This window comes from Oreochromis niloticus, unplaced genomic scaffold, assembly GCF_001858045.2.
Source record: "Oreochromis niloticus isolate F11D_XX unplaced genomic scaffold, O_niloticus_UMD_NMBU tig00000768_pilon, whole genome shotgun sequence".
Taxonomy (NCBI): Eukaryota; Metazoa; Chordata; class Actinopteri; order Cichliformes; family Cichlidae; genus Oreochromis; species Oreochromis niloticus.
The window spans coordinates 315,043-387,131 of record NW_020327243.1 but is presented as its reverse complement, the minus strand read 5'-3'; the positions used below and the strand labels follow the sequence as shown (position 1 = coordinate 387,131).

The following is a 72,089-nucleotide window of genomic DNA, read 5'->3' as shown; positions in this document are numbered from 1 at the left end:
ACTCATAGTGGTCAAAACATTTATAATTCTTTATTCAATCATCTTCCGGAAGAGAGAGCCCTGCACAGCCCAAACCCAGTTGCAGAATCTCTAACATTAGAAGCTAAAAATGTGTCTCACATAGGTGTTATTTTGGTACTTTACATGTCACACACAACCTTGATACAATCAACTCCTTATATGTTACTAGTTCCTCTTTTTTCTGTCTGGTTTCCTGTATTTATTTATATGCTTGTACAGCTCTACACTAACTTTCTGTTTTTCAGACTGGCTGAGCACTTAGTTTGTGAGTCAAACTGGCTTTGCTTTACAAGCTTTTATTATTAAAATACATAAAAAAATATAATCAGAAAATAAGCACTCAGAATATATATTTATTTTAACACTGAGCTACACTGTATGTTACATGGGTGATTAATCCTTTTGTTTTTTTGTCTTTAAGTTTATCAATAAAACAGCTGCAGCTTTCACTACAGCACATGTGGTACTTTAACCTTTGTACTGTTTTCATCAGTTCATTTTGCAGTTAACATGTGAACATGTTGGATGATCTGTCTGCTGTCACTGGGTGGTGCTGAGGTCTGAGTCTGAGGGCAGCTCCTGTAATCACAAAGAGAACAGAACCATCAAACTCAGATATAAATTTTATCCCTCAAAATTGAAATAAAGCTGATTCTTCTGTCCTCACACACTCAGGATCTGAAGTTCTTCTCTTACATTTTTTCAGTTCTACAGTTTAATCCATAGTTACAGATTAATGAGGAGTTACTGACGTACAAGCTTAAAAAAAAAAAAAAAATGGTGTTACTGTCTTTACACATGTGGAGACTGAAAACATGCTGTTGTTTGCACATATTTAATAATCAGCTCTGCACAGGAGCTGAAGCAGAGTGCAGCCTGTTGCCTTTACAGTATAACACTTGTAATGAAAGTACAGTAACGATAATTAGTGACTGAGTAGCCCGGGACGTTTCTCTTGATTTCTTTAGTCAGGGTAAATTCATTCACCTGCACGGGTTAGCTAAACGAACTTGACAAAACAAGTTTCCCGACAGCTGAGTGCTCATCTTAGCTAGCTAAGTCTCAGGACCTAGCTAAGATGACCGAAAAAGTGCAGCGGGGCCTCGGGTCCTTCTGTCGGGTAGTCCAGTTTACTGAAGAACACCCCAGGCTGTCAGGTTAAAACAATCAGGCGTGTTTTCGTAACATAAACGCAGGCCCTCCTCTCAGAGCCTACGCTCTATCTGCTATTCCCAAACAGAGATACGCAAGCAGCAGCAGTGAGGTTGGTGTGGAACAGCAGTGTCAAAAGATTTCAGGATTTTGGGATTTTTATTATGTTATGCTTAAAAGTACGTTTCTTTATCTAAATATGTTTGCTCTTTCAGTATTAAGCTTAAATGGGGAAGTTACACTTAAATGGGGAAGTGCAGACTCAACAGGAAACCTGCACAGTTCTATTTTATCTCTTCCTGTAGCTCTTCCTGTATGTGCTCTGTGAATAAAGACTGTTTTTTTTTACTGCAGGGTGCGAGTCTCCCTGAGTCTCACCCGTGTACACGTTAAACCTGTCTGAGCGTTTTTATTCCGACCTGAGTTGCAATACAGGAAAACTCCTGACAAGCAGCCAGAAGTACAGAGGCCTCAGCCTGAATGACATCCTCATCAAAGGTCCTGATGTCCTGAACCCGATAAGAGCTGTCCTGCTGAGGTTCCGAGCTGGTGTCTACACCGCCCTTGGTGACAGCCGCAAGATGTACAACTCCGTCTGGCTGGAAGATTGAGAGGTCCACTTGCACAGATTCTTGTGGCGTGACACAGAAGATGCAGGCATAGAAGACTATGCCATAACAAGAGTCAACATTGGAGACAAACCTGCTGGTTGCGTAGCCCAAGTCGCCATGAGAGAAACTGCAAACCTACCTTCATTCAGTCACTTCAAAGAAGAGAAACGTGTGCTGGAAGAAGATGCTTATGTCAATGACATCCGGACATCACACAATGACCTCGACCATCTAAGACGCTGAGGGGTCTGACAAAATGCTTTTGCCATTATGTAATCTGTAATTTCCACATAGTATGCTGATCACTGTGATTTTCAATGAGTAAACTGTAATAGAGACGAGCAAACATATTGGCAGACCTGAGAAGAAAAACCCTTTGGTGTGAAAATGATTTTAATCTTTTATAGATGATTGCATTTGAGCTTATTAAAGAGCTGTGGCTCCTGGTCAAGTGAGGGTCAGAAACTCTTGGCAGGCGTTAATGATCAGCCAATACACGGTGGGGATGACAGGAGCTCTGAAAGGAATCGCAACACACTTGCTTACATGACATACGCCTAGAGTTATTTTTATCCTTTATCACTTATATCCTTTTGAGTAAGTTTTAAGTTTCATTTATGTTCATTTTAAGTAAGTTTCCTTCATGGTTTGAGTAGCATCATTTGAGTGTGACATTTAGTCTAGAAGTCACACATAGTTCAGCTGTGTACGAACGCAGGCCTTATGTCTGGCGAGGGCGAGAGGTGTGAGGTGAGCCAGGGTGCAGGAGAGGTCATGACACATACACAGCATACACAGCAGACACACACACACCCACGCATACACGTACACACCATAGTAGATTCATTTTAGTAGGTAAGAAGGTAAGATGTGTTTTTGCTGCAATTGCAAATTGTGCCGGCGTATTGTCAGATGGTTACAGGAAGTGCACCAGATGTTCTGGGAGATAAGAATGCGTTCATGGTGCGACACCGGGATGGAGATGAGACGTGATGTTCTTGAAACTATGTTAAAAGTTAACGGAACATTTTGTGGTTTAGGTTGACGTAGGCTGTACTATGTCTGCTTTGCAAAAGAGGGGGCTTTGTTGTCTTACCCCTATAAAACCTTTGTCTGATTATTGTAAGTTCAGTTCGATCACTGACTTTGCCCAGTGTCGGACTCCGCGCGTGTAATCAATAAATCTTCGCTTTGATCATACCTTCTGGACCAGAGTTGTCATTTGCTTGTGAGCCCTCCGTACTCCTTTTCTCCAATTTTTTGAACCTTAACAACGCCTAACAGCCAACATCGAGCACATCCTGAGAGCTGGAGGATTCTACATGAAGCCTTGGGTCTACTCCAGTCAAAGTGGGAGGGAGGAGTCAAAGAAAGAGTTGCCTCGATCAGAGCCAAAGACTATGATCCTGCCAAACCAGCTGACGGAAGACGACAACAAAGCCCTTGGCCTTGGCTACACCATCAATGATGACAAGCTTCATGTCATGGTTGCAGTGAACTTTTCAAAGAAAAGGAGAAAAAAGCGCCTTGGTCAAGACCTGCTCAGAGAAGAAGTCAGAGAGCAAACACCTGATCCACTTACCAGGCGAGAACTGCTAAGCCAAGTCTCCGGCCTATATGACCCACTCGGTCTTGTGACTCCTGTCAAACAGAAGGGTGCCATCCTGGTAAGGAGAGCTTTCCAAGAAGCAAAAGTAAAGCACTGCCTCGAAGACACATGGGACGCAGCCTTGTCTGAAGGTCTCCGAGAAGACGCCATAAGGCTTTTGGAAGACTATGCTGACCTGAAGAAACTGCATTTCACTAGAGCCCTGACTCCACCAGATCCCTGTGCAGACCCCAGTGCCATCACGTTCTCTGATGGCAGTGAACACGCATATGGCGCAGTGATGTACCTTCGCTGGAGCTGCAGCCATAGTGTCATCGTGAGACTAGTAGAGTCCAAAGCCAAACTGATGCCTCTTAACCATAAAGGCGATCCTGTTAAAGCAGAGATGTGTGGCGCCGTCTTTGCTGCCCGTCTGAAGACCTACTTCCAGAGGCACTGCAGAATCCAGGTCAAAAAATGGTACCACCTCGTCGACAGCTGGACCGTCTTGGGTGCAATCCAGCGTGAGAGCTACGGTTTCCAGACCTTCTTCGCAAACCGCGTTGGTGAAATCCAGAGTAGCACTGATGTCCAAGATTGGTGGTGGATTCCCGGGTCAGCAAACATTGCAGACATTCTCACCAGAGGGGCCAGTCCAAATGCCCTAACCGAGGACTCCGAGTGGCAGTCGGGTCCAAAGTTTCTCCAACTTCCTGAAGATGAGTGGCTGAAGAAATCTGCCGGAGAAGTCACTGCCCAAGCTCGAGAAAAGATCACAAAGCTACAGAAAAAGGCTTTTGTTTGTACCAGAATCCACATCAAGGTAGCTCAGGACTCAGCACACGTAGAGTTGAGAAGACCACTGGCAGGAGTAGCAACCCAACAGCTAATCGACGAAAGGCGATTCAGCATCCTGAGGAGGCTGATTGGGACCGTGGCGTGGGTCTGGAGGGTTGCCAAAAAGTTCATGAGATCCGAAGACCAAGAAAAGTGGGAGGTAGTACCATCTTTGGGTGTCCTCACAGTCAGCGAGAGACGAGATGCTTTTCGAGACCTTTGCCTAGCAGCACAAGAGGGCATCAACTTCCCAAGCACCATAACAGACAGACTAGTCGTTTACAGAGACCAAACAAGTGGACTTCTAGTTTGTGGTGGCAGAATCCAGACCTTCAAGGAAGACCGCAAAGCCGTTCCCCTTTTACCATTCCAAGCCTGGTTATCCACCCTCCTTGCCAGAGAAGCACACAGCGAGGGACATGACGGAGTGGCAGGAACCTTACTGCGGATGAGAATAAAGGCTTGGGTTGACTGAGGAAGAATTATTGCCCAAAAGGTCGTTGACCAGTGCATCATCTTCAAGAAGGCAAAGGCAAGAACCTGTAAGCAAGTAATGGGAAACTTACCTGAAGAGAGGTCAAATCCTGCTGCACCATTCGAATTCACATCTGTCGACCTGTTTGGACCCTATCATGTGAGGGATGATGTCAAGAGAAGAGTGACCATGAAAGTTTGGGGAGTTGTGTTTTGCTGTATGGCAAGCCGAGCCATTCATGTCAAACTAGCGAGCTCACTATCAACAGAGAGCTTCCTGCTTGCCTACCAGAGGTTCACTTCTGTCCAAGGCCATCCCCGAAAAATCTGGTCAGATCCTGGCACAAACTTTGTCGGCGCCAAACCTGTATTGGAAGAAATGTATGCTTACCTGAGACTACAAAACAAGGAGTCGCTTGAAGAATACTCTGCCAAAAATGAGACCACCTGGGCATGAAAGATTCTTCCCGCTGACTCACCTCACCGAAATGGGGCAGCCGAAGCTGCTGTCAGAGTTACCAAGAGAGCCCTTCATACTCTTGGCAATGCAGAGGCTCTTACCTTCAGTGAGTTTCTGACAGCACTCCAGCTAGCTGCCAACCTTGCAAATGAGAGACCCACTGATGCCAGAATTCAGAGCCGAGAAGATCGCATTGACTACATCAGGCCGAATAATCTGTTGCTTGGTCGAGCCACACAAAGTGGGGACTTCAAAACTATCGACTTCACAAATTATCCTTTCAAAAGGCTGAAAGAAGTACAAACCATGGTCAACAACTTCTGGAGGTTCTGGAGCCAACTCACTGGACCAAACCTGTTCATCCGCAGTAAGTGGCATACTGCAGAGAGAAACATTGCTGTTGGAGACATAGTTTGGCTCTGCGACCAAAATGCCCTTAGAGGGCAGTTAAGACTCGCAAAAGTCATCAGCGTGAATCCTGATTCCAGAGGGATCGTTTGAGATGTGCATGTGAGGGTCTCTCCAAGTTCCAGCATTGCAGTGAAGAGTTCAAAATCTGCTACCAGAAGTCCTGAGCTGAGCACCATTTTGCATCGGGACATCCGGCGTCTTGTGGTCCTTTTACCGGTGGAAGATCAAGCCAGGGACCAGACCACCTGAGTGCGATCTTTCTAGGCAGTGCTGAGCAAAGATCAAGTGGGAGGTGTCGCGCTGACCTAGTAGGTGTGGCTGTTACTCTTCTCTTCCTCCTCATGCCCACTACCTGCTCTGTGCTCCTGCTGCAATCAACAACTAAGCGCGGCCTGGTGCGCGCCGCTCCGCCAGGTGAGCTGAATTAGAGCAATCAAGGGCTGGCGTGCCTAGTAGACCTTAAAATGCATGCAGTAGTCATTTGACCCGGGTGCGACATACTGAGAGGACAGCAAACAAAGCACAATCCACTTTCCACTGTGAGGAAGACTTTGACCTAGACGGGCTATCGGTTTTTCTACCTACCTACCTAGCAACCTATCCAGCAAAATAGCTATCTAACGTGCTAACTACCTGATTGACTGAATGAACCTGAAACTGGTCAAAAATAAATTGAGTGAAATTCAAAGTCTGGTCTTTTTCAAGTGTGGGCACCTCACAGACAGAGAACACCGTGACTGCAGCTGTCAGTCAAAGCTGCTATGATGATGTTTCACCCCAATTTAACATCGCCGCGGTAGGAATTAGAATCAAACTTATGGGAAAGGAGACCCCTTATACATAAATCAGCGTGATGAGAACTATTGATAACAAAAGAAAGAATCTTTGGAAAAAGTTTATCTTAGGAGAATTAATTTATTTTAGTCTGACCCCAGTCCCATCCGCTAACATGGAGGAGGCGGGGTTTATGACCTATACTGCAGCCAGACACCAGGGGGCGATAGAGACGTTTTGGCTTCATTTTTGGGGAGCTGTTGTGTCATCCGTGAGGAGGGATATTATACCCCTTCTGTCAAAAATATTCATGAGCTTTTTGAGTGTTAGGTTCTAATGAATTATTCATGAGCTCAGGAAGTAATAACGGAACTAATTAAATTATGATAATAATTAAATTATGATATTAATTAAATTATGATATTCATACAATTATGATATTCATCCGAAATATGCTAGTTCATTGCTTTTCTTCCCCCCCCAAAAAAGAACTAATTGATTATTTTAGAAAGTTTTTATATCAAATAGCATTCTTTTATTTTTAATCCACTAAAAACTTTTTCCTTTTTTCCCTAAAGAAACGCCATCTGGTGGTGGGTCAGCGCATGACAGCGCATGAGTGCGCAGTGCGCGCACCCCCGCGCCTGTGTGTCTAGGCGCGCTCGTGCGCGCGCCTGACTCGGGACCGGGACTGTGTCTCTGGGCCCGTGTTTATGTATTTAAAATGTGTTAAACTAGTATAAATGTGTTTAGTTAAACTTGTGCTTTTGTAACGTTCAGTATGGCTAGACATACAGGGTGCATGCCCTGGGGGAAAACTTTATTTCAATTTATATGCATTTGTTTAATCCGAACAAAGAAATTTAAAATCAAACTCAGAGTCGCAAAAAAACACTCGCGATCTCCGCGGCTCCCACCCGATCCTTAGGCAAATAAGCAGGGAGAAACTCCTCAAAAACCCTCCGCGTTTTTTCTCCAAAACCCCTAGAAATAACCTCTAGGGAACCCCCGTATACCCGAAACCTTATATTCGATAACAGGGCAAATCCTGAAAAATTCCTTAGTCTTTTTTCTTCAAAAAACAGCCCTATCACTAGCGCCGTCTCTAAGTTCTTACTCGGGATCCTTAGGCAAATATCATGGAGAAACTCCTCAAAAACCCTCCGCGTTTTTCTCAAAAATACGCAAAACAAAAAAAACCTAGAAATAACCTGTAGGCAACCTCCTATCCCCAAGCCTTATATTCGATAACAGGGGGAAAATCCTGAAACCAAATCCTTAGGCATTTTTTCTCAAATTCCGCTCAGAGTCTAAGTTCTCCTTTCGCTATCACTCGCACTGAACTGCTGCCAGAGAACAGTTTTTTCCTTCTTGTTCGCTCTACCATCTACTGCTTAATGATTCTGGGTCTTCGTTTGAAATTTGCGCCGGAGATCCACTCCGCCTCCTAGGTAAACCTTACTGCCCCGCTGCCACTCAGACCGAATCCACAATATTACCCCAGTCTCCAGACCACTAAAACAATTAGCGGTACTCAGACCGAATCCACAATAACACCCCAGTCTCCACACCACTAAAACAATTGGCCTCACTTTTACCTGTGTGCATATCAATCGTACCAGGTAAACCTTACTGCCCCGATGACAATCACATTACAAAAGGGGCGGCTCCATTTCGCACCCCGCTCACCCAATTGGATACAGATCCGATTTATCTTCTCAGCGATAGGTCTATTCTCTCACCTGTATCAGGATAAATAATCTCACATTTCAAGTTGAATTTAACAGTTTTTCCCTCTCAGAAAAACAAGTTTTCTCCTTTTTTCACAAACAACATGGCCACCAGACCTACCAACCTCACTGTGGTCTCTCAGACCCCTGTAACCAGCTACAGAGCCTCTGCCACGCCAGCGCAACTCAGACGAATGCATCTTTGCCGGGTCCAACCTGCATCTGCTATCCCTTTGGAGGAGAGATTCCCTCTCAACACCGGGGGATTTTGGGGCTATGCTTTCAGCCTCCCGGAGAGCCAAATCTATTTCTACCAGCTAAAAGCAGGTGAAAGTTTTGGTCCGCTTACACCACGGATTGCTTTTAGCTCCTCTGATTGGGCTGTTTTGACCCTCATCGCGACCCCTGAAATCCAGAAGAGCCTGCGGGAAACGAGCTCGCAACAACCGAGAACAAGGGACCAAGAAACGCAGACGCCTCGTGTTTTCAAAGGGGCCCATGCGTTTCCACCATTCACCCAACAACACCGGCCTTTAAACGCGGTGAGAAAAACCGTGACATATGCGCAGTGGGAGACTAAGAGCACGCCGTTTTGCAGGTGGGTCTGTAAGGCGAGTCGTCAGACAGGAGAAAATGCAGGCAAGGATGAATTTGTGCTGGACCTTACGAACACCCACTCCGGTGTTTTCAACACATTGCTTCGGATTCCCACTCAAGACTGGCTGAAGATGGTGGCGGAAAAGAACGGCAGAATTTTAGAGCTTTTTGAGCTAAGTACAAGCACCTCTGAGCTGGTCCTGGTTGGAAATAACCCCCCGCACTCAAAATAACCCTGCCCCCCCTCATCCGGTCCCCCTTACCCCGCCTCCTCCTCCCCAGTGCTTTTAAAAACCGCAACGACCGTCTCCTCCACATCGTCTGTAAACAGCCATGAGTCACCACAGCTCTGGAACTCCCTCTGCTCTAACCCCAGCATCCTTTCGGCCAGCAGCTGCTTCTACTCCAGCCGGGAACCCAGTGATGGATCTTGCTACTCCACCACCGAGTCCCCATCAGGCCTCATCATCTCCGGCCGCTATGCTTGCAGATTCGCCGCTCCTGCCTTCATCACCTCAAGGTTGGAACTCGCCCCGCCACCCTGCTCTCGGATGGCAATCACCCGAACAGACCCCGGTAAACAACCCAGTCTCTGGTGTCTCGCTCTGGGCTTTGGGTGACCCTGTGTGCCGGGCTCTTTTCAGAGAGCCTGAAGACAATGATCCCCACCCCGGGGTGAGTAGTGGACAATCTTCATCCCTGGACATCGATGAGGCCGCTACTCTACTCCCCACCGCCGTTTTTGAACTTATAAAACTAACTCTGAAGTACCTTGTCATGTCGCTACTCCAGAAACACCGACAAGACGTGTGTCAAGGATGCGCAGTCTCCCACCCCTCACAGAGACGCCATTCTTGTCTTTTCCCGTTGGAAAAATATTACTTTTTCAAGTACTATGATGAACTCTGCAAAAGATTATGGAACGGACATTTCACCAACACATTATTACAAATTTTACGGTTAGAAGGCTTTTCACCACCACCCGAGCAAGTCAGAGGTGTGGCCCAGGCGTATCTCTTTGAACTGAGAGACGCCCGCGATATAGAGGGCACTCTGCAAGAAATCGATGCCAGTGTCACTGAAGTTACCCGCACTATAATTGATCAAGTGTTAGATGACAATTACTCACTGTGGCTGTCCTAGTATTTGTTTTTCTTCTCTTTCCTATTATTTTTTCCTATTATTTTTTCTTACTGTTAAGTTTTTGTTTGTTTGTTTTTACTCGTTTCAGATGTAATGTTTTTTTTTGTTTTGTTTTTTTCATTACATCAAATAAATTGTTTTTGGAAAAACGTTGTATCAAATAAAACTTTCTTGGAAAAGCATTGCAAGAATCAAACTCATTATTTGTTTTTACTCGTTCAAATGTATTGTTTTTCATTACATAAAATAAATTGTTTTTGGAAAACCGTTACATGAAATAAAACTTTCTTGGAAAATCATTGCAAGAATCAAACTCGTTATTTTTGTTTTTACTAGAATCAAAGTGCAATGTTTTTAATGACAACAAATAAAATATTTTCATGAACTGGTTACATGAGATAAGTAACTGCTCGATCATGAAATAAAACCATAGTTAAACATAACTTCAAAGAACACACATGGCAGAGCAGATTATATTGAAACGCGCATATTACGACCCATCTCACCCCGGTAGTTTTTGCGGAGTGCAAAAATTGATTAGAAGCGTGCAGGATGAAACTGGTACAAAGATTAACGCGCAAACAGCTGAAAACTTCCTCGCAGAACAGGATGCGTACACCTTACACCGATCCGCACGCCTGCGCTTTCCGAGAAACCGTGTGTTTGTCCCCAGACCTCTTAATCAATTTCAAGCAGACCTTTGTGATATGAGGGCGCTAGCTGAGCATAACAATGGCTATCAATATTTACTTACAGTTATAGATGTTTTCTCTAAAAAAGCCTATGCAAGAGTGTTGAAAAACAAAACAGGAGTTCAGGTCACTAAGGCTTTTGAGGCTGTCTTAAAAGACAGCCAAATTCCTCAAAAACTACAGACAGATAGTGGTAAGGAATTTTTTAATTCCAGTTTTCAATCTTTAATGAAAAAGCATGGTATAAATCATTTTGCTACAGGGAGCGATCTAAAAGCCTCAGTCTGTGAAAGGTTTAATAGAACTCTTAAAAGTAAAATGTATAGATATTTCACTGCTCAAAATACCCGTAGATATATCGATGTGTTACAAGATTTATTACAAAGCTATAACACTAGTTATCATCGTTCCATAAAAATGGCCCCCAATCAAGTAAAATCAGACAATGTAGCATTAGTATTTCAAAACCTATATGGCACTTCGTCTCATTGTAGAAAAAAGCCCATGAAATTTAAAAAGGGAGATCATGTGAGGCTGTCTAAAGTTAGAGGTGTGTTTGATAAGCGTTATGAGCAAACGTTCACAAACGAGGTATTTACTATTGACCAATGCATACCTAGAGACCCTCCTGTTTATAAAATCAAAGATTACGATGGGGAAGAAATTATAGGTAGTTTTTACGAGCATGAGCTGCAGAAAATCGCTCTTTGCAAGGATAAGCTCTATCACATAGACAAAATTCTCTCAAAACGTAAACTGAGGGGACAGATTTATTTCCTGGTGAAATGGAGGAATTGGCCTGAAAAGTTTAATAGCTGGATTAAAGCCAGTGAGCTTAAAAACCTGTCATAACAAACTCCGCACCTCACTCTCATCTTTGGTAACCTTGGTAACGGTTTCAGCATGACTCTCAGGGCGCAGGGTTTTTACGTGACACTACCATCAAACGCTAGTCTGAACGTATTTAAAAATAACACAAGTAGCTCTTTCCGTGTGGATTTGGCTCACCATCTCAACCTCGATGGGGCCTGGGAGGTGGCTCTCACTGAAATTTCATATCCCTATACATGGCTTAATATCCCGAATGATAAGGCTTATTTTGAATTCAGGAAAAAGAGTGACGCTGAGCAGCGGTCTGATGACGTGGTTAAGACAAAAATACGCGCTGGTTTTTACGAGGATGCTAACACGCTGAGAGCCGAGGTTGAAGCATGCCTTAGACGTATCGACTCGGATATATATCTAAAATACCACCCCATTGTTAAAAAGTTTGAATTCACCGCTGGGGGCATATATCAACTCAGGTTTTTTCCTCCTCTGGCATTTATGCTTGGTGTACCGGCAGGTGTCTGGCAACGGTTTGAGCGCAAATTTGCCCCATATCCTGCAGATATAAAAGCTGGATGTTATCATCTATTCTGTTATTCAGATATAGCGGCCTTGCAGCTGGTAGGTGACAGCTATTCACCCCTGCTGCGTACTGTCAGAATAGAGGGTAATTACGGAGATATCGTGAACCTGTGCTTTAACAAACCAGACTATATTCCTGTTGCTCGGAAACACATAGAAAATCTCCATATTGAAATCAAAACTGATCAGAACGAGCCTGTAAACTTTACCTACGGTAAAACGATAGTAAAGCTACATTTCCGGCCTGTCAAGGATCTCCTCTAATAACAAAAATATGGATAATAATAGATTTATAAAGTATTACGAATCGCAAGCTGGTAACGGGTTGCCAGGCTTTTCCGGGGCGCCCGTAATTTACGGACGAGGAATAGCATCTATTTTCTCAAAATTGGTTAGATTTGTAACCCCATTCTTAAAGCGTGGTGTCAGCCTCGTTAAACCTCATTTGAAAACAGCTGTCAAAGGGATTGCTACAGATGTTGTGACCTCCTCTCTGTCTAACTTGACTCGCTCAAACACACCGCAAGAGGGCTCGGGGTTAAGCTTAATCGCGCGTAGACCCCTAAAACGTCCTCCGGGTCGCAGGCTGACCGAGTTTAAAAAGCGGAGGAAAACTGTGCAAAAGAGACAGAGCGCTAAAACCACCAGACGTGCAACACGCAGGTCGAAGCAGGATATTTTCTAAAAACTAAGAAACAAGCAACGATGTCTTTACTTCACGAACGATCAAGCGAATGCACCTTGAGTGAACTGGATCTGTTCACAGCCCCCCTGACCCAATTTTCAATCGAGGACAAATGTTATTCAGAAATATTACCAGTAACAGCGCTCACTGATCGGGGACCTGTGGAATTTTACGTGCCTGGAAACGGGCTGCATTACCTGGATTTAAATGACACATTGCTGAGTTTAAGATTGAAGATAACAAACGCGGATGGGTCTGATATTGATCAAGATGCTAATGTGGCAATCATAAATTACCCTATAAATACCATTTTCTCACAATGTGACGTCACATTGGGCGACAGACTGATTTCACAAGCCAGCTCAACCCACCCCTACAGGGCTATAATAGAAACATATTTAAATTACTCAGAAGAAAGTTTGAAGACTCAATTTAGCGCTGGGTTGTTTTCAGTGTTGGGACTAACGCGTTATTAAGTAACGCGTTACAGTAACTACGTTATTATTGTGGTAACGAGCACGGTAACTAGTTATTATGCCAAAACCAGGAACGCGTTACTCGTTACTGGGATTTAGATAGGCTCGTTACTCGTTACTTCGTGTGGTGGATATCGCGGAGCTTCCACAGATTCAATAACATTAGCAAGTGGTGGAGGCCAGCAGGTGGATGAAGGAAAAGGGAGGCAAGAGGAGAGACCCGAAGCGGCCGCCGGTCCGCGTGTCAGGTGAACTGAACTTCAGGTAAGAAGTTATGACCTGCAGTCTATCTGAGTCAGATATAAACCAAGTTTAGGTGGAGTTTATTTTCGGTATGCTGACATTTTCGTACTGCGTGCTAGCTAGCATGACGGAGTTTCTACTGTATACAGCTGGGTGGGTGCTATGTTACTGATGTTGAACTTTATATTGTTCATAAGGTTAATTATTAGAGTTGCCAACTGTCCCGTAAAAAACAGAATCGTCTCGTATTCAGAGAAAATATTTCGCGTTTCGTACTGGGGTGAAAAGGAACAGTTTGTCCCGTACTTCAGCTACAATGAAAAAGACACAAAGCTGAAGCTGCACAGCTGCCTCTTCTTCTCTCATTCTCTCCTCTCCTGTTTCTACTTCAATCACGAAACTGATCAATGATCAGCTGATTGGCTTTTCTCTCTTGTTTATTTATCGCCCACTTTGCGCCAGAAAGAGGAAACCAGCGGATGTCGCGTTAAACAACAGCAGCACGTTTAAGCTTGATCAGCTGTTGTTAGAATTTATTTAATATTAATTTCTAGTATCAGCTGATGTTTGCTGGAGCCACAGCTGTAAAAGCTGCTGGTCATGATATCGGTTTGGTTATCTGGTGAGAGGGAAACATGCAGATGAAACCAGGAGATGTCCTTACTGAATCATCAGAGCTGAACAGGTGATGGAGAAACAGGTTTACCTTTTAGGTGACATGGATGAGTTGAAGGGAAGTTATGAGCTGTTTCTGAGAGACAAATAACACCAACATCCTTTTCTACGTAGCTGACAGCTGGTAACTGTGCAGGGGCGGGTCTAGCAAAGTTTTGCCAGGGGGCCAGGTAGGGCATTAACAGGGAAAGGGGGGCACAAGGAAATACTTTTCTTTATTATTCTCATTTAAAATGTCTCACTTTTAAAAAAATAATTATCTGAGTCTTACAACAAACAATTGATAGATTGATACATATATACCATCAGAACAGTGTACATCACTGTCACAACAGTGTTTATTTTCATTCAAAGGCTTTATGATTTTTCCTATAATGGTGGGCCGGTCTCTAGTCAAAATGCCCAGGATGATTTTTTTGTCCCAGTCCAGCTCTGTATGCAGCTCATCTGCAGTCTGGTGTTACCTACATCTTCCTATTCAGAAGGCAGAATTTCCAAGTTCTGAGTACAATCAAAAGCACCACGACTGCAGTTTTTGTGTTGGATGTAAAAAGCAGGCTAGAATCATGGCGGCGGTCAACGACGGTCCAGGCGTGGGATTTCTCTCGTGGAAATGTGCACATTATTTTTTCCTTTCTATTGGTAGGTGGCACAGTGCACTTGTGGCAAGTAAGCAAGCTAGAAGACTGGCAATCTTGCTGGGTATCCAGTTACGGAAGCAACACATTAACAAGAGAATTCTGAGTAAAACCAAAGTTACTTTCCCTAGTAACTAGTTACTTTGAAAGTAACGAGTAACTTGAAGTAACTGAGTTACTTTTTTAGAGAAGTAACTAGTAATGTAACTAAGTTACTAATTTAAAGTAACTTACCCAACACTGGTTGTTTTACAAAGATACTGCTGGTGCTTTGGATTCACACGTGGTAACCAACGGCCCGAACCGGGGATTAGTTCGGCGGGCAGCTTACAGTCAACGGTCGCGAGAGTTCCACGCCATGGGACCGTTACATTCTGATATTTTTTTCTGCGAACGATTATTGCTCAATAATGTGGATCTGAGGGTTAAGCTCATGAGAGCCAACGATGCTTTCAGCCTTATGGCGCCTCAGAATGCTAATTACCACCTGAATATTCTAGGAGCTTCATTGTATGTACGGAAAGTTACTGTGTCCCCGGCCGTGCGCGTAGGCCACGCTTCCGCTCTCATGCAAGCCAATGCACTTTATCCCATCTCCCGGATTAACGTAAAAACATTTTCAATACCTGAGAATTCACGGATATCACATCATGAGAATCTGTTTCTGGGTTCACTCCCCCGTTATTTAGTCATCGGAATGGTCGATCATCAAGCATTTACAGGCCGTTATGATTTATGCCCTTTCAACTTTCAACATAACGATCTGGAGTTCCTGGCTTTATGTCATGAGAGTAAGCAGATTCCAGCCAAAGCGTTTCAACCCAATTTTGCTGAGAATCACTCCGTAAGAGAGTTTTACAGCCTGTACACCGCTACCGGAAGAAACCTAAAGGATCTCTCCTTATGCATTGACAGACAGGAGTTTGAACAAGGATATACACTGTTTGTTTTCAATTTGAATCCATCAGATGACAGTCAAGCCTTGTCACCGGTGATAAATGGCAATTTGAGACTAGAAATGCGCTTCAGAGTACCACTGCCTCACACAACCACACTGATCGTTTATGCATGTTATGATTCCATTCTCGAGATCAACTCCAAAAGACAAGTTTTGGTCGATTATTACTGAGAGGCTCCACACATTTTGTATTGAATTATGAACAACCACCAATTGGAGAGTATAATGAGATTGCTAGTTGGGGACCGTTTCTTTGGAGTATATGCAGAAGATGAGTTATTATCATTACTCAAACGTTCATTTAAAAAACCTGCATATCTGATCATAAATACAGATCCACGGGATAAACCTGGAACTCATTGGCTTGCAATATCATTAGAGGAAAACGGAGGGGCCAACTTTTTTGACTCATTTGGTTTCCCCCCAGATTATGCTTTTTATCCTGAAAGCATTGTAACGTTTCTGAAAAAGCATGCTAAACGAGTATCTTTCCATCAAAGACAGCTACAAGCAACACTATCCACAATGTGCGGCCAGCATTGTATATTTTTCTTGGCTCAGAAATCGCGTGGAAAGAGTTATGATGATGTAGTTTCTTTATATAGCTCTAATCAAAACAAAAATGATAGCATGGTGTCATGTTTTGTAAAACGATTTATCAGATGTGTATTAATATGTAAAGCTGGCAATTTTAATCAAACTTCATGTTCTTTGAAAGCTTTTAACGATTGTCATTTGTGCTCGAAATAATTTCAATAAAACTGAGAATGTTTCTGTGAAAAAAGTGGTGTATTGTGCTTATTGTTAAATAACAACATGAGAGAAAATTAACTTTTAAAAAACACAATCTTTTATTTATGGTTTGGATTACATCAGAAACTTAACCATGTGGGTGATAAGGCAATTCTCTTCCTTTTCTTCTTTTTCTTAACAATAACATCTTCCTCAGATGATCTCTGGTATTCTCCTGTTTCTCTCGACTCTTTTAATGCTGCTATTTCCCTTCTAGCCGTTAAGTTTGTAATAGTGGATAGGGGTATTTTTAGATCCGCCAAAGTTCGTGCAAGCAAACTCCAGCCTGTTGGTTTCGCACCTGTCCGAGAGCTTGCTAAGAATTTCATCAGATCGAGCATATGACTTCCAGGTATTGGCTTCTGTCTATGCATGAATTCCCCGTCCTCAGTCCAGCCTCCGGGGCCTTTTGATGCTAATATTCTATGCATTAGATATTCAGTGTTTCTCTTTGAGCAAGGGTTTATGTGACTTAACACGTCATGTAAGACTTTATTCACACTACCCATCTGCTCCCCCTCCTGGCTTGCCTCTTCTTGCTGGTAATCATGTGATCTCTCAGTCTCCACTACTTCACGCTCCGCAGGGAGTCTTAGTGTTATTTCTCTGCTTTCATCTGATTTTTGTCTTTCAAGTACAAGGTACTTTTGTAAAAGCATGTTATACTTTTTTATCTTCTCATCGGAGGGTAGCCCCTGAGTTTCCAATACACGTCTCATTTCACTGTCGAGCTCATCTGCAGCCTTGTCTCTGATGGTTGGTCGATAAGCATTTGCGTGTGTTTCCTGTAAGCGTTTGATCTGGTCAGGTGAGATCAAATACATTTTCTGCATTGTTATTTACGGATCGCGCCTATAGCTAAATCAGCTACCATGGGTAAAACTGTTGTGAGGAGCGGTAAAAGAAAACCTCCTTTTTGATTCAATAATTTTTTCTTCTTCCTAACTCCAGCCTTTCGGCATGCCATTTGTCTGATCTTCTCCTTATATCGTTTCAGCTTATGATGCTGGCATTGTGTGATTGGAATATTTCCTTTTAAGAGATTCATACAAATCTCACAAATAGCCTGAATTAAATCAGGTGGGCATTCTTGTAAAATAACCTTACGAATTTTAGGCGAGCTTCTGGTTAGTGTTTTCAGCAAAGCAAAGTTTCTTCTCAATCTTACAGACATTGTTTCTGTTATTTTTTCTTCGGTAAGAAAACACACAGCTGTTCTGAGGGCAGTATCCCTGTTCTCAGTCTTAGTTGCTCTGGACAGGTGGGGGTTAAATCTATCAATAAATATCCGTGTGGCTCTCTCGTGGCTTCTTCAAAACTCTCCAAAAAGAAATGCACACGTCCTGGGCATATTTGTCTAGCTAGTGTATTAACTTGTAATTTATCACGAGGGTTTTTAAATAACACCATATAAGTACTGTTCAGACTGATCGTCCTGCTGTGTTTGCCTTGTAAAAACACATTTTGTGTCAAAAACATTACGCTCATATCTTTATGATGCCTGTATTGCGTGAAAATCTTAACTACTTCTGGATGATTAGCTGCTTGAAAAATAACATCATCCAGTACAATGAGATGACTTTGGTGTGAGGGAAACAAGCTCTCATCTTCAAAAGATTCAGGCAGACCTTCAATGAATTTAATGCTTTTATTTTTCTCTTGAAGCTCAGAATACAGAGGCTGAAAGGATGTATAAACCCACACAACATTGTCAATAAGCTTGTTCAAAACATGTACATAGTTTTCCAATACAGATTTCACAAAAAATGTTTTTCCCGAACCACTTGGCCCAACAACCATACAGGAAAATGGCACATGAAGTCTGGGATCAAACTCGATTAAAGCAGGTTGAAACATTTAAAAAAAAAAAAAACAAACAAACAAAAAAACAAAAAAAACAAAATACAAAACAAAAAACAAAAGAATAATCAATAACCAAAGGGCAAAGTCAGACCTCCTGGCACGTAAAATTCCACAGGTCCCCGATCAGTGAGCGCTGTTACTGGTAATATTTCTGAATAACATTTGTCCTTGATTGAAAATTGGGTCAGGGGGGCTGTGAACAGATCCAGTTCACTCAAGGTGCATTCGCTTGATCGCTCGTGGAGTAAAGACATTGTTGCTTGTTTCTTAGTTTTTTAGAAAATATCCTGCTTCGACCTGCGTGTTGCCCGTTTGGTGGTTTTAGCGCTCTGTTTCTTTTTGACAGTTTTCCGCCGCTTTTTAAACTCGGTCAGCCTGCGACCCGGAGGCCGTTTTAGGGGTCTGTGCGCCACTAAGCTTAACCCTGAGCCCTCTTGCTCTTCTCGTGTGTTTGAGCGAGTCAAGTTAGACAGCGAGGAGGTCACAACATCTGTAGCAATCCCTTTGACAGCTGTTTTCAAATGAGGTTTAACGAGGCTGACCCCACGCTTTAAGAATGGGGTTACAAATCTAAACAATTTTGAGAAAATAGATGCTATTCCTCGTCCGTAAATTACGGGCGCCCCTGAAAAGCCTGGCAGCCCGTTACCAGCTTGCGATTCGTAATACTTTATAAATCTATTATTATCCATATTTTTGTTATTAGATGAGATCCTTGACAGGGCGGAAATGTAGCTTTACTATCGTTTTACCGTAGGTAAAGTTTACAGGCTCGTTCTGATCAGTTTTGATTTCAATATGGATAGTTCAGCACAAATCTGCCGCTCCATAGTTCACGGTAACGGACTCACAGCTGGACCAACGAGGCCGAGTGTGTCCTCACTCTGAGCTACGTTCGTGTTTGTGTACGTATAGTTTGTAATTTGTGAGTTTAGTTTAGTCACAGATGACACAGCGGACGTGATGACGTCACAGCCCTTTGCCTCCTTTACTGTCACTGTGATTAATATTTACACACGAGACATCTGCAGAGCTCTGACACTAAGCTAAAGCTAAGCTAACGCTAAGGTAGCCAAGAACCCAGAGTGATGTTAAAGCTGAGTAAACACTGACCCCAGACCAGCACCGTGATAAAGTGAGCTGCTGCTGCTGAACTTGAACAGGTAACAAAGTGATGAGCAATCAGGCTGTAGGTTTCTACCTGTTCATGTTTCTACAGTAGAATCACTTTGAAGTGTCTTTGTGCTGTTTCATCTTTGATTTGTGTTCATGAACACTCAGAGAAAGATCACGTGACCTCATCAGGATCTGTGTTGGGCTGTAGCCTCAGCTTTATATTGTTACATGGTCATTTGTTCAATTTACAGAGTAACATGAAAGTAATGTTATGATGAGTAGTGATGTAACATACTCCATTACTTTTAATTAAAGTGTTTTGTGTAATATGTGTAATAAAGACTTTTTTAGTAATGACCCAACACTGATCACAACAAAGAGGAAATTCCTCCAACATGCACAAACATTTGACCCACAACATGCAGTTAATGTGCACAAATGTCTTTAATATGCTGCTCAGTGATGGTGGTGACTGTCACAGCAGAGCTACTAAGAATCAATAAAACTGACCCACTATTGATCATGTGCCTAATCATGCCGCAATAGAGTGATATAGTCAAAATCTCTATCGTTGGCCAAATTTATATCGTTTCTATCGTATATCGTTTATATAGCCCACCCCTAATGTGACTCATCACATGATCAGTGGTGGGTCAGCGACATGCTTTCTTTCCCTCTATGGTTTAAATATCTGGGACTCTCCCAGTTTGGTTTTAGAGTTGAAGAAGCTTCTCAGATGAAACGTCTTCAAGAAACTTGAAGTCTCTATTTTCTTTCCAAGCTCTTTAGATCACATGACCCGGATGACTGAGAACCTACAGACATACTGGCCTGGTTTCTAGGTTACAGGACAGGTCAGAGGTCAGCGACTTTTGGTGGCAGATTTCTTTTCTCATGTATTAATCAACAGGAATACGAACTCCATTACACTCCTTCCCCTTTTCCTCCACACAGTGCACAATAATTGACGGATATTTTCGGCTGAGCCAACGGAAAAACGCCGGAACTCCCATCTCCGGTAAACAGTCGTTTCTATTTCAACGGTTAAAATACGAACACGTTGAAAATGATTAAAACAGCTTAATTAAACAAGATCTTAACTGTAGATGCGTTGGCTACATGCTGCTGGCCTCTCCGGGAATCGCTACCTTATCGTGGTGGAGGGGTTTGTGTGTCCCAGGGATCCCAGGGGCTATGTTGTCTGGGAGCTTTTGCCCCCTGGTAGGGTCTCCCATGGCAAATTGGTCCTGGGTGAGGGACCAGACAAAGAGCGATTCAGAAGACCCTTATGAAGAGAACATCGAGGGAACAGTTTACCCTGCCCGGGATAGGGTTACCGGGGCCCCGCCCTGGAGCCAGGCCCGGGGAGGGTGCCCGAGGGCGAGCGTCTGGTGGCCGGGCCTTAGTCCATGGGGCCTCCCGCAGACCCACCACCCGCAGGAGGCGCCATAGGGGTCGGGCGCATTGTGTGCCGGGTGGCGGCCAGGAGCAGAGGCCCTGGCAGACTGATCCCCGGCTGCCAAGACTGGAAATAGGGACATGGCCTTCTTAGAGTCCCTGGGGGGGGTGCTGGAAGGTGCCCCACCTGGAGACTCTCTTGTCCTGCTGGGAGACTGCAATGCTCACGTGGGTAACGACAGCGAGACCTGGAGGGGCGTGATTGGGAGGAACGGCCTCCCTGATCTGAACCCGAGTGGTGTTTTGTTATTGGACTTCTGTGCAAACCACAGTTTGGCCATAACGAACACCTTGTTCGAACATAAGAGTGTTCATAAGTGCACGTGGCACCAGGACGCTCTAGGCCGCAGGTCGATGATCGATTTTGTAATCGTATCACCAGACCTGCGACCATATGTTCTGGACACTCGGGTAAAGAGAGGGGCTGAGCTGTCAACTGATCACCACCTGGTGGTGAGTTGGATCAGGGGGCGGGGGAGGACGCTGGACAGACCTGGTGCACCTAAACGCGTAGTGAGGGTGTGCTGGGAACGTCTAGCAGAGGCCCCAGTCCGCGAGATCTTCAACGTACACCTCCGGCAGAGCTTCAACAGCATTCCGAGGGAGACTGGGGACATTGAGTCCGAATGGACCATGTTCAGCGTCTCCATCGCCGAAGCTGCTGCACTGAGCTGCGGCCGCAAGGTGGTTGGTGCCTGCCGTGGTGGTAATCCCCGAACCAAATGGTGGACACCAGAGGTGAAGGGAGCCACCCGGCTGAAGAAAGAGTCCTATCGGGCTTGGTTAGCCTGTGGGACTCCGGAGGCAGCTGACAGGTATCGACAGGCCAAGCGCAATGCGGCTCGGGCAGTGGCTGAAGCAAAGACTCGGGTGTGGGAGGAGTTCGGAGAGGCCATGGAAAAAGACTTTCGGACTGCCTCGAAGAGATTCTGGCAAACTGTCAGACGTCTCAGGAGGGGAAAGCAGTGCTCTACCTGCACTGTGTATAGTGCTGGCGGAGCGCTGCTGACGTCGACTGAGAAAATTGTCGGGCGGTGGAAGGAATACTTCGAGGACCTCCTTAATCCCGCTGACACGTCTTCTGAGGAGGAAGCAGAGTCTGGGGATGAGGGGAATGACCCGCCAATTTCCGGGGGCGAGGTCACTGAGGCAGTTAAACAACTCCTTGGTGGCAGAGCCCCTGGTGTTGATGAGGTCCGCCCCGAGTTCCTGAAGGCTCTGGACGTTGTAGGGCTGTCCTGGTTGACACGCCTCTGCAATGTTGCGTGGAGATCAGGGGCAGTACCCCTGGACTGGCAGACCGGGGGGGTGGTCCCCATCTTTAAGAAGGGAGACCGGAGGGTGTGTTCCAATTACAGGGGAATCACACTCCTCAGCCTCCCTGGGAAAGTCTATGCCAGGGTGCTGGAAAGGAGAGTTCGTCCGCTAGTCGAACCTCGCATACAGGAGGAACAATGCGGTTTTCGTCCTGGTCGCGGAACACTGGACCAGCTCTTTAGCCTCTCGAGGATACTTGAGGGTGCATGGGAGTTTGCCCAACCAGTCTACATGTGTTTTGTGGATTTGGAGAAGGCATTCGACCGTGTCCCTCGGGGTGTCCTGTGGGAGGTGTTGCGGGAGTATGGGGTGTCTGGCCCATTGCTACGGGCCATTCGATCCCTGTACAACCGTTGCAAGAGCTTGGTTCGCATTGCCGGTAATAAGTCGGACTCGTTCCTGGTGGGTGATGGGCTCCGCCAGGGCTGCCCTTTGTCACCGGTTCTGTTCATAATTTTTATGGACAGGATTTCTAGGCTCATCTCTGCTTTTTGCGGATGATGTGGTTCTGTTGGCTTCATCGGGTGAGGGCCTCCAGCTCACACTGGAACGGTTCGCAGCCGAGTGTGAAGCAGCAGGAATGAGGATCAGGACCTCCAAATCTGAGGCCATGGTTCTCAGCCGGAAAAGGGTGGAGTGCCCACTCCGGGTCGGGGATGAGTTCCTGCCCCAAGTGGAAGATCTTCAAGTATCTCGGGGTCTTGTTCGCGAGTGACGGGAGAAGGGAGCCGGAGATCGACAGACGGATTGGTGCTGCGGCTGCAGTGATGCGGACGCTGCACCGGTCCATCGTGGTGAAGAGGGAGCTGAGTGTAAAAGCGAAGCTCTCAATTTACCGGTCGATCTATGTCCCTACCTTCACCTATGGCCACGAGCTGTGGGTAGTGACCGAAAGAACGAGATCGCGGATACAAGCGGCAGAAATGAGCTTCCTCCGAAGGGTGGCTGGCCTCTCCCTTAGAGATAGGGTGAGAAGTTCGGCCATCCGGGAGGGGCTCAGAGTAGAGCCGCTGCTCCTCCACATCGAAAGGAGTCAGTTGAGATGGTTCGGGCATCTGACAAGGATGCCTCGGTGTTCCGGGCATGTCCCACCGGGAGGAGGCCCCGGGGCAGACCCAGGACACGCTGGAGAGATTATATCTCTCGGCTGCAATGTGTTTATTAAACCCACTTCAATTCAAGCTCACTGGGTGTGCTGGTTATTGTTAAATTTTCCACAACAGACTGTAACCCAGTTACTCCTGTTAATGTGAACTCACTGAGTGTTTGTGGTTTACCTCTCAGACTGACTGAAGATGATGATGGAGGAAGAGGAGGACAGAGCAGAGTCCACAGGATCCAGCTGTCCGTCTGTGAGGAGTGACCGGTCCAAACCTGAAAATCCAGTCTTCAGTGGTGAACCTGGAGCAACGAGGTCAGAGAGCTGTGATGACTCCTTTACATGTTTGTGTTTCCTGGATAAATCTGACCTGAAACATCCTCAGATTGTTACAAAGATTCATTAAAAAGAAAACAATGAAAGAGAAAAGATCCAAATGTTCGACTTGGTCATTTGCTGTTTGAGGACAGTGATGCTCATATCTGTGGGGAAAGTGTGACCTGAGTAGGTTCATGTTTGTCTTTAAAGAGCTGCTCTGATTCTCTTTGTGTCTGATCTGTTAAACAGTCTGAGAGGTCACACACAGACCCAGCAGCTAAAGCCTGGATCATACTGGCTGCTGTTACTCCATCAGGACAACACTGAACCACAGTGGTGTGGATGTAGTGGATAAATCCCACCATACTGATGCTCAGATTTAATCACAGGGAACAAAACCAGATGTTACCTTCAGATTGTCACCTTTGGAGTGGACAATGCAGATTTCAATAGAGAATAAATGTTGTTGTTTTTCAGCTGTGAAAAAAGAATCTAATTTTCTGAACTTAAGAATTTATGATGCTGGAAAACACACGGAGAGTATAACACAACATTTCCACTGTATTCATAGAATGAATGTAAAACTGTCAGACATTCATTAAATATGCAAAATGTCTACAGAAACATCAGAGGGTAAGATGTGAAGCACTCAGTGATTTTGATAAAATGACTCATCAGTTATTGATCTGTACTACACTGATCTACCACATTAGTAAAGCTGGTGTTCTGGTGGTGGAGGGAGACCTCGGATCATGTTCTGGTTTTGGAGCAGTGATCTGCTGATGGTTCAGTTTAATGAAGTCTCAAAGTTTCTTGTGAGCTTCTTCAAAATCATCCCTGACATCACTGAAAGGACGTCCATAAAAACAGACTGAAAATTACTGATATGTTCAAAATCTGAGAGTTTAAAACTGGATAGACTTGAATCAGTTATTTGAGCAGAAACTACTGGATCTTTATCCTGTGCTTGAACTAATCCTTCATGGTTCCTCCACAGTGTGGACCAGCAGAGCTCAGAGGTTCCCAGTGGTCAGTCTGCCCAGCAGCATCAAACACAGCTGGACTCCATATTTATGGTCTGTACATGTACAACAACTACTGTTACATCTATTCTGTTCACAGTCATCTCCATGCTGCTCTTTGTAGACCAGTGTCAGTGTGTCCAACATGGATCTGATGTTTGGCTCCATGATTTCAGTCTGATTGGCTCATTCATAAAGTATTCTGTTCCAGCTGCTGGAGGACAACATCATCACTTTTGTGAAGAACGAGCTGAAGAAAATCCAGAAGGTTCTGAGTCCAGATTACCCAGAATGCTTAGAGAGTCAGAGTGAGGATGATGAGCAGAAGAGCAGCAGCAGAGAGGCATTTGTGAAGATCACACTGGTCTTCTTGAGGAGAATGAAGCAGGAAGAGCTGGCTGACCGTCTGCAGAGCAGTAAGAGGATTTATCTAAAGATTTAAGATGTTGGTAATAAGTGCAACACTTACTAACTGTGAAGAAATTTATCAACATGTATTCAAAAAAGTTTTTGTATGGCATTTATAAAAAAAAAAGATATTGTTCCTTTATTCAGAACTTCAAGCTGCAGTTTGTCATCGTAACCTTAAATCTGCCCTGAAGAAGAAGTTCCAGTGTGTGTTTGAGGGCATCGCTAAAGCAGGAAACCCAACCCTTCTGAATCAGATCTACACAGAGCTCTACATCACAGAGGGAGGGACTGCAGAGGTCAATGATGAACATGAGGTCAGACAGATTGAAACAGCATCCAGGAAACCACACAGACCAGAAACAACGATCAGACAAGAAGACATCTTTAAAGCCTCACCTGGAAGAGATGAACCAATCAGAACAGTGCTGACAAAGGGAGTGGCTGGCATTGGGAAAACGGTCTTAACACAGAAATACAGCCTGGACTGGGCTGAAGACAAAGCCAACCAGGACATCCAGTTCATATTTCCATTCACTTTCAGAGAGCTGAATGTGCTGAAAGAGGAAAAGTTCAGCTTGGTGGAACTTGTTCATCACTTCTTTGCTGAAACCAAAGAAGCAGGAATCTGCAGCCTTGAAGACTTCCAGGTTGTGTTCATCTTTGATGGTCTGGATGAGTGTCGACTTCCTCTGGACTTCCACAAAACTACAATCCTGACTGACCCTAGAAAGTCCACCTCAGTGGATGTGCTGCTGATAAACCTCATCAGGGGGAAACTGCTTCCCTCTGCTCACCTCTGGATAACCACACGACCTGCAGCAGCCAATCAGATCCCTCCTGACTGTGTTGGCATGGTGACAGAGGTCAGAGGGTTCACTGATCCACAGAAGGAGGAGTACTTCAGGAAGAGATTCAGAGATGAGCAGCAGGCCAGCAGGATCATCTCCCACATCAAGACATCAAGAAGCCTCCACATCATGTGTCACATCCCAGTCTTCTGCTGGATCACTGCTACAGTTCTGGAGGATGTGCTGGAAACCAGAGAGGGAGGACAGCTGCCCAAGACCCTGACTGAGATGTACATCCACTTCCTGGTGGTTCAGGCCAAAGTGAAGAAGGTCAAATATGATGGAGGAGCTGAGACAGATCCACACTGGAGTCCAGAGAGCAGGAAGATGATTGAGTCTCTGGGAAAACTGGCTTTTGATCAGCTGCAGAAAGGAAACCTGATCTTCTATGAATCAGACCTGACAGAGTGTGGCATCGATATCAGAGCAGCCTCAGTGTACTCAGGAGTGTTCACACAGATCTTTAAAGAGGAGAGAGGACTGTACCAGGACAAGGTGTTCTGCTTCATCCATCTGAGTGTTCAGGAGTTTCTGGCTGCTCTTCATGTCCATCTGACCTTCATCAACTCTGGAAAAAATCTGCTGGAAGAACAACAAACAACCTCCAAGCGGTCTAGCTTTTTAAGAAAAAAAGAGTTTGTCCTCCAGAGTGCTGTGAACAAGGCCTTACAGAGTCCAAATGGACACCTGGACTTGTTCCTCCGCTTCCTCCTGGGTCTTTCACTGCAGACCAATCAGAGTCTCCTACGAGGTCTGCTGACACAGACAGGAAGTAGCTCACAGACCAGTCAGGAAACAGTCCAGTACATCAAGAAGAAGCTTAGTAAGAATCTGTCTGCAGAGAAAAGCATCAATCTGTTCCACTGTCTGAATGAACTGAATGATCGTTCTCTAGTGGAGGAGATCCAACAGGCCCTGAGATCAGGAAGTCTCTCCACAGATAAACTGTCTCCTGCTCAGTGGTCAGCTCTGGTCTTCATCTTACTGTCATCAGAAAAAGATCTGGATGTGTTTGACCTGAAGAAATATTCTGCTTCAGAGGAGGCTCTTCTGAGGCTGCTGCCAGTGGTCAAAGCCTCCAACAAAGCTCTGTAAGTACATATGTGATCAAAGCTTTAGTTTTAAAATGTAATCCACGTCCTAAAACCATGAGCCTACGTAGTTGTATAGTGCAAAAAAAAAAGGAGAACTTTTGACCACAATATTTGAACTTGAATGAACTTTTGATACAGCCTTTAAACACTTAAGGAGCTTAAAATGTTTTGATCCATGAACCCACATCAAACACTCTAATTACACTCTAAGAACAGAACATTAAAATCTGTATGTCTGCAAATGTATGTCCATTGATGACCGGGCGATATATTGAGTTTTTTAAAAATATCGATATATTTTCATACAAGATATAAGATGTGACAATATCATTCATATCGATATAGTATATGTTACATTATAAATATACTTGTGGAGTCGCAATTTGCCTTTCTTTCGTCCACTTTTGTCTATATGCAACGTTACTCGGCCTCGCCTCTCCTTCACTGAATACAACTCCCCCTTCCCCATAGCTTCACCTGCAGGGAACGACAAGATGGACACGACAAATCTCCGTTAACGAGTTACCACGGATCACCCCGTGTATGGGGCTGAACAGCGTCAACATGTTAGTGAGCTAACCGCGCTAACGACATGCAGCTGCATGGCCTAAAATCCTTTAATTTTCTCAAAAGTTGACAGTGCGCCTTATGTATGAATTCTGGTTGTGCTTACTGACCGCGAACCAATTTTATGTGGTACATGGCGCTCAGCAATCTGTCAAAAAATGTTTTACTACGACTTTGGTAAGCTATGGAGCTGCACCACTTGATGGATTGTTGGAGCATTACGGCCACCGTAGTCTGGAGCCTCACGGAGTACTCCATAAAAATCCATAAAAATTATGAACAGAATCAATGACAAAGGGCAGCCCTGGTGGAGCCCATTACCCACCGGACTTGTTACTATCCAACTTATTGCCGGCTATGCCAACCAAGCTCTTGCAGTGGTTGTAAAAGGATCGAATGGCCCGTAGCAATGGCCATAAAATGTTTCTCAGCTTTATTATTTTCAGTCACATCTGTTTTTGATTATTAATTGAATGTTTTAAAATTCAGGCTTTTTATGTTATACAAAACATCATATTTTCTTATGATTTCTTGTATTGATTCTAAAATAATAGTTTTCATCAGTATCGCAGATACCAGCATGAATTTTACTTTGTATTGGATCAGAAAAGAAATCAGTGGTATCACACATCACTAACTGCAATTCAGTACCACTTCATTTTCATGGGGGGAGGTGCACCAAGATTCAGTATGAGAAATTGGAAATTGAAAGAACAGGTCATCTTAAAATCACTGCATTGTAGTTTTATTCAGGCCCCTTCAATCTGTGATCGCTGTTGCTTTGCATTGTAAATGCTACTATTACAAAAGTCACAAATATTAGTGTATGTGTGTGTTGTTGGGTAATAAACCAAAAGAACAGAATCTACCAGCACCTCACTGATTTCTGCTTAAAAACAACAAAAAGCAATAAAGCTCTGATTTGTTTTGTTGATCTTGTCTCCCTTCCCCCTTGATTTCAGACTGAGTGGTTGTAACCTCTCAGACAGAAGCTGTGAAGCTCTGTCCTCAGTCCTGAGCTCCCAATCCTCTGGTCTGACAGAGTTGGACCTGGGTAACAACAACCTGCAGGATTCAGGAGTGAAGCTTCTGTCTGCTGGGATGAAGAGTCAATACTGCAAACTGGAAACACTGAGGTTAGATCAAGCAATATCATTTTTTTTTCATCATTTAATCAATTTCATTTGAAAAAAAGTAACATTGAGCTTGTGTGAATGTATTTTTTTTAAATGAATCCATCCAAGTCACAGTAAACTGCCACATTTGTCTTTTGTAACATAAGGCAATAAGAATTCCAGCATGTCCTGAAACAGTGTTGAAATATTGTAAATGTACAGTCGTGGCCAAAAGTTTTGAGAATCACATAAATATTGGAAATTGGAAAAGTTGCTGCATAAGTTTTAATAATAGCAATTTGCATATACTCCAGAATGTTATGAAGTGATCAGATGAATTGCATAGTCCTTCTTTGCCATGAAAATTAACTTAATCCCAAAAAACGTTTCCACTCCATTTCATTGCTTTCATTAAAGGACCTGCTGAATCATTTCAGTAATGGTTGTTAACTCAGGCTGGAGATCATTATGTCAGGCTGATTGGGTTAGAATGGCAGACTTGACATGTTAAAAGGAGGGTGATGCTTGAAATCATTGTTCTTCCATTGTTAACCATGGTGACCTGCAAAGAAACATGTGCAGCCATCATTGCGTTGCATAAAAATGGCTTCACAGGCAAGGATATTGTGGCTACTAAGATTGCACCTAAATTAATAATTTATAGGATCATCAAAAACTTCAAGGAAAGAGGTTCAATTCTTGTTAAGAAGGCTTCAGGGCGTCCAAGAAATTCCGGCAAGTGCCAGGATTGTCTCCTAAGGAGGATTCAGCTGCGGGATCCGAGTGCCACCAGTGCAGAGCTTGCTCAGGAATAGCAGCAGGCAGGTGTGAGCGCATCTGCACCCACAGTGAGGCAAAGACTTTTGGAAGATGGCCTGGTGTCAAGAAGGGTAGCAAAGAAGCCACTTCTCTCCAAAACCAACATCAGGGAATGGACTTTCTCAGGACTGGGGCAAAGTCATATTGTCCAGTGAAGCCTCTTTCCGATTGTTTGGGGCATCTGGAAAAAGGCTTGTCCGTAGAAGAAAAGGTGAGCGCTACCATCAGTCCTGTGTCATGCCAACAGTAAAGCATCCTGAGACCATTCATGTGTGGGTTTGCTTCTCATCCAATAGAGTGGGCTCACTCACAATTTTGCCCAAAAACATAGCCTTGAATATGTCTGTGAAGGTTCTCAGTCATCCAGGTCATCGTAGTCTAAGGAGCTTGGAAAGAAAAGCGTCTGGAGTTCTTTAAGTTGCTTGAAGACGTTTCACCTCTCATCCGAGAAGCTTCTTCAGTTCTAAGGGTCAAATGGTGGAGAGTCCCAGATTTAAACCCAGTGGGAGTTTCCCCCCAAAGAGGGACAAAGGACCCCCTGATGATCCTCTACCTAATCACATGAGCCAAGGTGTGAAAGTGGGCGTGGGACCTAATCAGCCAGGGTTTCAGGTGAGCTCATTGTGAAACCTGGCCCCACCCTATCATGTGATTTCCTGAGGTGTGGAATTTCCGACACAGGAAATTCCACACCTTGCTTTCAAAAACACTTACTCCTCAGTCTGAATCTACACAACTCAGAGAAGAACATACACCTGAGGACAGTCAGGAAAAATGGGTGAAGAACTTTTCAGACTGGAATCTTATTGAACCTGAAAAGAACGTATTAGCCAAAGGACTCAATTTTGCCATTGTTCCGCAACAGTTGCCCATAGTGGACCTCATCACAGCCACAGAAACCGCCATACGGATCAACAAATCATCACAGGCAGAAGCAGAACAGATCAGGATGAAAGTCTCAGCCACCCTCTCCAGTGCCAAAGTCCCTCCGTCTAACCTCACTTTACAAGAAAAGAAGGCCGTCACTTCCCTGAGCAAAGACCACAACATCACTATATTACCAGCAGATAAGGGAAGGTGCACCGTGGTCCTAAACACAACGGATTACCACATAAAGATCACTACTCTCCTCAGTGACAACAATACCTACGAAGCCTTAAAGCGAGACCCCACAAGCAGCTACAAAAAGAAAGTTATGGCTTGCCTTCGAGACCTTGAAAGGGACAAAATCATCGACCGCCTTACATATCACCGCCTTTACCCAGGAGATGCCATACCCTGCATTTACGGACTTGCTAAGATCCACAAGGAAGGTATCCCTCTCAGACCCATTGTCAGTAGCATAAATTCAGCCACCTACAACATCTCGAAACACCTTGCTACCATCCTTGCACCTCTGGTGGGGAACACCCCACACCACATCAAGAACTCCACCGACTTCACAGACAAGGTCCAGAAACTTACCCTGGACCCAGATGAAACCATGGTGTCCTTTGATGTAGTCTCCCTCTTCACTTGCATACCCACTACGGAGGCAGTGGAGACTGTCAGAAAACGACTACAAGAAGACAGCTCCTTGGAAGACAGGACCAACTTCACACCCGATCAGATAGGGCTGCACGATTAATCGTTAGAAAATCGCGATCTCGATTCATACTTATGTGCGATCACATTTCTAAATGACAACGATTTAAAAAAAAAAGAAAAAAAGACGACGACGACGATTGTACCGCTTTTTGAACCGGGACGTAATCTGCATGAAAACAAGCGCTCCCTCTTCCTGCTCAACAAATGACAGGGGCGGAGCCTTATACCAGGTGATACAGAAGTTGTGCCGTGATGCTCAAATTGGCAGGAAAAACAACGGAGAACTCGTCAGGGATGACGAGAAAGTGACAGGAGAAAATTCGTCCCGGTCAACCACCCAAACATCCATAACGGGAACCTTATACAGCGCTTCCCTATACACGTCGAACTCCCGCAGGCACAAAGAAATTACGGAGGCTATTACTTATCACCTGACCAAAGATATATCAACACTGTGCAAAACGAGGGATTTAGGAAAATGATCAACACCCTAGACACAGTGCCGTCCCGCAACTAATTTTCTATTGTTGCACTACCTGCACAGGTACACGCAGTGTCGAGCAACGGTGGAGACGGAATTTCAAGCAGTACAACATTTTGCGGCAACGACAAAATGTGAGGCATTTATTGTTTTTATGTTTATTTATTGTTTTTATGTTCAGTTTCAACTGTTACGAAGTTGATGTGCAGTTAATAAGTGCAATAAATATTTATATTGGAAAAGAAAATCGTGAGAGAATCGTGATCTCAATTCTAAGCAAAAAAATCGCGATTCTCATTTTATGCAAAATCGTGCAGCCCTACGATCAGATTTGCACACTGTTAGACCTCTGCCTCACCACTACATATTTCAAGTACAACGAGGGTTTCTACAGACAAAAACATGGCTGTGCCATGGGCTCCCCCGTGTCACCTATTGTAGCCAACCTTTACATGGAGGAAGTGGAAAGAAAGGCTCTTGGCTCTTTTAAAGGGAGAGTACCGAGCCACTGGTACAGATATGTAGACGACACCTGGGTCAAAATCAAAACGCAAGAAGTGGAATGCTTCACTGCGCACATTAACGCTGTGGATAAAAACATCAAGTTCACCAGGGAAGACACAAAGGACAACTGTTTGCCTTTCCTGGACTGCGCTGTGCACATTGAAGAAAATGGCAACCTCAACATTGAAGTTTACTGGAAGCCCACACACACGGACCAGTACCTCCTCTTTGACTCCCATCACTCTCTGGAACACAAACTTGGAGTAATTAGGACCCTACACCACCGGGCAGAACATGTTCCCTCTAAGCCTGAAGGGAAAAAGAAGGAACACACACATGTAAAGGAAGCACTTAAAACATGTGGCTATCCTAATTGGGCGTTTATAAAGTCAGCAAAGATGCACAGAAAAGAAAATCAGACACCAGCGAGGGAGGATAAGAAAGACAGACGCAACAACATTGTCATCCCCTATGTAGCCGGTGTATCAGAGAAACTCAGGAGAGTTTTCTCCAAACACGACATCCCAGTGTACTTCCGACCCAGCAACACACTCAGGCAGAAACTGGTTCACCCGAAAGACAAAACTCCAAAACACAGACTTAACAATGTGGTGTATGCTGTACAGTGCAGCGAGGAATTCCCAGACCTCTACATCGGAGAGACCAAACAGCCACTTCACAAGCGCATGGCACAACATAGAAGAGCCACCTCCACGGGACAAGACTCAGCAGTTCATCTGCATCTAAAGGACAAAGGTCACTCTTTCGAGGATGCCAACGTTCACATTTTGGACAGAGAGGACAGATGATTTGAAAGAGGAGTGAAAGAAGCCATTTACGTCCACTGTGAGCGACCATCTTTGAACAGAGGCGGTGGTTTACGACACCAGTTGTCTGCCATCTATAATCCAGTTTTGAGATCCCTTCCCAGACGCCTTAACGCCCACTCACATCCTGGGCCATCTGACCTCAGGAAATCACATGATAGGGTGGGGCCAGGTTTAACAATGAGCTCACCCGAAACCCTGGCTGATTGGGACCCACGCCCACTTTTCCTATCTTGGCTCATGTGATTAGGTAGAGGATAATGTTACGGCCCTAGCAGGGCCTCCTCCTGAAGGTGCCTGTGTGGGCGTGTCCCACCACCTCTTCTGCCTGAGGTGCCACCTTTCCCTTTTACACAGCTGACCGACATGAGTAATTTAAAGTATTTAAGCCCAGGGAAAGGTGAGCTCTAGGCCAGTGTGCCATTAGTGTGGTTGCAGCTAGTGAGCTGTGTGGTTGCAGCTAGTGAGCTGTGTGGTTGCAGCTAGTGAGCTGTGTGTTTGTGTGATTGCAGCTAGTGAGCTGTGTTTTTGGTGGTTTCCAGCTAGTGAGCTGCTCTCTCTTTTTGACTTACTTTGTACTTTATTGACAAACGCCTGAGTTTCGTTTGTTTCTTTTAAATGGTGATAGCGGCTTGTCCGTCTCTTTTAGTTGAGCTACTTTAATAAAACTATTTAATTTAACCCTTCTGACTCCTTGACTCTTTTTTCTGACCCGGAAACTTTTTGTTACTTCCCCTCACCGCCTAGACCCCTCTGGGGGGGGGGGGACGTAACAAGTGGGGGCTCGTCCGGGATTGTTGATTGTTGAAAAGGGTGTTTTGAGTTGGTATGGGTTTTTGATTATCTTGCTTTTTGTCACCTTTAGAGATTCCCAACCTCACCAAGTTAGGTGAGTGTCCAGCTGAGCTTATTAAGTTCTTCCATCGGGCACTCTTTTGTTGTTTTGCCTTTCTTATTTTTGGAGTAATCCTGGGTGGGGATTAGTTCCCTGTTGGGGGTAGGCAATTCAGGGCTCCGGTCGCTGAAGTTCTGCCTTTCAAGTCGCCTCGAGCCCAGCACGCTCCAGAAGATAGGTAGGTTTAGTTTGGTGTGCTTAGGAACTGGGTAAGTTGTGTTTGTTTAGTGTGTATGCTGTAAGAGGTAAGTTGGTCAGTTAAAGTACGTTGTGTAGTTTTCCATTAATTGGTTAATTGTTCAGTCTCTGAGTGAGTTGGCAGGGGGTGTGGTAGTGTCTTAATTAGGGTGTGTTTGTTAAGCCTTCTCCGCCGCTAGAATGGATGATACAGCTATCAATGCACAGGTGTCTAGAAGCTCGTTTGTGAGCAATAACATCCACCTGCTTCCAGTTTTCTGTGAGTCCAGTGTTCATAGCTTCTTTATTGCATTTGAACGCATAGCGACTGCACTGCAATGGCCTCAAGACATATGGTGCGTGATGTTACTATGTAAATTGTCAGGTAAGGCTCAGGAGGTTTGTTCTGGTTTGTCTATGGAGGACTGCTTAGTTTATGAAAAGCTTAAAAGTGCTGTCCTCCAAGCCCATGAGCTCATACCGGAAGCCTATAGGCAGCATTTTCGAGGTCTAGAAGTGACACAGGGTCAATCTTACCTTGACTTTGCAAGAGAGAAGAAAAAGCTTTTCGATAGGTGGTGCTCTGCAAGCCATGCTAATGATCTGAGTTCGTTATGTGAGCTAATTCTTGTGGAGGATTTTAGAAGCTCTATTCCTGAGTCTATAGCTTGTTATTTAAGTGAACAGAGGGTGTCCACTTTACAGCAAGCTGCCACCTTGGCAGATGAGTTTAAGCTGACTCATAAAGCCAAGGCTGCAGGACACGATATCCCTCTGTGCCGTAGTACCTCTGGGAGAGGTAAAAGTGGGCCAGCTAACAAAGCTACTGCAGTTGTGGTTTTGAGACCCAAAACAAAGCTGTGTTTTTACTGCCACAAGCCTGGACACCTTGTTGCTAACTGTTTGAAGCTGAAACTCAAACAGAATGCTCACTCAAAGCAAAAAGGGCCTGCGTTGAGGAAAGTCAGTCAGGGTTCTCAAACCGACAAGGTTGCCAGGCCTAGTAAAAGGCTACACTGGGAGCATAATTGCTCAGTAGTGTCATGTAGTCAGTGTAAGGGGTCAACTAGCCCTGAGCTGCTGCTGGTTGACAATGTCCCAGTTCCTCAAAATGACCTGCAGGTGGACAGATCATGTATAACACCACCACTCAGACCCGCACCCCTGACTAACAAACATGCCTGTACCCGTGACCTAAGCAATCGTCTGAAAACTGTTGCAGTAAGGTCTTCTGACTGCCTGCTGTGTTCTCCACATGTGATGGCTCAAAAAAGCCCTGGCTATCACATAAGACATTGTTTTGAGGGTCTGCGGCCACTCTCTGGCAATGTTGTGAACCCACTGAGATGGGGTTGGCAGCTTCCACAGGAAATGCCTAACCGTTCCTATGGGGTTTGGTAGGTGGAAAGCCTACAGTTTTGGTGGTGCAACAGTTATGGGAACGTAACAATAATCAGGGGGTCCTTTGTCCCTCTTTGGGGGGAAACTCCCACTGGGTTTAAATCTGGGACTCTCCACCATTTGACCCTTAGAACTGAAGAAGCTTCTCGGATGAGAGGTGAAACATCTTCAAGCAACTTAAAGAAGTCCAGACGCTTTTCCTTCCAAGCTCCTTAGAATAGCCTTGAATAAAAAATGGTACCAAAACACCCTCCAACAGGAACTTCTTCCAACAATCCAACAACAGTTTGGTGAAGAACAATGCATTTTCCAGCACGATGGAGCACCGTGCTATAAGGCAAAAGTGATAACTAAGTGGCTCGGGGACCAAAACGTTGAAATTTTGGGTCCATTGCCTGGAAACTCCCCCATTGAGAACTTGCAGTGGGTGGACAAACAAAAACCCACTAATTCTGACAAACTCTAAGAAGTGATTATGACAGAATGGGTTGCTATCAGTCAGGATTTGGCCCAGAAGTTGTTTGAGAGCATGCCCAGTTGAATTGCAGAGGTCCTGAAAAAGAAGGGCCAACACTGCAAATACTGACTCTTTGCATAAATGTCATGTAATATATCGATAAAAGCCTATATTTCAGTACATCACAGAAACAACTGAAACAAAGATCTAAAAGCAGTTTAAAAGCAAACTTTGTGAAAACTAATATTTGTATCATTTTCAAAACTTTTGGCAATGACTGTAGTAGCTCCTCATGGCACCATGAATATACTTTAACACAAGTGTTTCATGTCTTCTTATCATCATTTTTTCAGACTGTGTGGATGTAACCTGTCAGACAGAAGCTGTGAAACTCTGTCCTCCATGCTGAGCTCCCAGTCCTCTACTCTGAGAGAGTTGGACTTGGGTAACAACAACCTGGAGGATTCAGGACTGAAGCTTCTATTTTCTGCAGTGGAAAGTCCAAAGTGTACACTGGGAATTCTCAGGTCAGTATTCAGTCTTGTCTGATGATGACTTAAAAACTGAGTCAGGTCGATAAATGGCTTACTTATTTACAACAGACATGATTTGTCAAATGACCTTATATCTAACCCAAAGGTCCTGTATTTTACTACTGTGACACCTCTCAATATTTCTCTAAGAGAACATATATGTTCAAGTTTCAGCACAAAAATATTAATCTGATTTTTCCCTGAATCATGTGTGTATCCTCCTGGTTGGAGCAGCCTGTATCAGTGAATGTAGCTTTAAATGAAATTGCTGCCCTTGTCAGGAATGAGGTCTGAGTGACAAACAAAACAGCAAATATGAGCATTGCATGTGTATGAGACTACCCAGATACAGACCTGAATGAAACACTAACTTTGTCTCGCAGAGATAACTTTTATTATTAAATACACTTCATTTCTCATCTGTGTAAAGAATGTAGTTTGACATGCTAATATTACAAAATGCAAAATCACACTGAATCACAAAGAAATTGTTTTGGAGTATTTATGGTTTAGCTGATGAAATTGTTCAAATAAACCAGTAATTTAAGTGGTGAATGGTAAATGGCCTGTATTTGTATAGCGCTTTACTAGTCCCTGAGGACCCCAAAGCGCTTAACACAACCAGTCATCCACACATTCACACACACATTCACACACTGGTGATGGCAAGCTACATTGTAGCCACAGCCACCCTGGGGCGCACTGACAGAGGTGAAATTGTTCAAATAAACCAGTAATTTACACCGAAACGGCACAAGTGAAACTTTTTCAGGGGACTTACTGTCCACAAAGTCAGAGTCAGATAGATGGAGACTATAGATTTAGTCTGGATGGATAATCAGTGTAAGTACGCTAGGAGTAAAAGGACATCTTTACACGGCCTACACCTGGAGTGGTAGACCCCAGCCTCTATGGACCGTGTGCTTAAGATCTGTGCTGCTCTGATTTATTGCCTGTGCTGTCTTTCAGTTCAGCTTTGTCCAGCCTCTGGTAGGATTTTTGAATGTCAGACATTTTTTTATACGTCCTGTATAAAAACAAAACAGCACACACATTAAGCTGAAGTAAAATGCACAATTTGAAAAGTGGGGCAGAAAAAATGTTGCTGCTTTCTGGAAAGTGCGTCTAATCAAATCAAATCAATTTATTTATATAGCACCTTTCACAGGATAAAAACCACAAAGTGCTTCACAGTAATATAAAACAGAAATACATAAAATACATTAATCGAAAACATGGAGCAGCAACAGTGGCCAAGCCGAACACAGGCGCCATGTTGATTCTCCAACTGGTATCTGAGCGCAGCGCACATTTCGGTGCTTTTTTTTCCTGAGATGCCATACATGTCAGATGTCAGACTCTAGCCAATCATTTTACCTTTGCAAGCCTAGTAGGCGGGCCCAGGTACGTACATTCTTTTAGAGCAGAGCTACAGATTAAAAACGACCGAGGCGAAGTGGTCAAAAGTCTGGCTGTACTTCACAGCAAAAGATGCAAACTCAGCAGCCTGCAACAAGTGCTTTAAGGTGATACTGTGATACTGTCAAAGGAGGTAACACCTCGAATCTGATGAAACAGCTGGCGACGTATAGCGTTTTGTTAAAAGCCGAGAAATGCGCCGTATTTGATAGCTTGCTGCAAGACCTCACACCGTGCACATCTACTGCGGGTGTGGTGCCTGTTATCGGACCCGGAGTTAGCAACATCCCCCAAAAACCCGAAGAGTAGAGTCCTGGCCCCCTAACCCTGCCGTGATGATGGAAGCAGCAGCGACCGTGGCTCAGGGGGTTGGGAAGCGCATCTGTAACCGGAAGGTCGCCGGTTCGCTTTGGGTGCCTTGAAAAGCGCTATATAAATCCATTATTATTATTATAACCACGTTATTAAATTAATGCATGTAAGGTGAACTAGCAAACACCGTCGTAGTTAAATGCGGCTGTCTTCTTGTTTGATGGCAGATACTCCCTTCACCCTGGCCAAAAAGGCTAAAATGACCAAAGAAAAAGTGGAAAACAGTTAAAGATGAGAGGTTTTTGGACAACGTTTGTGTTTTTTCCATCGATTAAGCATTGCTTCCAGCCAAGAGTGATACCATAAATCCCCTATAGCTGCAGAAAAGGCTAACGTTGTTATCTTTTTACAAAAAAACAGCTGAACATGAGAGTTTTTTGGACAAACTTTGTGTTCTCCATTCTTTAAGCACCGGTTCGAGCACCGTTTAAGCACTGGCACCATTTTAAAAGTACCGGTTTGGTACTGCTATCGGATAAAACCTAAACGATACCCATCCCTAGTTAAGAATATGAATGCAGAAACAACGGCAGTTGTCTTAAGGTAAATTCAAACTCCTTCATTAAATGCAGCTGGTTGAGTTGGAAACAATGGAGAATGATTATGTTAAGTTGTTTATTCTCTATAGAAATGGAGCAGAAGGAGCACATGCAGAGCTGGAAGTGGGCTGTATATACATGCGTGTATCTGTGCTGTCTGTGAGCAGAGAAAACAAAGCACTTTTGATTCTCCCACGAGAGAAATATAAATATATGTGTAGTTTACATAATACCTATTAGGGCTGTGCGATATGACCAAAATCTCATATCCCGATATTAAGACATCTATCGTCGATATAACGATATAAATTACAAAAATGTAACATTTCCTGTAAATTCTGTGAATCTCGGGCATCTCGACTTGCGTGAAGTGTTTCCAGCTGGGCGTCGTGTACCTGGAGTCGAGTGTTTTAACTGATGCATGGAACTATACATTTTTAGACGTAAGTTGTAACGGCCGCCGTTTTCTTTGTGAGTATTTACACAGCGTGCTGCGGAGAAAAGTCTGTTCTAACGTTTGAGTCTAAGGTTTATTTTTTAGCACCTGGCGGCTCTTTTTTGCTTCTCATCCGTTAATACTCTGCATCTTTCACGTGACTCGTTTTATTTTGAAAAGCCTCAACAGGATCTTGAGCTTTATTGTGAAAGGTTTATGTGGAAAATAAACAAGCGGACACGCCGTGGTTTTACCGTCGTTGTTGCTAACGACAACGCATAAAAAACAAGCGCTTGTCCGTCAGTAGTGTGGTTATATTAAATATAAGAGAAAGAGAGAACTTTAAGAAATTAATATAGCCACTACAGTGACCATCAAAATGATGAAAAAATATTGCCGTAAACAGTTTATTTTGCGACACCACGAAACAAACGATAGCGTAAAATGAAACGATAGACGTTTTTCTATCGTCATCCGATATATATCGTTATATCGAACAGCCCTAATACCTATTAAACAATTACTATGATAATGATACTGTTAGCTTCAACAACAACTCCTCTCAACACACATTAACAGCCCTTGCAATAAACCTGTTATTACTTACAGTGGCTTCATAAACGCACTGATGGAAATGTCCAGTGCATCATAAGCCAACCAGTCCTGTTACTGCAATTAACTTCTTCACCATAAAGTGTCACCATCAGGCTTCAACAGCAGTTTCCAGTATTAATAGTATTAATGAGCGACAGGAAGTATGGATTGGGAAAATGTAGAGATGCTGGCCAAACAACTTGATCAAATCCACAGTGGGAATAATTGAAGTGATGAAGTTAGATGTGAGAGAACAAAAATTAATCATACTGAAATGTTAAATCAGGAAAATCCTGGAGAAGAGGATGGTTCTAATGTTCAGTTTGTAATGTTTGAATTCAAAGCAGCTCTTAAATGCATAAAAATGACTTCACCTGGGAAGGATCAGGTGTGTTACATCCAGTGTTGGGTAAGTTACTTTAAATTAGTAACTTAGTTACATTACTAGTTACTTCTATCAAAAGTAACTCAGTTACTTCAAGTTACTCGTTAGTTTCAGAGTAACTTGTTACTAGGGAAATTAACTTTGGAATTCTCTACTCAGAATTCTCTTGTTAATGTGTTGCTTCTGTAACTGGATACCCAGCAAGATTGTCAGTCTTCTAGCTTGCTTACTTGCCACAAGTGCAGCTGCAAGTGCATACAGAGCTGGACTGGGACAAAAAAATCGTCCTGGGCATTTTGACTAGAGACCGGCCCACCATTATAGGAAAAATCATAAAGCCTTTGAATGAAAATAAACACTGTTTTGATGGTATATATTAGGGCTGGGCGATATGGCCTAAAATTCATATCACGATATAATTTGAAGCATGTGCGATAACGATATATGTCACGATATATTCTTTTCTTCTGTATAACGTATTTTCCAAACTATAAGGCACACTTAAAATCCTTTAATTTTCTCAAAAATTGAGAGTGTGCCTTATGTATGAATTCTTGTTGTGCTCACTGACCTTGAACCGATTTTGGCGTGTAGAAATCTGTTAAAAAATGTTTTAGTACAACTTTGTTAAGCCTGCTGATGGACTGCTTGATGGATTGTCAGAGCATTACAGCTGCCGTAGTAAGGAGTAATCTGGGTCCAAAACTCCGTCCCCTTCAGGTCCCAAAGTCAAACGAACACTGACAGTTAAACAGTCTAAATTCTTTCATCTTTAATAAAATCATCAGCTTTATCGGGTGTAACAATTAAGTTTAACATCCATGCATCCATGAAAACAGAATTTATTAAATTTAACGGAGTTAGAAGTTAACAGGAAGTTAGCTCGCTAGTTTATACCTAAATATTTCATACCATGTTCTGACTGAGAGATTTTTGAAACTAATTCAAACGTACAGCTCTGCTATCACTCCCAACATAAATGAAGACAGAAAACTATACAGCAGTGGCGTTTGCAGGGTTACCGAAGTTGGACTACCTGGTATATAATGTTGTGCTACGTGATTGCTAGCGACACAGCTATGTTAGCATAACATTAGCAAAGTGAAGCTGGTGGATGAACAGCAACATTTTTTCCACTCGATAAAAGTTAACATGAGGGATTCTGGTGGTCAGGGACAAATGCAATCGCATAGCAGGATGCTATACACGGGCCTAAATTCAGTCAGGAGAACATAATTTACAGATGATAATGGTTGTAGCCGCTGCAATACTTCCGACCAAAACAGGCGCAGCTTGATGACATCATCAACATGCGCTATCGCGATAGAGTGATATAGTCAAAATCTCTATCGTTGGCCAAATCTATATCGTTTCTATCGTATATCATTTATATCGCCCACCCCTAGTATATATGTATCAATCTATCAATTGTTTGTTTGTTGTAAGACTCAGATAATTATTTTTTTAAAAGCTAGACATTTTAAATGAGAATAAGAAAGAAAATTATTTCCTTGTGCCCCCCTTTCCCTGTTAATGCCCTACATGGACCCCTGGCAACACTTTCCTTGACCCGCCCTGCACAGTTACCAGCTGTCAGCTACATTAAAAAAAAAAAAGGATCCTGGTGTTATTTGTCTCTCAGAAACAGTTCATAACTTCCCTTCAACTCATTCATGTCACCTAAAAGGTAAACCTGTTTCTACATCACCTGTTCAGCTCTGATGATTCAGTAAGGACATCTCCTGGTTTCATCTGCATGTTTCCCTCTCACCAGATAACCAAACAGATATCATGACCAGCAGCTTTTACAGCTGTGGCTCCAGCAAACATCAGCTGATACTAGAAATTAATATTAAATAAATTCTAACAACAGCTGATCAAACGTGCTGCTGTTGTTTAACGCGACATCCGCTGGTTTCCTCTTTCTGGCGCAAAGTGGGCGATAAACAAACAAGAGAGACAAGAGAAATAGGAGATCAGTTTCATGATTGAAGTAGCAACAGGAGAGGGAGGGGAAAGAATGAGAGAATGAGAGAAGAAGAGGCAGCTGTGCAGCAAAGACACAGAATAAATCCAGCTTTGTGTCTTTTTCATTGTAGCTGAATTATGGGACAAACTGTGTTCCTTTTCACCTCAATATGAAATGTGTAATATTTTCTCTGAATACGAGACGATTCTGTTTTTTACGGGATGCAACAGTTGGCAACTCTAATAATTAACCGTATGAACAAAATAAAGTTCAGCATCAGTAACATAGCACCCACACAGCTGTATAGAAACTCCGTCATGCTAGCTAGCACGCAGTACGAAAATGTCAGCATACCGAAAATAAACTCCACCTAAACTTGGTTTATATCTGACTCAGATAGACTGCAGGTCATAACTTCTTACCTGAAGTTCAGTTCACCTGACATTCGGACCGGTGGCTTCTTCGGGTCTCTCCTCCTGCCTCCCTTTTCCTTCATCCACCTGCTGGCCTCCACCACTTGCTAATGTTATTGAATCTGTGGAAGCTCCGCGATATCCACCACACGAAGTAACGAATAACGAGCCTATCTAAATCCCAGTAACGAGTAACGCGTTCCTGGTTTTGGCATAATAACTAGTTACCGTGCTCGTTACCACAATAATAACATAGTTACTGTAACGCGTTACTTAATAACGCGTTAGTCCCAACACTGGTTACATCATGATGAAGCAGTTAGAGGATGCTCTGCTGCTCTTCCATAATAGAATATATCAGGAAGCTGGAAAGAACCGTGAAACCAGGGAAGGAAGCCACTAAGACTGTTAGAGCCAGAGATAAGGAAAACTCAGTGCATAAGGAGATAAGGTGTGTTTTTTATTAGCCGACTGAAATGATGGAAATGAATGAGCTGTTCCTGGTTACAGACCCAGGCCTAATCTGTCATCTGTTAACACATCCAAAATCTACTAATTTATCGGTGGATAATCCACTAACATGTTTTAATGCACAAGTTATTGTGATTTCTGTGTGCTGATAACATCCAGTCTGTTATGTATGGAAATGAAATTATAACTAGACTATGTCATTTCTGGAGAGGTTGTGGTGGGATTGTTGCTACTGCTGGGCTCTGTCTGTGGCTCGCTGCTGATAAAAAGTTGGAGGTAAACAGATCGGCTAAAAAAGTTGAAGGGAGATGGCTCATAAACAAGTGAACCTAATAAAGTGTCAGCCATGTGTATGTTTCCCATGCTGTATGTCCACAGTCACAGTGACAGTCAGTGATACTGACAGAAGGATAAAACAAGGCTGTGAATCATTTCAGTCTGTGTGTGTGACAAAGAGGCAGACAGGAGCAGCTAACATTTGGAAATGGAAGCTTAAATACTGACAAACTCTGATAAGCTAATGCTGTTTATGGGCTGTGTTAAAATCAATATTTCATTCTCATTTTGTTGTTTGAGAACAAAAACAGAAAAATATGTAGTTGAGAACACATTTATTGTTGATTCAGCTGTGAATGTAGAGTTTGTCAGACATGGTCAGAAAAACTCCAGAGCGGAGTGAAGCAGCCTACTTAGCATTAGTTGCTCACCTTGTTAGAACACATGGGAAAAGAGTATTAGCAGTAGCTACTCACATCGTTAAAAATGAAGGGAAAGCAGCAGAAGATTCAAACCAATCAAATGATAATATTCACATGACTCAAATCCTTAACTTTCATTGGCTGTTTCAGAGGAGCTGTTGAATTACCATGCTTATATGAGCTCTGCTTCATGATTTCGGGGGTCATGTACAGTAACCATACTGACACCTAGAGGAGAAAACAGCTGGCAGCAAAGGCAGGGAGGTGTCCTTTCCAGCTAAACGGAAGAGGAATATAAATATAATGAAGGTCACAGTTTGAATCAGTTATATTTCATTCAATACAGTGGTGTACTGACAGATCAGGATCAGTCCAAATCATCAGCAGTTTGATCCACGTATGGATTGAAGTGTATCTGTGAAAATGTTGGACTGTTCCTTTATCAGTGTCTAACTGTGTGTGTATGAGAGCCATGTAATGTCCATGTGTGCATGCTGACTGCTCTGACCCCTCCTCCTTTCAGGGTGGAGCCTGCTGGAGTCCGATGGTTGAGACCAGGTCTGAGGAAGTGTAAGTGTGTTTTTAATGGGATTCATGAAAACAAAGCAGCACACATTCAACCATCTTCATCATGTCAGGAGTCATCATCAAAGTGTCAATCAATGAACAGATGATGGATCAATAACTGCAGCTGGATTGTGTTTGTTCTCTCCATCAGATTCCTGTCAACTCACAGTCGACACAAACACAGTACAAAGATACCTCCAACTGTCTGACAACAACAGGAAGGTGACACATGTGGATGAGGTTCAGTCATATCCTGATCATCCAGACAGATTTGATGGTTGGACTCAGCTGCTGTGTAGAAATGGTCTGACTGGTCGCTGTTACTGGGAGGTTGAGTGGAGAGCAGGCGTTTATATATCAGTGAGTTACAGAAGAATCAGAAGGAAAGGAGACAGTAAAGACTGTGGGTTTGGACACAATGATCAGTCCTGGAGTCTGATCTGCTCTGATTATGGTCCTCATACTGTCTGGCACAATAACAGAGAAACATTCATCTCCTCCTCCTCCTCCTCTGTCTCTAACAGAGCAGCAGTGTATGTGGACTGTCCTGCTGGCACTCTGTCCTTCTACAGAGTCTCCTCTGACACTCTGATCCACCTCCACACCTTCAACACCACATTCACTCAAACTCTTTATCCTGGGTTTGGGTTTCTTTGGTCTCCTGGTTCCTCAGTGTCCCTGTGCTGAGTGTAAAGAGTGTCTCCTGTTAGAGAAACACTCTGACTGTTGAACAGATAGTTCAGTCTGTACATGTCTGTCTCTTTCACTCACAAACACGTTTTCACATTCATGGATTCAATCAGTTGATGTTTGAAACTCTTCTAAATGATTCCTTGTAAACGTCTTCCTCTTAAGTCCTTTAAAGATGGAAGCTCCCATTATTCCAGGATCCACATGTTGTTTTCTGTCTTTTGCCACTCAAAGCTTCACAATGAATATCAGTATGTTGTGTTTCTCGGAAGCTCAGTTCACAACCAGCTCCTCTGCATGTTCAACAGTCTGTGTGACATCATCAGTCAGCTGATCGTCCCAGATCTGAATGGTTTCTGTCTCTACTGAGGAAGTCAGAGAATCTCACTGAGGTGTGGATCAGGTCTGAGTGACCTGTGGAGGGACAGCTTTAAACAGTCCACAGGTCTCACGTCCTGCTCAGTCTGGTAGCAGATACCTCGTATTGTTCCAGATGTGCTGACATCACCAGCAGCAGCAGCACAGCTGTGTGATACGATGAATCTCAGTTATTGATCCAACACACAGTAAATACAAAGATCAGGATTTATGAGAGTAATCATTATGAGTCTGAACACATGATCACTGAATGTTAGTCTCCACAATAATAAGCTAACACAAGCAAACACAGCTTTCAGCTCTTATTTTGAAACTTCTTTAGAGAGCTGTGATGTGAGCGTGCCTGGCTCTGAGGCACTTGGGTCAGCCTCTGTTGTTTAGAAGTGTTACAGACTGTGAATGACACAGACCTGTCAGTTTCATGTTTGTCTGTAACACAGCTCAGGGGCTCCATGCTGAACGCATCCATCCAGTGTTATTGATCCAGGACTAATACCAGCATTGGGATCAATACTACACAATCACATGTGTCCACGTGATGGATTTGACCAGCTTTATTCATTAATGATCAATCAACTTATTTACTGCATCTGAGTCCAGCTTCATTTAAATGATCCAACCATGAAAATGACATCAGTCCTACAGAAGCACTTAATGCTAACAGGAAGTCATTTATTAAGGTGGAATAACACAGAGAGACACAACCACTCACAGTTAACCTGACCCCACTAACTGCATGTGTTTGGACTGTGGGAGGAAGCCGGAGTACCGGAGAGGACGCACACAAACACGGGAGAACATGAAGCACTGAAACAAAGATGGTGGATTTGACCTCAGGACCAGGCGCGTAATTTCCAGGGGGGTTACGGGGGTCATGACCCCCCAATAATCAGATCCAGCCAATATAATTTCATCATTCCCGTATATAAAATTATGAATTATCTTGAATAAATAGCTTGTTGATTTTCTTTAATTATTTCAATTATTGCCAGCAAAATAGTTGCATGTTTAATCATCTAGTAATGTAACCCCGCCTCCTTCGCTGCATACTTGGTATTACCCAACCGGCTTTCTCTACTGAACCTTCACTGTTTGCTGTATGTTTGTTAGCGCAGTCCCTGGTGCTAACTAAAAAGTTGCTAACTGAACTGTGGAGACATCAGACATGAAAAGAGTCGACAGGCAACACTTTTTAATTGTTAGTCGAGACCAACCGCTTGTAAAAAGAAAGAAAGTCTGACACAAAGGAGGTAAATACCTGTGTTGTTAAGTTAGCTGATGATTTGTTGACTGGAGATGGTTAATTAGTTGTCTGCCGAGCCTTCTGTGAGGAAAAGCCAGAGGCTGCCAGTGATGTAGCCGACTGTCTTGGATCAATGTCAGTTTCACTGAATTGTAACTTAAGTAGCTGTTTGCTGCAATACAGTCACACCTGTTAGCATCGTTTAGCTGTCTGCCATCCCTCCTGCTTAACTCTGTCATTGACAGCCAGCTGCTGATGGTTAGTTCAGAGCATAGACAGTAAGGTTCAGAGACGACTCCACTCATTTCCAGCACACACGCCTGCACACACAGACCTACGGTGAATGACGCTGCATGTTTGTAGGCTTGTTAGTTACACAAAGATGGAGTCTATGACTGAAACGCTGAGGATTAACAGAAACATCTGGTTAGCTGTTCTTTAGTTTATCTGCAAAAAATCTGAAATACTGAATGTAAAATAATTGTAATGTAAGAAAAAGGAAATATTTGCCTTGTTTGTTGACGGCTGCCACCATAAATCACTGCAAACTTTGATGTTAACTAGGATGTCCTACATTTAGCTTGTTGATTAGCTACAATCACAGCATTATAGTGGCCACTGAGAAAACTCCTTGGCTTGGTGCTGATTTTTCTTCATGTTTTTATCTTTGACAGGTTCAACACAATAAACAACAACAGCAGACACGTGGTGTGTGTGCGGGTGTCTGCCTCTTATAACCACAGTGATTCTCCTGTGGTGTGAAATCTCCCGTGATCTTGTGATGTGATCACGAGTCCAAACACTAACAGGTCACCTCAACAAGAACAGATTCAATCCTAATGATTTAGTTACCATAGAAACATGAAATGATGTGGTTGACAGCACATGTCAGACTGTTGTAAACGTCACAGCCACACAGTCACACTTTCGGAGTGTTTTTATCATGATGGATGTGAAACACTGAGTGATGCTTCATCACATTCACACTCACAGCTCCTCTGTCAGTGTCTCAGCTCTGCTGGCAGCCTGGAGTCACCTGTAACATGACTGTGGGCTGATGCTGAACTCTGACTCTTATATGTGTGTTATTAACCTCACAGCTCACAGAGGGAGGCGGGACTTAAAGCGCAGGAAGTGATGTCAGAAAATACAAAGACTTAGTCCTGAGTGAGCAACAGGTTTGACAGGACGGTGACGTGGATCTCCTTCAGACCTGGATCACAGTCTTCACACTAAACCCTTTAAACATCTTTACTCTGTTGGTTTGATCAGTAAGAACAATAATGTCATAAAAACATGATGTTTCCTCTCCTGATGAATATAGATCCGTGTAGATAAACCACTCAAAGGCTCCACTCAAACAATACATTAAATATATGATTATAGTCAGCCGGGACTCCAAAATAAAAGCACCTTTAAATCAAGTTCTTTCAGACTAAAAGGAGACAGGAAAGACAAAGTGGTCAGAACTTCCTGGTGGATCGTGTCAAATAAAAGAAACACAAACCTGTTTCGTAGTATAAGAGTTCATCCAACCTGCAGCAGTGATACTGAAGTCTGAACGACACAAAAACCAAATGAATCTGTTCATCAGTGATAATAAAGATCAGCCTGACATCAATCTGTAACATCAGCAGGACCAAGATCACTTCCACTGTGTCCATCACTGGTAGGTTAAACTGGGAGACAGTCTCCAACATGATGAAACCATAGTCTATGATCTAGAACATCATAGTGGTGCGTAGGTTCATCCAGGTCACAGTGCTCTACACTGAACAAGTCAAACACCTGGACTTCACCCAGTTGGTGTCTTTGTGTCTTCTTTCTTCAGCTCTACAGACGAACACAGAGAACTTTTTCTAATACATGGCTTATCAGTACGTTTGAGTCCATCCACACAGCTCAATATGTTTCTACTAACACGTTCTACTAACATGGAGGTCAGAGTGAAATAATGAGGTGTTAGACTGATGTTCTGCCTGACACCAAAGAGACACAGGAAGTGTTTGATTCAGTCAGAGTTTGGACTTATTTAACCACCTTTGGTGTCTATGATGGTGTCGTCTGTGGAAGGACGTGTAGAGCAAACACAAAACCAGCCAAGAACAACACTATGAAGCTCATTTAAGAGGAAAACAGAAGTGAAGCTGTGGTGACAGATATAAACAGAGTTGATGGTTTGAATCCCATCAGGTCCTGGACCCCTGCTCTCTGTCCAATCACAGACTGAACACATCAGCAGGACCACCAAAGTCCTCAGATTAATCCAGGGTCTGTCCTCAGCCTTTGAGAGCTTCAGTTCCTCACAATTAGACACAGTAACAAACATGTCATCATCCATCTTCTTCTACACTCTATCACTGATCACTAAAACTAGCTGATGTCTGTCCTGATGTCCAGGTAGGACAGACTGCAGTGAGTTTAATAAGCTGTGTTAGAGACACTTAGAGGGACAGCTTCATCTGTCAAACAGGATCTATGATCTATGATGGTTTGATTACTGCATTTAACAGAGTTCATGGTTGAAACAACAAGAAGACTCTGCAGGTGCACCTGGAGCTCTGTCATTAGATTTACTGCAGAAACTGGATCAAACTGGATCCAACTGGAGTTCTTGTTGGGATCCAGGGTGCAGCAGGTCTGTGCTGAGCAGAATGAATAAAGCCAATAAGATGTCTCTGTATGAGGAGGCGGGGTCACAGGAGGGTAACAGAAGCTCTGCAGCAGCATCATCAGCTCACATGGAAACTTTGATGATTCACTTATGTGGTGTTTTTACAGAAACACGTCACAAAATTAGCTCCACCTGTTTTGTGTGCGAGCTTTGAGTTTCTTGTCTTCATCCTGGATTCTTGTGTTGGTGTTTTTACACACAGCAGATGTTTCCTGGTTGGTTCCTTGATGACCACATGAAGCTTTCTGAAGCTTGGATTGAAAACGCTTCATTACTCAAAGCTTTCCAACACAGGCCTCTGTGCTGCCATCTGGTGGACAAACATATGAAGTGCAGCGTGAAGCTACAGATTAAACTGCTTCAGCTGCGTTTATATATAACATACTATAACCTATATAACTATATGTATAGTGTATTATGTAGGATTTAGAGCTGGGGGTAGAATTGCTGATGGCCTGGTTGTTATTTATTGTCCCCATGGTTCACCAGCTCTCACACAACATCACCACCAATGATCCTTATAAACCTCTGAATCAGGTCCTGAAGCTGTGACGTCCTGAGTGAAGACCTCACTGATCACATGACTCTGGTCACCTGGACTCAGTGTTTCTGAAGCAGTGTGCTGGGTTTTTAAAAATCCGTGGCTGCTGCCTGATGTTGGGCCCACAGAGGAAGACGACTCTCTCACTCTTCTTCACTTCCTCCTTAAACATGTGGAAAGAGAGCAAAGTGCTGCCAGACTCTTATTTCTGACAGGAAGAGAGGAAACCACAGCAAACTGGTCCAGTTATTCATCTTCATCACAATCTATTTATTTCTGATGGTGTCTTCAGTCTGAGGGTTTGAAGTTTCCATGTCTGTGTGATGTGTGGTGTGAAGGCTGCTGGTTAAACTGGGACTCACTGTTTAAAGCACTGAGTGCTCATAGAGAGATGCTCCATGAGTCCCAGTACAGACTACAAACATGGTGGAAACTTAGCTTTGATATCCACACACTCTGCACGTCTGTGAGTAACTGTGATGAAGATGTGCAGAGATCTGTGTACAAACAGGAGAAAGACTGTAAAGACTCTGTGCTTCTAACAGCCTCTGTTAACATATGTGAGGCTGTTTGTTGTTGTTGCCATGGAGCTTTTCACTGTCAGCAGGTCATGTGATCAGGTTTGTTCTGCTCGACGATGGTTCAGTGTCAGGGTTTGTTTGCATTCATCAATAAATATCTAAATAAATCAAAGACTCCATGTTTGTTCTTTCATCATGTGACCTCTGCTCATCCATCTCTGTGTGTATCAGGATACATTTAGTTCATAATACACAGAAAAATCAGAGTTATTACCTGTAATAAATGTGAAAGATTCCTGCAGTGATAACCAGGCAGGACTGAAACACATCCAAGCTGTCACCACGGTAACAGCACCGTCCATCCACAGGTGAGGGGAGGAGCAAAAAGAGGGACTTTCCCCATTTTATACTAAAAACACTCAACTAATGTTTCTAATATGAAACAAATAAGCCCACATTAATGTGAGCATTTATTAAATAATAATAATAATGATTTCCTCCTGATCTCATTTCCATAGCAGAGAAAACTGTGGTGTATATTGAGGTGGAGGGTGTGGTCTATGGCTCAGGTGTAGAGTGAGGGTGGGGTGCACCACAGCAGCATGCTGGGACTGCTGAGGGTGGAGGAGGGAGTGATGATGACATCAGAGCTGCAGCAAAGCAGTCAGCAGCACAGAGACCAGTGAACACACAGTCTGTTCATCTTTGCATAGATACAATATATAGCACAATATTGAATGACAGAGACGCTGTGTGAGCTTCCACAGATACACTGACGTCAGCATCCAGAGTCCTCCTGCTGCTCCCCCCTCAGAGCCCCGTGATCAGCACCAACACATTCAGTTAGATGACAGAGTCCAGCTGCAGCTAGAATCAGCTCTGTGAACAACAGCACAGCGTCAGTGTTTCACACTCAGTGAAAGGAGGAAACACCAGAAGAACACCATGTGTGCTACGTTTCCCAGGACACACTACAAACTGCACAAATACAGAGCAGCACGTGGAAGGACCTGGAGCTGCATTTAAAGAGAAAAGACAGCGTGATGTCCTGTATGGACAGGTGGAAGGAACCAAGTCCTCAGCTGAAACACTCGTGTTTGTCCACAGACAGGAAACACAGCAGGAAACAAAGAAGTGCAGCTCATGGATAACACACTTCCTGTCAGGCAGAATGAGGCTGGAGCCAAACACAGAAAGGTGTTTTTGTCCAGATGAGCCCAGAGAAGAAACACGAGTGTTCACAGACATCAGAAGCTCAGAGAGGTGAAACATGAGGTTGGAGTCCTCGTCAGCATCCAGAAGAGCTGCTGTGAAACCCTGAGTACTCATGACAGACTCTGATGGCACAAACACATCATGATTCAAACATGAAGACAAACATGGAGCTCCTGATCCTCCTGCATGAGAACAAGCTGACATGAGCGCTGTGTCTGAGAGTGTCTCCCTGTCACAGTGACAAGAACACAGCTGCTGCTCACAGTCATTAAACTGACCTGAGGTCAGCTGCTAGGACGTCTCTGTGCTCCTTACATATGAACCATGTGACCTCACATCAGTGCTGTGGATGACTGTAGTCATAGAAGAGTAGAGCTGTAGCAGGTGGTGTGAGGAGGAGGAGGTGGTGTATTCTAGTTAACGCAGTACTGAAACACTCCAGCAGAGGGCGCTGTTAAGTCCTTATTGTAACACAGTTACTGTGTGCAGTTATACTTCATACATAATCTGCACTTATTTCAATCAGACATGCTGTCAGTAAATGATTGGTTTCTATTGATTCTACTTCCTGTTGACTAGTTTGATGACAGTGAAACAATCACAGCTGATTGTGTGATGATGTAAACTGTCACTGTTACATTCAGTGTGTGTGACATCATGTTAGTGCAGCTGATAACAGCCTGGTTATGATGCTGTTAGAAACACATGAACGTGTCCATAGATCAGTGTGTGTTTAACATGAGAGCTTCAGCCCTGCTGATGTGTTCAATAAAGACATGCAGGAAAACTGATGAGACTCTGAAATAACTCTTTATATTTATAATGTAACTCTGCATCAAAAGAACAACAAAGGATCCCAGACAGGTTTATGTCAACAAAGACGATTCTGATGTTTCTGTGTTTCTAACAGTTTGACATTATTAGTAAACAGACTGCAGTGAACAGGATTTATAAAGAGCTTATATATAAAGATATGACAGCTGTTTGTTGATCACTCTGTGTTTGGACCTGATCAGTCCAGCTGTTTACTTGAAATATCTTCATTTACCTGTGACGTTATATTTATGTTCTTGTCTCTGTTGAAAAACACATTTTAATGTCCCTCAGATTTTTCTCCCAGATGAATAAATATAAAAATGACACAAACTGTCTGCAGCTACTTTTTGTCCTTTCTGTCAGAAACCTTCATGTGACTCATGAGAGACACGTTTCAGCTGTTTGTGACAGATCAGAGGCCAACAAGTCATTTATAACACTTTCCATCATTGTTTAGCACAAACACATGTTGACACAGCAGCGGGGCCGCAGTGAGAGTCAGAGCCAGGAGATAAAAACTCCTGTTTGACCACAGCCTCAGTTTGTTCCTGCAAACACTTCCTGTTGTTGACTGGGTGGAGTCAGGAAGCCAGCGAGGCCCTGCAGGACTGAGACTGCAGACTGGGACGTGCTCTGTGATGGAGATCAACAGCATCACTGACTGTTTCTGTGAGGACACCATCATCCCAGCAGGGCTGTTTCCCAACAACAAGCCTGGACCATCAGAGACCTGAAGCTGCTGCTGAATGAAAGAAGAGGATCTTCAGGTCTGGAACAAGGACGAGCTGAGAGTGTTAATAACGTTACTAATGTTCAGCTACACTTTACTAGGTCACATCTGTGACACACGTCACTTAAATAAAGAAGGAAATATTGGCTCTGTTTTATCTGCTGGGCCCAAAAGTGACTCCCCGTATTTAAACTGCTATGAATAACTTGTTGGTCTATAATATGTGAAACATGTGTCAAATGTCTCCATCAAGTCAAGTCAAGAAAACCTTTATTTGTCACATGCAAGTTGCCCTGCAGCGAAATGGGACAAACCCCCCCCCCCCCCCCCCACACACACACACACACACACACACACACACACACACCACCCCCGACCCCCGGCTCCTATGAGAGGACAGCATGAGAACAGAAAACAATAAAACTCCTCTGTCCACATCACAACACCATGAAGCACATGACAAGTATTACCTAGTATTAAATTCCATTCTTTTGAATTCTTTTGGCGACAGAGAAAGACTGAACTCAGAGTGGTCAAGTCCAAAAAATGATCTTTATTTTTACATTTCCGGAAATGGAGGCCTGAAACTCACGAACACACAAGCTCAGGTCAGATATATATATATATATATCTGCTATACGCAGTTTCGATCAAAACAACTATTCTTAGTTTCACTTGATGTCTGCACGCTTCCTGTTCTCTGCAAAAGTATGCAGTTTCCTGTCAGTACTTTTGGCTTAGATTCTACTCACAGTTGGCCCTTTCTAGACTGGAAGCAAACTATATTAAAAACAAGTAACAATAAGCACTAAATAAGCACTAACAATATATATTGATCTTGTAACACAAGACCATTAGTATGGAAATCTAATAAATTACATTATTTAAATTACATTATTATGGAAAAACACTGAAATGTACAATACAATGGGCAAGTCGAGGAGGGGGAAAAGAAAGATACCGCTACTCATGCTGGGCTCCTATGGGAGGACAGCATGAGAATAACAAAAAAAAAAAACCCACCTCTGCACAGAAAGCACATAGATGTCCACATCACAACATCATGAAGCACGTGATAAGCAACAGGGGTGGGTGAGAAGTGAGAAGTAAGCTGATGCAGACACAGCCATCCTGCCCTGCAGCTATTCATCCAGCGCTGGGCCCAGACCCGCCGTCCGACTCGGCCTTGGAGATAAGCACACAAAGGCGTTTGGAGCGGAGAGTCTAAACACAGTTTTTATCAGGGGAGAGATTATTTGTTATGTTCAGCTCCAGCCTTGAGACCGCAGCTGGCGCCGATATGGTAGCCGCATGAAATAATGGTGGTGTTCTTTCTTTAGTGCGAATCACTGCATGTCAATTTTACAGTCGTGTAATGTCCATCACTGGTCTCTTACCATGCCCATTGGAGAGCTGTGAGCCTCTCCATGATGTTATCCATCTATAATGAGATGTTATCCAGTTTGCTCATAGTGCATGAGGGTCCACAACAGCTTTGAGCCTCTCCAAGATGTCAGATGTTGTCAGAGTCTCACAGCAGCCCCAAGCCCCTCCAAGATGTCATCCGTGCTGCGTCTAATGAGCCCATTCTGAGAAGCCACGGCTCACTCCATTTAAATCAACATAGCGTGCAGCCTTGTGGGGATTTGAACAGCCGTTTCCGCTTTCTTTATTCTTTGATAAGCCAGGGCCAAGCCAGCGCCGATCAGCAAGAGCGTGATATCATGGTTCTGAAAAGATGTCTTCGATGTCTTGGCACGGGCTCTCCCGAACCCAGGCTTCTCGTCGAGAAGAGGGTGTCAATTGCATTCAGGGATCAATGATCCAATCCATAATTCCTCTTTTAGGTTTTAGAGAAACCTAAAAGAGGAATGAGAGATATCAGGTCATCTTGAGCCACAAAAACATTCCTATCATGAGGTAGAAGCTGGAATCAGTTTGTTGCAGACGTTTATATATCCCATATTTATCCAGTTAAAGTCACATTGAAATTCAAAAATGTCTTTTCAAGAGTCGTCTGTCCAAGAGGAGCAGAAACAAATATAACAACAGTTATTTAAGCTGTTTTAAAGGCCACAAAGGAGCAGATTGGTTATAATGCAGCTGCTTCAGAGGAATAAAGATGAAACACTGTTTTTATTTCATGTGTAACACCTTTCAATCATGTGTTGACTAAAGTCTATTGACCAGTATAAGTAAAGACATCACACACACACACATGGAAACACTGAAACCTGTTTTTGGTGCAGCAGCGGTCCCAGCTGCTCGCCTTTATCTAGACTGGGTCGGCTGCTTATCTCAATATAATCAATGTTTAAAGTTCTCAGTGTTTCTGTGTTGCTTCGTATAGGATCTCCCAGCATCATCACTGTGCTGTCCAATCATTGTGTGCTAGGTTACCCTTATAGTGCAATGTGTGTTTGCACAAAGAGAAGCATGTGTGTCAAATATAAATAAGCACAGAACAGAAAAAGCTGCCAGTTTCTTCTATTTAGAGTCAAGTTAGTGTTTTGTGTCTTTGTTTGAGGCCTAATGTCAAGCAGAGGTGTGTGTAACTGGACTGCTCTGTTATATGTGTGAAATGTGTGCTTCAGCATCATCTTCGTCACTGCTGATTCCTTTGTGTCATCATGTGTTGAGAAGAGAGAACAGTTATAACGGAGGAGCAACAGGAAGCCCTGAAATCTGCATCAACAAGGAAGTGTTGGCTCACCAGTGATCCCAGCAGAGCCACTGGTTTGGCTCCAGTTGTTCTAGATTCAATGATGTTGTTGCTACAGATACATGTTAGCATCTTTATTGTAGTAAAGTCTTGTAATGTGAAGCTAGAAACAAGGCAGGAAACAGCTCCATGATCTGATCTTAATGATGTTGTTTTTATTTCTGTCTTTCAGAACTGGATTGAAACTATCAAAGGTCTAAAAACAGCCTCAACCCTCCCAAAGACAAACTTTACACACGTCATCTTTCAGCTACAATCTTTGTTGCAGGGATCTTCTGCCAAACAAGGCTGAGAGAAGATTTCTTACAGCTGTCATGTTGATGCTGTTTCAATCTTTGGGCAAACACACTCATATATTAGGGCTGATATCAGGGCTGCACAAGTTCTTTGTGATCATGAATAATAGAAGTGTGCCTGTTGAAGATCATGTTTCTACATGATTATATGTCCTGTTATTGTTCTGTATTATATTCAGCTTTCAGCATCCTTTCCCAGCCCCTGTTACACCATCCATACAAAGCCAATCTGACTGTGAGCCAATGTGTTTGATAGTTTGTGTTGGATCAATAGATTTGACAGACTTGGTTCTCATCCAGAGGGAAACAGTCCAAATTCAGATCTAATGAAATGATGGAGGCTGTTTCCTACCACGGTGCTAATGTGTGACTAACAAGGCTCATGGTCTCCAGCAGACAAGCGCCTGGAATGAGGTGAGCTGAGTGTTGCTTTGGAGGGTCCATAGCTGGACTGGCCATCGGCATACCGGGCATTTGCCTGGTATTCCGATGGTAATTTATCGTTTTTATGGGCCGATGTTTTTTTGTTGTTGTCTTTTTTTTTTCGTAGCGGTGTAAACAGTGAAAGGTGGCGGATTGGACAGATGCTGGCAGATGTGTAAAAATAACTCAATTGTTTGGTAGTGGCTATGGCGTAGCTTTCACAGAGTCAATAGAATTAGCAAGTGGTGGAGGCCAGCAGGTGGATGATGGAAAGGGGAGGCGGAGAAGGAGAGACCTGAAGCGGCCGCCGGTCCGAGTTTCAGGTGAACTGAACTTCATGTAAGAAGTTATGAACTGCAGTCTATCTGGGTCAGATATAAACCAAGTTTAGGTGGAGTTTATTTTCGTTATGCTGACTTTTTACAGTCAGTTACAATAACTTGTACTGCGCGCTAGCTAGCATGATGGAGTTTCTATACAGCTGGTTATAGAAACTATTCATAAGGTTGAGTTGCCAACCATCCCATAAAAAACGGAATCCTCTGGTATTCAGAGTTAATATTACGCATTTCGTATTGAGCTGAAAATAAACGCAATTTTTCCTCGACTTCATAAAAAAAGGCACAAAGCTGGAGTTATTCTGTCGTTACGCTTTCAGCTGTTTCTTATTCTCTCATTCTCTCCCCTCCCTCTCCTGTTGCTACTTCAATCAGGAAACTGATCAATGATCAGCTGATCAGCTTTTCTGCTGCAAGTCCCGTCTCTCTTGCTTGTTTGTCTCCTACTTTCCCAGAAAGAGGAAACTAGCGGAGGTCGCGTTAAACAGTAGAAGCACCTTTAAACTTGATCAGCTGTTGTTAGAATTTATTTAATATTCATTTCTAGTATCAGCTGATGTTTGCTGGAGCCACAGCTGTAAAAGCTGCTGGTCATGATGTCAGTTTGTATATGTGGCAAGAGGGAAACATGAAGATGAAACCAGGAGATGTCCTTATTCAATTATCAGAGCTGAACAGGTGATGGAGAAACAGGTTTACCTTTTAGGTGACATGAATGAGTTGAAGGGAAGTTATGAACTGTTTCTGAGAGACAGATAACACCAGGATCCTTTTCTATGTAGCTGACAGCTGGTAACTGTGCAGGGGCGGGTCTAGCAAAGTTTTGCCAGGGGGCCATGAAGACCATTAACAGGGAAAGGGGGGCACAAAGAAATACTTTTCTTTATTATTCTCATTTAAAATTTCTAGCTTTTAACAAATAATTATCCCAATCTTACAACCAAATTTTTCATCTGACGTCAAATGTATAGAAATCATACATATACCAACAAGACAGTGTATTGTATTGTATTGTACATAGTAATTTTTGAGGGTCCCAACATAATTTCTTCAGAAGTAAGTACTGTATATGATGCCAGTATTTTCCCACATTTTCTAGATTCTGTACCAGTACTGTTTGTAAAATGTCATCAAAAAGTCAATTAAGTTTTATTGTTTCTCACCTGTCTTTCTATCTCCTTTCACTATTTAAAGATTGCCATGTTAGAAAAAATATTTTGCCCTGCCATGCGGTTTATTGATGTGGTAAATGAATAGTTTATGAAAATATATCTAAATCTGTCATTGATTATTTTTAATATTCAGTAATGGTCATGTCTCACCTCGTGTCTTCTCTGTCTTAATTTCAGGTTTCCACCATGTGTTGCAGATAGTTCAGGAGATTAACTCAACCAGCTATTTGGGTTTCAGCTAAGTATTGTTTAGAATACCAGAATAGGAAGGATGGTGTAGGTTTAAGTTTATTAGATTGATACTATAATACCTGGTGGGCCACTCTCTAGTCAAAATGCCCGGGCCGATTTTTTGTCCCAGTCCAGCCCTGGGTGGGTCTATGCCCACGTCATGCCATCAGGATTCATATTGGCAATAGTTCATATCTCTGTTCTTTAGCCTTAATCACAAAGCTGTGAAAGAAAAACAAACATCTAACAGGATTTGATGGATGCAAAGTCCACTGAGCTCTTTGTCATTTAGAAACTTGTCCAACCAACAAGAGCACAGATGAAAAACACAGTGACACTTAAAGGATTTTGCCATATATGAGCATAGATTACTTTCATATAGATTTTGTGGAAACAGCTGTGATGTCATTGGACTGTCACAAAGACAGAAGTGCATGAAGTGAGCAGCCAAGGAGCCGCTGATGTTTTGGATTCAACAGCATTTGAAAGGTTGACACAGACACATTTGCACATAGAAAGCTGAACTCACTGTTCAGTGTTTTTCAGGAAGCTTCTTAACTGCCTCTGCTGCCAAACAAGCAGCTGATGTCCTTGAGAAGAAGCTGAAGAAGTCTTCAACAACAAATACAGGAAGTGGACTTTCAAATACTAGATTCACTTTAGACTCACACAAGAAATGACTCAACTAGCTGTGTTTGATTGACTCCTTTGACTCTATGAAAGCTCAGTGTGTGTCTGTACACAGACTGTTGTGTTGGACTATTATTCAGTTGTCTGCTTTTCAAATGTCTGCATCTCAGTGTAGATGAGGCTGGGGGTCATGGGAGGCCACCATAGCAGTCTCTTCAACATCATGACATCATCATAAATGCTGCTGGACTGTCTGATGGGCTGACGGTGAAAAAGCCGTCGGGAAGGAAACAGAAGACATTTCAGAGGCTGCAGCAGATTTCTTTGATTTGGGGCCTTTTTCAGCTTTATTGGACAGAGCAGTGAAGATAAGTGACAGCAAAGCAGAGGGAGAGAGAAAGGGGGCGTGGTCAGAATCAAAGCCAGGCCAGCTGCTCTCCACCTCGTGGCACATGGTCACCTGCTCATCCTAGTGAGCTCCACCAGCAGCCCTTTCACACAGTTTACACTGTCAAACACTGTGTGTGGACCTCAGCTAACAATAGGCTACATTTAAGTCTGGACTACATGCTTTTATATTGAGGCAGATTTTTACCTGTTTTTATTCCATCAGCAGCTCAACATCATGAGCAGCTTTGACATAAAGACATCAAACTCAAGCTGACTTTAAACTGGATCTACTTTTAATTAGAGCTGGACCGATCCGATACTACGTGTTGGTATCGGTCCGATACTGACCTAAATTACTGGATCGGATATCGGCGAGAAATAACAAATGTAATCCGATCCATTAAATATCAAAAAAGCACCTCACAAAACTTGCGACACGCGTAACTTGGCTCATAACCGTAGCATGTCGCACGATCTGATTTCCTCGTGTTGGTGTTGTTCCCAGAGCATCATACTAAATGTTGTTCCAGGATCAACATTGCAAGTGACCAATCAGAATGTTGTGATGTCATAGTTTTGCGACTTCGGGAAAAACCGCCGTAAAACAAGAAACTGTATTTAGGCTGCGAGAAACCGCGTCTGTCCGCCGATCAACGGACCCTGACCCTAATCCTAACCCTTTAATAAACGGTAAGCAGAATTGATATTGTCCTTGCAACATTGGAATGTCATAAACGGACGAATGACTTGGCGCGCAAAATAACGTCACAACAATGTGATTGGTGACTTGCAATGTTGAACCTGAAACAACATTTTCATGATGATCTGGGAACAACACCAACACGAGGATATCAGATCATCCGTAGCATGTCGGAGCAGTGTGGTCACGTGATAGAGCGGCTGCGTGTATTTGGAGCTTCCCTACCAAACCAGCATTTCATCTCCAAGGAAGTTATCCCAGAGAGAAGTAAAGCAAGTGCGTAAGTTCATCTCTGAATGTTTGTAAAACATTCCCATGTTAAGCTTAACAACCCATATATGGAGCGACTGCCTCTTCTCTCTCCTGCTGCTACTTCAGTCGTGAAACTGATCAATGATCAGCTGATCGTTTTTTCTGTCGCGAGTCCGTCTCTCTTCTTTGTTTTTGGCCCACTTTGCACCAGAAAGAGGAAACCAGCGGCTGAACAACAGCAGCACGTTTAACCTTGATAAGCTGTTGTTAGAATTTATTTAATATTACTTTCTAGACCAAGATCTTTTTCTACGTAGCTGAGGCTGGTAACTGTGCAGGGACGGATCTAGCAAAGTTTAGCCAAGAGGGCCGATAGGGCATTAACAGGGAAAAGGGGGCACAAAGACATACTTTTCTTTCTTATTCTCATTTAAAATGTCTAGCTTTTATTAAATAATTATCTGAATCTTACACCCAAAGTTTATATCTGATGTAAAATGTATAGAAGTCCATTACTGTATATAGTGACTGTTAAGTCTAATATACCCTAGTAAGCTATAGTACTTTTCCTTTGGGAAAGTACCATCTGTGAATTCTGCAATTCTCTTGAAGAAAGATGTAAGGTAAGCGACCCATGTAGTAGGTGACGTCAGACGCCGGAGATTTGGCGGAAAAAAAATCGAATGGTAGCGTAGAATTTAACAAAGTTTATTTAGCTTCACTATCACCAAATATACTAATCAAACTGTCATATAACTAACTACTTCTGTCATATCACCTCTAACACCCTGGAGGACAACGGGGAGAGTTTAGACGCTCTCCAAGATTACATCGACCGCTGTTTCCAAGATATAGTAATGAAGAAGGCCCAGAGTGCATCTTCCCCGACCAAAATTGAGACGCCGTCATCGAAGAGATGTCGCCCGGCAGACTCCCCCGGAACAACATCGCCCGCCGGCAAAGACATTGCAGACATCCTGGAGTCAATCGACAGGCAATTGTCCAGTTTCGATGCGAGGCTGTCTCTGATGGAGATTTTACACCGGGAATTTAAATCTCTGAGAGAATCCCTGGAATACAGCCAGCAGCAGGTGGAAACGCTTGCCGCTGAAAATGCCACGCTACGGGAGTCGGTCAAATCTCTCACTGATAACGTGACCCAGCTAAACATAGAAAACAAAAAAATAAAAGAATCCGTTATCGATCTACAAGCCCGTAGCATGAGAGATAATCTTGTGTTTTCTGGTATTCCAGAATCTCCCGGAGAGGACGCGGAGGCAACGGTGAAAAGCTTCATTAAAATCCACCTGAAGCTGCCGGAGGACACTGTAAAGAACATCGACTTCGATAGAGTGCATCGCTAGGGGGGCGTGAGGTCGCGGACCGGGAGACCAGGTCCAATTGTGGCCAAATTTGGCCAATTCAAACAGAAGGAGCAGGTGAAGAGTCGCGGCAGGGAGCTGAAAGGAACGGACTTCAGCGTGAACGACCAGTTTCCCAAAGAGATCCTGGAACGACGCAAGGTCCTGTTCCCAGTTCGACGTAGCTTCATCCAGAGAGGCTCCCGTGCTGTCATCGCCGTGGACCGGCTCTATGTGGACGGACAGCTCTACCGCAACCCCGGCACCACTCCGTGGTTATATTGACTGCACTCCAGATAAGAACCCGCTACACTCTTTTCTTATTCACTCACACGCTCTCCTTTGACATGTGTTTAACCTAGTAATATCTGTATGATGTCATAGCAGATATAACACCGTCACCCTCCGTCATTGCTTTAATTGGAATGTTTCCGTTTCTTTTCTTTTTTTTGTTGTCGCTCACAGTTAATGTGGTTTCTTTCTTTCTCTTTTCTTCCACTGCTGTGATCACCTACTTCCCCACTCACCTACAAACACTCTATTTCTGCATATTCACACACCACGATCACGCAAACACATGCACTCAACGGCAGCACATCTACAACAACCTCACAGAGCGCACAGACTTACAGGACACATAAGCAAGCCATGCCTGTTCATATTAGTGAATATTCACACACATAGTCAGACTTATGGAGCCTCTCACCACACTTTTTTTTTCTTTCTATTTACAAACAAGTGATGTTTCCACATTCTCTTCACCTGTCTAAAGGAAACACCCAGCGTACATCATTAGACATACACACACAATTATGGGCACACTGAGGTTTGTCACATGGAATGTAAATGGAGCTGGCACCAGAGGAAAGAGGTTAAAGATATTTAACCAGCTTAAAAACCTACAGGCAGATGTTGTTTTATTACAAGAAACTCACAGACCTGTCAGAGGTTTAAATGAACTTAAAACACTTGAGTTTCCTACTGTGTTTGCAGCCTGTTATAATTCTAGACTGTCAGGTTTCCTGGGTCGTTGACCCAGTGTTTTCTGTTTTGTCATGTTCAGTTTATTTTCACATCCATGTTTTCTATGCCAGCCTGTCTACTAGTGTATCATGTTCCAGTTCCTTCTATGCATCATTAGTTAGACTAAGTTCAGCTGTGCTCTCACCTGTCTCCAATCGTTGTCATTGTTAGTCATGTATTTAAGCCCTCTGTTCCCTTCAGTCCTGGTCGTGTCATTGATGTTATGTTGTTGTTTACGCCTGCGTTCAGTCAGCCAGCCATTCAGCCTTTCAGTCAGTCCTTCAGTTATTCAGTAAGTCGTCCAGCCAGCCAGCCATTTCCTACCTCTGTTCTGTTTGTTCACTCCATCGGCAATAAACACCGACCTTCACCTACCAACCTGTGAGTCCAGCGTTTGGGTCCTCCTTCTCTCATCCACGACACTATCCTGACATAGACAAAGGGGAGTAGCAATTTTAATACATAAAAATGTTAATTTTACAGTACTCGATACAGTTATAGATCCAGAGGGTAGATTTCTAATTATTAAACTATCAATATTGAACAAAAAGCTATGTATTGTAAGTATATACGGTCCAAATGTTGATGATCCCTCATTTTTCCACGTTTTTTTCAGTGCACTCTCTGAACACCTTGATTGCACATTTGTTCTTGGAGGCGACCTCAACCTGGGACTAAATGAAGAAATGGATAGGCTCAACACAACAGGAACTCAGCGTAATTGGCAGTCCACAAATATAATCAAACAGTATATGAGCGACTATGGCCTTTGCGATGCATGGCGCTCCCTTCATCCCACCAGTAAGGAATATTCTTTCTTCTCACATGTTCATCACTCCTACTCTCGTCTGGATTATTTTTTGGTCAGCAGCTCACTGCTGAGTGACATTTCAGACACTGAGATTCATCCTATAGCTGTCAGCAATCATGCTCCTGTATCTTTAACACTAATGCACAAGAATAATACTACACCAAGTAAAAACTGGAGATTTAACACATCGCTGCTCAAAGATGAAGACTTTATTAAATATTTTAAAAAAGAATGGACTTCATATTTAGACTTTAATGACACTCTCGAAACATCAGCTTCTGTTCTATGGGAAGCAGGGAAAGCTGTGATGAGAGGTAAAATAATTTCTTTCTCATCACATAAAAAGAAAGAAGAAAACAAAAATATTCAGGAATTAGAAAAAACCATTAAATCCTTAGAAGAAGCCTACGCGTCCCACCAAGATCAGGAAACACTGAACAAAATATGCAAAACAAAACTAGAATTAAATGAAATTATTAATAAAAAAAAACACAATTCCTAGTACAAAGACTTCGCTTGCAGAATTTTGAACACAGTAACAAATCCGGTCGATTTCTAGCTAACCACTTAAAAATAAATAAAGAAAAAACAACTATATGTGCTGTTAAAGATCTATCGGGGAACACAATATATGACCCTGGAAGAATAAACAACATTTTCAGGGATTTCTATGAAACTTTATACTCACCACAAATAAACCCGTCTAATATTGATCAGTTTCTTGACAACGTAAATCTTCCAAAATTACTAGACAGTCAAGCAATGGCACTGGATTCGCCACTGATGCCAGGTGAACTCCAGGAAGCCCTGACAAGTATGCCCAATAATAAGGCTCCAGGTCCTGACGGCTTTCCTGCAGAATTCTACAAAGAATTCTGGACAATTTTGGCACCAGTATTCCACGGAATGTTGCAAGAAATCAAGGAAAATGGCAGACTACCACCAAATATGAATTCTGCCAACATTAGTCTCCTACTAAAACCAGGCAAAGACCCTTTATTTCCCTCAAGCTATCGTCCAATATCCCTTATAAATGTAGACCTCAAAATAATCTGCAAAGCTCTCTCAAAAAGATTAGAGAAAATAACCCCCCTTTTAATTCATCCTGACCAAACTGGTTTCATAAAAGGTAGGCACTCATCAACAAACACTCGTAGATTACTTAATTTTATAGACTACTCATGCAGTAAAAACATTGAAACCATAATATTGTCTCTTGATGCAGAAAAAGCGTTTGACAGAGTTAACTGGAAATTTCTATTTGCAACTTTATACAAATTTGGTTTTGGAAACTCTTTTATAAACTGGCTAAGAATATTATATAATTCCCCAACAGCTTGTGTCAGAACAAATGACCAGACATCCTCCAGCTTCTGTCTCCTGAGGGGCACCAGGCAGGGATGCCCACTCTCCCCTTCACTTTTTGCAATTTTTATCGAACCACTAGCGGCAGCATTTAGACAGGCTACAACAATTAAGGGCATAAAATGTAAGAACGTAGAACACTACATCAGTCTCTATGCGGATGATGTGTTGCTTTTTCTCCAAAACTCACAAACCAACCTTTCTGAGGTAATTACTCTAATAAACTGGTTTTCAAGAGTTTCAGATTATTCAATTAACTGGCCAAAATCTACAGTTCTTCCCATTAACTGCTCCTTCCATAATTCTTCTTCTGCCCCACTACAATCTGGGAATATTAAATATTTAGATATTAATGTTTCTCCTAAGCTTTCAGACTTAACTAAATTAAACCACATCCCACTTCTTAAGAAAGTAGAAGGTGATCTGACTAGATGGAAATCTTTACCCATATCACTCATGGGAAGGGTCGCCACTATAAAAATGATGATCTTGCCAAAAAATAAATTACTTATTTTTAATGACCCCTAACAAACCATCACAAGATTGGTTCAGATCTCTGGATTCATATATTTCTAAATTCCTTTGTAAAGATAAACCCCCACGTATAAGCTTAAAAAACGCTACAAAGAACCAAGGATAAAGGAGGATTAGATCTACCTAATTTTCAACAATACTTCTTAGCCAACAGGCTTCAGTTCGTTTCAGAATGGTTAAAACATACCTTCTTAGATGAGCCCTGGCTAGATGTTGAACAGGCACTATGCAACGATCTAGAGATTTCAGACCTACCATTTATCAGCTCAAACGTCAAAAGACACGAATGCTTCAAAAGTGTCAACATCAGCTCTTCTCTGACAGCATGGTGGGAGTTTCTAAAAATAACGGAGTCTTCATTAATCCCATGCAAACGTACACCTATCTGGAATAACCCTGACATCTTACAAAACAATAATATGATTAATTTTCCAGAATGGAGTTGTAAAGGAATTAAATACTTAGAACATATATTAGAGGGAACAGAATTTATTCCATTTGACAGACTAGTTACACAATATGGGATCAACAAGAAAAGATTTTTAGAATATCATCAAATTAAATCCATAGTAAAAAAGAAAATTTACCTCAGTCAAGCTGAATTACAAACACCACCAAGTGCAGTACACTTTCTTACTCTTAAATCCCCCAAATTATTATCTAAAATATACAGAACACTTTCTACAATAGATGAATCAATATCCCTTCCGATTGCAAAGTGGGAAGCAGATTTGTCAGTAAGCTTAGACCAAAACTTCTGGTCTCAGATTTGCTTAAAAACCTTTAAATTGATTAAAAATCCCAGTCTGCAATTAATACAATACAAAATACTACATAGAGTGCACTATACTGGTCATCGGATGTTCAAGATGGGCTTTACATCTTCCAACAACTGCTCACACTGTCAAGGCAATACACCAGACAATTACATCCACGCTCTTTGGTTCTGTCCACCAGTACAGATGTTTTGGCGTGAGATATGTGAAGACTTATCAAAGTGTCTGAAATGTAAAATTCCAACCTCCCCTTTAGTATGCTTGTTGGGAAAATTGGATGATGTCACTACAGAAACTAATACAGTCCACATGGTCTTTACTGCCCTATGCATCGCCAAGAAAACGGTCCTCATGAACTGGAAAAAAAAAAAAAATCTTAATTCTGGCCAATATAGAAACCATCTAATAGATCACATTAGTCTCAATACAGCCTCTGCCACCACATTAGATCAATTGTGTGGGTTGTGGTCATAACCTGGTTAGTGACTCTGGTCGCTCTCAGAGGGTGTTCTCCTCGTGGCTGCGTGCAGCGGGGCTGGGGGATGGTCTGTGCTGGCGGACGTAGGTTACTGGCCTGGTAGCCTGGCTGCCCCTGAGTGGATCCGGGGCAGGCGGGGGGCTTGGGGCTCGGGGTTGCTTCGTCTCTGTGCTGGGGCTCTGGCTGGGCCTTGGGGCTTCGGTCCTCGTCGATGTGTCGCCGAGGTTGTGGGCGGGTGGGTGCACGGGGGCTCAGCACTGGCATAGGGGGCCTCTGGTGCATCGGCCTAACTGGGGGGCTCTTCAACTGGCAGGGAGGTTGTTCCATACTTCCAGAAGTCCACTCTGCAGGTGGGGGAGAGACATAGGTTTATTCTCCACCTCTCCTAACCTGGGTGTCTGTTGTCTTGTGTAGTCTGGGAGATGATTGAATGTTGGGATGGGTACAGTTTCCTCTGCAGTGGGGTAGGGCGGGCTTCCCCGGGCTTGGCGGTGCTGCTGCCGTAGGCCCCGGTCTGAATGGGCCTGGGCTCCCTTGCCTTGGTGGGTACCAGAGGACGGGGGTGCCTAAAGGGGGTCAGCGGGGGAGCTGGCCCTAAGGAGGGGCATCTTGCCCCTCCCTTCTTTTCCTCCCCATCCCCGGTTGCCTCCCTCTTCCCGCTCCACCACACCCACCCACACAGGTAGGGCCTTGGGGTGCGGGTGTGTCACCAGGGTGCAGGGGAGGCATTCCCCCCCCCCTCTGTCCCCTTCTGGCCACCTGTGCCTCAATTTTATTCCACAACTTAGACATCCACATTATTCACACTCTCATAACACACACTTATATATAGGGCCTTGAGGGTGACCACGTTAACGGCGTCCAGCCTACCTCTGGCGCCGGTGCCCACCTCTCAATTTTAAATCCATGTAGACATTGAGGGTTCTCGGGAGGGGCCGTGCTAACACCTGCTGCTCTCTGGCAGCAGCACCATGCCCTCCCTTGTTTTAAATGCACTTTAGAACAACACACAGCAACACTATACAGGAGGAGGGAGGTATGGGGTCTTCACACACCCCCGTTCTCTACTAGCCATCGGGGCGGGGGGCTGGGAGGAGGTGTTGGCTGTCCGATTGGCCTCCCTGCTGCTGCAGAGCCTGGGGCGGTCTGCTTGCCTCCACCCCGGGGGAAAGGGTCACATCTCTTGGGTCTGGGTGCCGTTTCCCCCTCTGGGGGCGAGGGTACCTGGACCCAGGGTATAGAGTATGTTTGGGGAGTATGATTGTGTGTACATATCTATGTATGTCTGTCCCTACGTTGGGTGAGTGCTGAGTGTTTGTATATGTGTGCATGAGGGTGGGAATGCATGTTTGTGTCTGTGTGTGCCTGTTTGTCTGTGTTTATATGTTAGGTCGGGTCTTAGACTCCACCTCCCTGGGAACACCCAGGCCCTCCAGAGTGTGGAGGCCTATCTCCCCTCACCACACTCCCTGCCGGTAACTGATGCCCTCAGGGGTTGGTGCGTTGGTGGTTCTTGGTGTCCGGGGCTGGGCGCTCAGGTATGCACCGGCTCACTCCCGGTGGCTACTTGGCGGGGCCTGGTGCCTGTCGCTCGGTCAGGCCTCTTCCGGGGCAAAGGGGGCCCTCGAGCCTCCGGCCTCGGGGCCTGGGTCTTGGTTCACTCTGGCACAGCTGGCTGCCGGCAGAGCCGGCGGGCACGCCGGTGCAGCCCCCTCTGGTTTCTGCTCCGTGACTACTGGGTGACCCCTTGTCTGGGGATCTCCTCAGCCCTTCCCAGGAGGGTGGCACGGATGCCCCTCCGGTGGTCCTCCTTGGGCTCTCGCACTCTGGGGCCTCTGGATGTCTGGAGTCTGGATCTCCTCCATGCCTGCTTCATGCCCTGGGGGACGGGGCTATGGCCCTCCACACCCTCTAGCAGACCGTTACATGGGGAAACCTTCTGTATACAAGCGCGCTGATCAAAACAGGTGTGCATACGGGTGTTCACTCTTCGTAGACATAAACTACACCTTTCTTAGCTGCTACTTCAAAGCACATTGTGCGCTGTCTGTCCTGCGTGCTGCACAACAACATTCAATATTTAGTATTTACTGCTGTTTACACTTAGCTAGATTAACGTGATGGTGTCGTGTTTAGTATGTTGCTTTGTTTTTGTTTTGCTTGTTTTCTCTTCTTTTTCTCTCAACAGGTGATCCAGGAGATTTTTTTTTTCCTTTCTCTTTGTCTTTGTAAGTGCCCTTTCTCACTGTCCCTTTTCCCTTCTGTTTTTCTTTTCCTTCCTCTCTTTCTTTCTCCCTTTCCTATCCCACCGTCATGTCTGTCCCATCTGTAACAACTGAAAATAAAATAAATAATAACAACAAAGTTTGATCAAATGGACCAATACGGCAATGCCATGATGATCCATTTGGCAAAATAAATCCATTTGGTATCCTTGTTGGTCTTCAGACAACAATTCTGACGGCTAAAGAACCAAATGGGACAGACCAAAAAAAAAAAGAAAAAAGAAAGATGTTGAATCTATTTAATTATTCTTGAAAAATAATTTATTTCTGTGCATTTTTTTTCACCCTGCATCAAATTAAAGTTGATTACATCGATTAAGCATCATGAGGTGGAGGGTGGGTGGTTCCCTTTGTTTTTTTTGCTGGGAGTTTGCAGCCCTATTAGTTAGGTTGCTTAATATTTCTCCTAGTACTCTTTAAAATACCAGATTAGGAAGGATGGAGCAGGTTTAAGTTTATTGGATTGATCAGTATTGCTGAACTATGAAATATTCTGGGCGCAGTATATTTTTTTACATACAGGTATAACAGAGTAGCTTTAGTGTTGTTGTTTATTTAAACTTCAGTATGAACTTATACAAAATGAAGCAAGACATTAAAAAAACTGTTTTATTGATTAAAAAACACACTATATCGGATTCATATCAGTATCGGCAGATATCCAAATTTATGATATCGGTATCGGACATAAAAAAGTGGTATCTCTATTTTTAATACAGGGGCTCAAAAACAACTATCATCTTTATTATATATCAGGACAGAAAGTCATTTCATCTCAAATGGAAAACAGCTTTATTTGGAATAATCAGCACTATCAACTGGTTTGGGATCTCCACCAGTTTCATGTCTTTCCAGCTTCTCCAACAAAGTTCCTGTAAAATCAGCATCTTTATTGGTTTGATAGTGATTGATTATTCAGTCCCAATCTGCTGTCATCTAAAGAACAAAATGATGTTTCTATGAGTCAAAAAGCTCCAGATGTTGTTCACAAAGAAAACAAAGATTAGGAACTTAAACACAAAGTGTTTGGAGCCAAAATGTTCCCAAGCTGCTCTTTTTGAAATGGCAGAGGTACAGTGGTGTCTAACAGCACACTGTGGAAGGCAAACATGTTATTGTTGGATGAAACTTCATGAATCCTTTGTAGATTTGAGCTTTTGGAGCCTTTCTTTTCTCTTCAGGTGTACAGAGACTGAGGAGGCAGGTGAAGCAGGTGGAGCTGTTGTAATGCTGGCAGAGGGTGTGTCTTAGTAACTCTGTGAGGTAGAACTGGATCCAACATTGTGGATGTGTTGATGTTGGAGCCATTAAGATTCTCTGCACACTGTAGGATTTCCCTTTGATTCACTGCGGGGGCATTTTGGAGTCTGTCAATGAAACTCTTCATATTTGTGTTTGACACCAGTTTATAGAAACAGACAAATGTGTCATGCTTTGGGCATGGGCCAGCAGAAGGCAACTGGCCTTCTGCTGGCCCATGTGTGGGACACATCTGGCAAACCAGACCAAAAAACTTCCCCCTGTTGTTGTTGTGTTGATATTATTATTATTGTCAATTATATCACAGCTGTATTGCAAGGTTCTGAGAACTGCAGAAGTCTAACTTTACCCTGATGAAACCTGCTGATGACAGCAGTGTGCAAATGAGTCTCTTTGCAAGACTTTTGTGAAAGCTGTCTCAGTATTGGCTGATCAGCCTGACTATTAGTAAAACCTGAATCATGTACAAGTTGGAACTGGTCTGGTTCACTGTGCTTAGTGTTCATGTGACTCCACTGATTGCTGGGAAACAGTTGATGCTGATGCCTCAATATTTCTTGAGGGAAGGAATAACGGCAACAAAAAAAGGAAACAGTCTTTTCACCACAGCCAATCATGAAAAAGAATGAACTGAATCATTCTGTGCTTTGTGAAGCAACTAAATGGGGTAAAAATGAAAACATATACAATAATGCAATAATCAGAATTCAAACTTCTTCTTTTATTTTAAAAATGCAGAAAAGCTCAGTAAGATGTAAGGAGGAAGTGGTGCAGACGCTAAGTTTCCATCTTCAACATCAGCAAATGTTCACAGGGACGACAACAGGAGGAGCAAATGAAGCCGTCTCACAATGAATAACACAAAATAAAAGTTTTTAGGTTAAACTGATCATCAAATACGGTCAGGAGAGTAATGTGAGAAAAGTGGAGGAAATCCTGAGGTCATCATCACGCAGAAACCATCTGAACGAGTGAGCTGTTATCACAGTGAGCTGGAAGTCATCTCAGTTAGAGGCTGAAATAAATTGATCTTTTAAACCTAATGAAAACCACCCAGCGTGATGATTCCTCAGTTTCAGCGCTAACATTTAAACATGAGCACCTGAGGAGCTTTGATTCCTGCTATTTACTCAGTCTGGGTTTAACATGACAGCCACAAGAGTTTAAACACACCTGACACTTTCCTCACTGTTGTTAGTTGCTCTGCTGAAACACCTGGAAGTCTAGGACTCTGTAAAACAGAAGCAGCAGAAAAGAACAGCATCAAGTTACGCTCCATATTCTTGTGCAGAAATGTAGCTAGCATCACAGGTCCTGCTACAGGAGACAAGGCCTGAATTCAGCCACCTTCCAACTTCCCTCACAGATCTGGGCTTTGGCCTTTCTAACAGCTGTGCTTACACTTTCCACTATGTTTGCAGCTTTAATGGTAAACTCAGAGGAGCTTTGAGCCAGATAACATTCGTGTGACACTTTAACGAACTAAAGTCATGTGATTTAGAGGAAGCTGAGCCCACAGCCACACCGCTCCCATGGAAGGGAAATGCTCCTTCATGCCTCTCACTGTACAGTAGAAACAGACAAATGTGTCATGCTTTTGTTCGGCCTCCACAAATATACACATTTGTTCATTGGTTGGACTTTTTGGAAGGAGACACATTGAAAACCATGTTAATAAGATCTTGTTGTTTCCTGTGGATCCGACACAGAGAGTGGACTTCAGACAGAAAGCGTGGAAGAGATTTTAGAGGCCGTGTGTGGCAACAGGAAGTTTCTGTATGTTTGCTGATCTTACATGTGGAAAACAACACGTGATGTTTGTGAAGTTCTACAATGATCATTGTTCTGACAGCATTTTGAGTGGGAACAGTTCAAACTGAGAGTAGTGGGAGTTATTTACTGATTGAAACAAGCTGAATGTTTCTGTGCACGATGAAGATCAGCAGCTCAGCTGATCAATGAATTGACATCTATCAGTCATTTCATGAGATGAAGTCATCAGCAGACATTTGTTCTAACTGTGTGATAAATGTCAGAACGTCAGGGCTCTGCTTTAGTCACTACTTGATGATCATTGGCTCATTGTTGAATCACG

The 72,089-nt window shown here is 43.4% G+C and overlaps 1 protein-coding gene across 1 annotated transcript; it reads left to right on the top strand.

The window, feature by feature from the left end:
- Nucleotides 1-20,127: 20,127 nt before the first annotated feature.
- LOC109197059 (NACHT, LRR and PYD domains-containing protein 3-like) lies at nucleotides 20,128-44,826 on the top strand. The gene is made up of 9 exons (XM_019352128.1): nucleotides 20,128-20,207; nucleotides 23,406-23,535; nucleotides 24,536-24,614; nucleotides 24,772-24,976; nucleotides 25,116-26,910; nucleotides 28,443-28,616; nucleotides 36,097-36,270; nucleotides 44,096-44,142; nucleotides 44,291-44,826. The coding sequence occupies exons 2-9, from the start codon at nucleotides 23,417-23,419 to the stop codon at nucleotides 44,824-44,826; spliced, it is 3,129 nt and encodes a 1,042-aa protein (XP_019207673.1). The 5' UTR covers nucleotides 20,128-20,207; nucleotides 23,406-23,416.
- Nucleotides 44,827-72,089: the final 27,263 nt, after the last annotated feature.

Coding starts and splice junctions, on each gene's coding strand:
- LOC109197059 (XM_019352128.1), top strand. CDS start 23,417: ATGATGATGGAGGAAGAGGAGGACAGAGCAGAGTCCACAGGATCCAGC. Junction 26,911..28,442: donor AAAGCCTCCAACAAAGCTCT/GTAAGTACATAT, acceptor CCTTGATTTCAG/ACTGAGTGGTTGTAACCTCT. Junction 28,617..36,096: donor TGCAAACTGGAAACACTGAG/GTTAGATCAAGC, acceptor TCATTTTTTCAG/ACTGTGTGGATGTAACCTGT.